This window comes from Diplotaxodon limnothrissa, linkage group LG12, assembly GCF_057381915.1.
Source record: "Diplotaxodon limnothrissa isolate DT_005_m linkage group LG12, D_limnothrissa_male_GT1.1, whole genome shotgun sequence".
Taxonomy (NCBI): Eukaryota; Metazoa; Chordata; class Actinopteri; order Cichliformes; family Cichlidae; genus Diplotaxodon; species Diplotaxodon limnothrissa.
The window spans coordinates 14634319-14685536 of record NC_140607.1 but is presented as its reverse complement, the minus strand read 5'-3'; the positions used below and the strand labels follow the sequence as shown (position 1 = coordinate 14685536).

The 51218-nt window shown below is 40.2% G+C and overlaps 4 protein-coding genes across 5 annotated transcripts; 3 read left to right on the top strand and 1 right to left on the bottom strand.

The window, feature by feature from the left end:
- Positions 1 to 201: 201 nt before the first annotated feature.
- On the top strand, positions 202 to 11970 carry tmc1 (transmembrane channel-like 1). The gene is made up of 21 exons (XM_085368045.1): positions 202 to 238; positions 2292 to 2315; positions 2765 to 3236; positions 3326 to 3514; positions 3608 to 3698; positions 3786 to 3867; positions 4040 to 4146; positions 4244 to 4342; positions 4436 to 4578; positions 4665 to 4809; positions 4907 to 5101; positions 6450 to 6629; positions 6703 to 6855; positions 7412 to 7540; positions 7655 to 7722; positions 7869 to 8108; positions 8189 to 8314; positions 8438 to 8516; positions 8997 to 9123; positions 9187 to 9216; positions 11777 to 11970. The coding sequence occupies exons 1-21, from the start codon at positions 202 to 204 to the stop codon at positions 11968 to 11970; spliced, it is 2910 nt and encodes a 969-aa protein (XP_085224171.1).
- Positions 11971 to 17348: 5378 nt separating this feature from the next.
- tmc2b (transmembrane channel-like 2b) lies at positions 17349 to 29939 on the top strand. Its single transcript, XM_085367728.1, has 20 exons — positions 17349 to 17394; positions 17502 to 17543; positions 17757 to 18156; positions 18950 to 19117; positions 20909 to 20999; positions 21082 to 21163; positions 21265 to 21371; positions 21469 to 21567; positions 23364 to 23506; positions 23607 to 23754; positions 24136 to 24330; positions 24446 to 24625; positions 25301 to 25459; positions 25970 to 26098; positions 26664 to 26731; positions 26991 to 27230; positions 27537 to 27662; positions 29324 to 29402; positions 29499 to 29625; positions 29722 to 29939. The coding sequence occupies exons 1-20, from the start codon at positions 17349 to 17351 to the stop codon at positions 29937 to 29939; spliced, it is 2847 nt and encodes a 948-aa protein (XP_085223854.1).
- Positions 29940 to 30689: 750 nt separating this feature from the next.
- On the bottom strand, positions 30690 to 42702 carry LOC146620996 (aldehyde dehydrogenase 1A1-like). 2 transcript variants are annotated; one of them, XM_085368043.1, is made up of 14 exons: positions 42685 to 42702; positions 34204 to 34254; positions 33891 to 33995; positions 33520 to 33660; positions 33278 to 33407; positions 33075 to 33136; positions 32678 to 32806; positions 32433 to 32546; positions 32198 to 32300; positions 31656 to 31840; positions 31407 to 31571; positions 31148 to 31305; positions 30933 to 31007; positions 30690 to 30762 (listed from the first exon to the last, which is right to left on the bottom strand). In XM_085368043.1, the coding sequence occupies exons 1-14, from the start codon at positions 42700 to 42702 to the stop codon at positions 30690 to 30692; spliced, it is 1509 nt and encodes a 502-aa protein (XP_085224169.1). The 2 variants fall into 2 exon arrangements, with proteins under 2 accessions (XP_085224169.1, XP_085224168.1); XM_085368042.1 differs by lacking the exon at positions 42685 to 42702 and adding an exon at positions 35096 to 35156 and having other exon boundaries at positions 34204 to 34364.
- A 3107-nt stretch (positions 42703 to 45809) lies between these two features.
- On the top strand, positions 45810 to 49572 carry cyp1d1 (cytochrome P450, family 1, subfamily D, polypeptide 1). The gene is made up of 7 exons (XM_085368041.1): positions 45810 to 46109; positions 46201 to 46806; positions 47447 to 47570; positions 47681 to 47770; positions 48871 to 48994; positions 49090 to 49176; positions 49290 to 49572. Exons 1-7 carry the CDS (start codon positions 45819 to 45821, stop codon positions 49570 to 49572), a joined length of 1605 nt encoding a protein of 534 aa, XP_085224167.1. The 5' UTR covers positions 45810 to 45818.
- The last annotated feature ends 1646 nt before the right edge of the window (positions 49573 to 51218 follow it).

The window sequence follows — 51218 nt, the reverse complement described above, 5'->3', positions numbered from 1 at the left end:
AATTACTCATCATGTACCAGCCCTAAACACTCACCCCCACCCCCACACACATTTGGATAAGTTGCATCCTCACCTGAGATGCAGAAGATGTAAAAGGAGGGAGACCAGCGTAAGACCACTGAAACACTGTAGCTTTACTCTTTTTCTAGCTTACATGACCTCTGGATGGTGGAGAAATTCTTCCAGGACCATGAGAGGAAGATGCCTCGGGACAGTCTGATCACCTCTGAGAATGACAGTAAGCCCATTAGCATGCTTTTACATATTCTTCAGAGTTTTTATGACGGCAACACATTAATTCTTTGTGGCTGGGATGATACAAGTCGATTAGATTTACAGGCCTTTACTGGAAAAAAAATCTAATTTCTACACAAATATCAACATGTTTATTAGGGAAAATGTTGATATTGGTAAATACTCATTAGTTAAATAGAGGAAGAGCTTTTGGTCTTTGTGGTAGTTGTAGCTATGATAACTGATTTGAGTGTATTTTTCTGACAAAACATCCTAATTTATTGAGGTTAATGTTCAGTAAGATGAAGTACAGTTACTTGATGTCTGCCTCTAATTAATAAAATCATTAAAACGCCAGCTATTGCCCAGCACAAAGATGTTTAATCACCCAGTTCTTGCCTCCTGTTCACTTTGCTGCATATTTGGGAGCTGGCCTCTTGCCCTTGGCTGTCTCCCCCATCCTTGTGGGTTTAGTCATCCCGTCTCCCTTCATTAAGCCATTGTTTGCCTCTTTTGTGCCCTTCTGCTGCACCCAGCCATAATGACCCATGTGATGGCCACTCCGGTTACACTAAGGACACACATCAAAAGGCCGACTACATAAATATCTGTTCAGTCTGTCAGTGGTCCTCTTTGTTTTCCTCTTCATCCCCCTTTAGTGCACAATAGTTCGAGGTGCATAATGAGGTAGGTTAAGCTCCACCAGTGAAAGGGTTCACTGTGGTATTGGAGATGTGAAAAAAAACAAAAAACAGAAGGGCTGGATTTATAAAGAGGTTATCTAAAAGGTTTAGTTATGTTGTAGAGAAGTCAGATGTATTTATCTTAAAAATAACAAATGTAAAGTTGCAGGAAAAACACAGCACGATAATGTTAAAAATGTTTTATATCATGGAATACAATATTCAGAAAGAGAAAGAATTAATACTACTCATCTCGCTGCAAACCTAAAAAAGCTCTTAAAACAACATCTGGTCTGTGAAATAGCAGGAAGCCTACATGTCTTGCTTTCAGCAAATCTTTCCTTTCTTATTATTTTTGTAGTTTCTGTGTTTGCAATATGTACTTTATACTAAATCTGCACTTTAAAACATCATTATACTGTATCAATTAGGACTTAACATGATCAATAATGACACACATTTGTCAGTTTTTAACCAGGAGATCTTAAACTTTCCAGTAATCTAATTATGATCATCACTCATGCTGAGTAACTTAAAAAAGTTGTCTAAGACCTAAGTTTGTCTTTTCTGTGGACCCTTAAATTAAAGGCATCACTTTAAAAGGCACATTCTTTGCTACAAATATGCTCCCATACAACTAAACTACAGTCTTAATTTTTAAATTCATATATACTCAATGGACATTTTATGGAAACTTATCCTACTGGAATCAGAAATTTTGACTCTACAATCCAAACATCACAGCAGAAATCACCCAGAGAAAAAGCCTTGAGAACTGCTGCTCACTGGACATTTTCAAACCATTCTCTGTAAACACTAAAGCATCTCTGAAACACTCAGACCATCTGGCACCAATGACGATGACACATTCAAAGTCACTTAGAGCAGCTTTCTTCCCCATTCTGATGCTCAGTTTAAGCTTCAGCAGGTCATCTTGACCTCGTCTATGCGTCTAAATGCATTGAGTTGGTGCCATATGATTTGCTGATTAAATATTGATTTTAAAAGACAGCTGAACAAGTGTAACTAATGAAGTAGCCACTGACTGTATTAAGCTGGGACTCTGGTAACAGAAAATAGAGGGGAGCCTCAAGGTCATGAAAATTGCAAAGACTTAATGGGTTCCAATGTGATGAACACTCATCTATTTGTAGTGTGCTCATATCAAACTTGCCCTGATGATTAAAACAAAGTTTAGTTTGTGTGAGAACATAATTTTTAAAAGACATGATACCACAGATTATCGAATTTAAAAATGAAGCATAAGATAAAACGATTATGAGGCAAATGCAGTTATTATGGCTAAGATGAAAAAAACAAGGTATACTCAATTCTTTAATTAATTTTCATTGATAAAATATCTGTCTCCCATTGTTCACACTGGACTGGATTTTGCAGGTACTTATGCAGATGAAGGTTAGTCTTCAGCTTGTTTATTAAAAATACTTTAAATAAGCAAAATTACTAGAAAAAACAAAACAAAACAAAAAAACTTTATTAGACTTTATTTATGTTTGACTTTTGGCAGAAGAATAATTCCATGCTCGTGTTTCGTTTCTTCACACAGATGCTCCACTACTGTTGCCACCAACACACTTTGAAAATCATTTGAAGTTCTTTTGATTTTCCTCAGTCATCACAGTACTATCATGCCTTAAAACATGTGATAGCATGAGAGAGGAAAGGAAACTATTTAATTTAGCACGAGCCAACTTCACAGTATCAAAAGAAAACTTTCTGTGAGCATCGCAGTGAAAAGAAAGCAACAGTACTGACAGATTGACAGTGTTATGTGAGTATAAATAGTAAGAAGTTAACAAAAAGTAATGTTTAAATGTCAACTGCAGGTGAACAAGATGCAGATTTGTCCTTGCAAGAGGAACATGAGAGTAAAACACACAGAACAAAAAGAAGAGATGGTGACAGGCAGAAAAAGAAGAGGAGAAATGAGAGAAGAAAAGGAGGAACAAGAGCGGGAGAAGGGGAAGAGGATTTACAGGCCGTATCTGAGAAAAGAGAAAGAAGCAAGCGAAAAAGAGCTAAGAGTAAACAAGAAACAAGCAGAAGAGAGAACAACGAAGAGGAAGAAGCTCAACTGACAGGTGGCAAGGGAACAAAAGCAAGAAAGGATATCAGAAATGAAAAAACACGCAGAATGGAGAAGGAGGAAGTGCGAGAAGTTGATGAAAATGTTGATAAGGGAAAAAAGAAACAGGGAAGTACCAAAAAGGGAGAGAAGAAAGAAGATGGAGGTAAACAGCTGGTAAAGGAAAAAGCCCGGGACATAAAAAAAAAAAAGCACAAGAAGGCTGAAACAAGGTAGTGTATCATCTTATAATTTCACCTTATCTATGGAAAACTCTGTCAGTTAGACAAAAAAAGGGCCCTAAAAGACATTAATGCTTCAGTTCAGAGCCAGAGACAAGCGAAGAGGATGATGATGAAGAAGAGGACAATGACAAGGATGTGGTGAGGCCGGAGTGTCTCTCTCCAGAGGAGCTGGAGAAGCTGAAGGAGGCAGTGGATGAGAGGAAGAAACTGATCCAAAGTCTAAGGGGAAAACCCTGGCCAATGAAAAAGAAACTTGTCACTTTAAGGTACTTCATATGGATAAATCATTCTGATTTGTTCTGCTGTAATTCAAAATACCAGAAGTATTTTGAACTCTAATATTTGCTTTTTTATTTCAGGGAGTCTCAGGAGTTTGTGGAAAAATATGAAGGTGCCTTGGGAAAGGGAAAAGGCAGGAAGCTCTATGCATACAAAGTCCTGATGACCAAGGTGAGGACTTACTTTTACTTCTTTATGTAATCATTAAATAACATAAACAAATACACGATTCATTAAAAAAATTATTCATATCATTAGAAATGGATGAAATTCCAACGGGACTTTGAAAACTTCAAAACTGCATGCATCCCATGGGAGATGAAAATAAAGGAGATTGAAAGTAGGTGTGCTTTTATTTTTTAAATACAAAGGGCTGCTCAATAGTCGCATATATCATTTCTAATTTCCAAGGCCTTATCTTTTCTGTGAGAAGCAGGATAGCTTACATTGTGGTTTTATAGCAGATGCACATATTCATTTGTTCATATGTTATTTTGTACTCTGCTCTGCAGGTCATTTTGGCTCCTCAGTTGCCTCATACTTTATCTTTCTGAGGTGGATGTATGGCATCAATATGATCTTGTTTGGTCTGACCTTTGGCCTGGCTATGGTACCGGAGGTATGCTGTCTTTTTTTTCATGCACCGCACCTGAATTATGTCTTTTGCATTTCCCCCCAAAAACGATGTAATCCTTCTCTGTGCATTTTGCTTACAGGCATTAATGGGGCGACCTTATGGGAGCATGCCAAGAAAGACTGTCCCCAGAGCTGAGGAGGCCAGTGCGATGGACTTTGCTGTTCTTTGGGACTTTGGGGTCAGTGGGTATTATTTTATTTGTCTTTGTTGGCAATTTCTCCTCTGATGTAGTAATAAATAGTCACCCCCAATTAAAGTATTGTATCCACAGGGTTACGCACAGTACTCAGTCCTCTTCTATGGCTACTACAACAATCAACGTACGGTGGGCTGGCTCAAGTTTCGCATGCCTCTGTCTTACTTCCTGGTTGGTGTCGGTACAGTGGCCTATAGCTACATGGTGGTCATCAGAACGTATGTTTGCTATGTCTATATACAAAAGACAAATCTATTCTATCCACAGTGTTTTAGTGAATCATGTACTTACTTTTAAATTAAAGGATGGCACGTAATGCAAATGAATCAGGGGTCGGCGATGATAACAGCTTCAATTTCAGCTGGAAAATGTTCACCAGCTGGGACTACCTGATAGGAAATGCTGAAACAGCAGACAATAAGTTTGCTTCCATCACCACCAGCTTCAAGGTTAGTGCAGCTCACTGTCTGCTTTCCAGTATGCTGATTAATGCAAGCCAAGTATCATACAGTACATTACACTCTACCACTTCTTCTACCACTATAGGAGGCAATCTTAGAGGAGCAAGAGAGCCACAAGGATGACAACATCCATCTGACTCGATTCTTGCGTGTGCTGGCCAACTTCCTGGTCTTGTGCTGCTTAGCAGGAAGTGGATACCTCATCTACTTTGTAGTGCGGCGTTCTCAGAAATTTGCCTTAGATGGACTGGAGAATCACACGTGGTGGGAAAGGAATGAGGTAGACATGAGAGAAAGAGAGAGGGGGAATTAATGAGAAATAACATTTACAAAAGGAAGTTTATGAATAATTTTGGCTGCAAGCAAAACTTGCTGAGGTTTAATTAAATAATATTTAGAATTTGTCCTGCAGTTCTTGTCCAAGGCCAAAATAGTGACAATAAAAAGTGCAATCCAAACCCAAAGAAAGGAGTTTTATAGTTTAACATAGTCACTAAGGAGCATTTTGGGAAAGTGATCAGGTCATTTGGAGAGGGGGTGTGGTGGGTGAGTCCAGATAAGATTCTTTACACAAGGTGAGAGCAGGTGAGAGTGCTGTGAGTATTTCTGGAGGAATGGACCAGTTTGACTGTGACGGGTAAGTAAATCTGAGAAGTGAACTTCTCTATGGGAACTGGGGGACACTGGAAAGCATCGAAATAAAGGCGTTAGACTTTAAAGTTTACAGGAGAGCATAAAGAAGCCTGCTTAGCAGTCAGGAGAAACGCGTAATCTGACTGGATGTTGGAGATGTTTCTTAAATATTGGCTGATGATGAAGCAGATAAGTAACAAGTTCCATACCTGAGCAAACTCACCTAGACCCAGATCTAAATGTTGAAGTTCGTTAGCTGTAGCACATACCACGTGTTCTACATAAAGCTGTTTGAGGTGAGTTGTTAAAATATTCTCAGTTTGCTCTGTGAATTACACTGAGGAAGAAATTTTAAACTGACATTTTGAGTCATGTGAAAAATAAAGTTTTCACAAGACTTTATGTAGACCATGTTGAAGACAGCAACACAGTTTACGTTTGTAAATTTCACCTGAAAAAACCACAAGACATCTGGACCAATGTCCTCTGAACTGACAAGACCAAAGTGGAGATGTTTCGCCATTAGCACCATGTTTGTGAAAAACACAGTAAAAACCAAACACAGAATATCAGCAAAACTGCCTCATACCAACTATTAAGCATGGTAGTGGAGGGCTGATGATTTAGGGTTATTTCACAGCCACAGGAACTAGGACCTTGCAGATATTGAACTGAATAAATGCATACTAAAGTATTCTAGAGTCAAATGTTCATCAAAGGACATCTGTCTGAAAATCTGTCTGAAAGCTAAAGACCTGCCTATGAGCTACAACTCTGCAATCATGGCATGTACTTAGTTTTCACAGGAGTGCACACCGTTCATGTCAATGGTAATATTCTGCCCAGATTTACAGCGATCACAGCCACCAGCTATTCAGTTGCATCAAATGTCATTTTTGTAAGGCGTTATACAAAGTTACACACTAAATAAAAAACCCATGCACTCCCAAGTTGTCCTCAGAGTAATTACATTAGTTTTCTGATGTATTTCTCAGGTGAACATGGTCATGTCATTACTGGGGATGTTCTGTCCGATGCTGTTTGATGTAATCAGCACCCTGGAGAACTACCACCCGCGGGTTGCCCTGCAGTGGCAGCTCGGTCGCATCTTTGCCCTCTTCTTGGGAAATCTCTACACCTTCATTATTGCACTCATGGATGAGATCAACCTTAAAGTGAGAAGTCATTGTGTATCGATTTATGAGATTGTAATTTTATAGGATGATTAATCCAAAGTGTTTGTCTCAGAGGAAAGAGGAAAAGGTAGTGAAGTTTAATATAACCATGTGGGAGGCCAGTCTTTACAATGGCACCGTTTTAGAAAACAGTACTGCTCCACCCGTCACAATCCACCCTGCTGATGTGCCCAGAGGGCCTTGCTGGGAGACAATGGTAGGCCAGGTCAGTGTGCATGTGTGCGTCTGTACTATTATGTAACTAAGTGATGTAATTGTTGTTATGGCATTAGGCTGTGGATACCAATAAATAAGGAAATGATAAAATTAATGACAATATGAAACAATCACATGAATATAGTGGGTAAAATAATTTAACTGCAATGAGGGGCCACTGGACGAGGCCATGAAGTATTTAGCCATGTTTTGTTTGGAGGTCAAATCATTATTTCACTCAATGACATGCAAATAAATTAATACTTCTGAGCTGAAATGAACTAACTTACAAATTCAAATAATTATTTCCCCCATTATTATAATGCTTTAGTTGAAAATCAAAGTAAACATTGTAGTTGCAGTTTGTACTTTAGTTAACTTTGTATTAATGGATTTCTGTTGCATTAACTAAGGAAACATACTCTGATCTTATTGTTAAAAGCGATAAACATTACAAATGTTCAGGGGCTTTTATGTTGAAATAAAACTGTTGTTTTCAGAGTGGGTGATGATGTTAATTTTGATGTTGACAAGAAATTAATGCTAAATGATTTCTTAATTTGTAGGAGTTTGTTCGCTTGATCATATCTGACACAATGACAACTTACATCACACTGCTGATTGGTGATTTCCTGAGAGCAGTTCTTGTTCGTTTTCTCAACTACTGCTGGTGTTGGGACCTAGAGGCTGGCTTTGTGAGTCATCTTTTCTATCACTTATTTGTTACTCGAATTTAAAAATGTCACTCTTTGGAGAAAAAAAAAGTGTGGCAAAAGTAATAGTTGCCTTTAATTTCTCATTTGTAAAAGCCATCCTACTCTGAGTTTGACGTCAGTGGGAACGTTTTGGGCCTGATCTTCAATCAAGGAATGATATGGTAGGAAAGCAGCAATTGTTTCACTCAGAAGATTCTTATTTCAGGATGGTGTTTTACTTTCAGCTAGGTTCATCATGGTTTTCATATTGATAAAAGCCTCTTACTAGCTCAGCATCTGTCCTGCTTTTTCTAATCTTTGCTTTCAGGATGGGTTCCTTCTATGCGCCCTGTCTGCCTGCCTTAAACGTCATCCGGCTCCATGTCTCCATGTACCTGCAGTGCTGGGCTGTTATGTGCTGTAATGTGCCACAAGAAAGGGTCTTCAAAGCCTCTGGTTCCAACAACTTCTACATGGCCATGTTGCTGGTCATCCTCTTTCTGTCCACACTGCCTGCCATCTACACCATTGTCTCCATTCCCCCTTCATTTGACTGTGGACCTTTCAGGTAATGACACTAGTTCAGGGTATCTAGCTTTAAAATAAAAATGACTTGGGTTTTTATAACCACTACCATCTTTTTGACAGTGGTAAGAACCGCATGTTTGATGTGATCCACGAGACTCTGGAGTCTGACTTTCCTCCATGGTTTAGCAAAGTTTTCAGCTATGCCTCTAACCCTGGATTGGTGCTACCCTTCATACTTCTTATGGTGTGAGTTAACAGCAGACTATGTAAATCCATAAATAAGTATATTTCACAATGCTGTCATCATTTTCTTTCAGTGTTAAAGTGGTAAGAACTTTGGTGGTAATCATGTGTTATTTTATCTTTCAGACTGGCCATTTATTACTTGCAATCTACATCCAAAAGCTACAGAGAAGCAAATGTGGAGCTGAAGAAAAAGCTACAAATGGTAATTTCAGTTTTGCTTTTCCTCTAATGTAGCACGTACTGCTGTAGCTGTTTTGTGGTTTCTCTGACCAGAAATTGCACCTGAATAGCATTCAGAATCAAGTGACGAGTTTTGAGAGTAAAAAATATCCCAAGAAATTTCATGTATGTAAGTTGGATGTTCTCTAGGTTTGTTTTCATAGTTAATTTTAGCAGTTGGTATGCTTTCAAACAGCACTGAAGTTCACAAAGAGACCGCCCGAGGCCACTGTGATGCATGACTGCTGTCACGCAATTGTATTAGTGTTATCTCTCCAGCAGAGAGCAGCAAAGCCTGACAGTTCAGATCTATCCAAAAACCCACTACAGGTTCCACCAATAACAAATCTGCAGAAGAGATGCTGGGTAAATGTACGTGCTTGCTCTGAGTGATCTGAAAAATAACACGTGTGGGTATCTTTTGTTTTTGTTTTGTTTTTGTCTCTTGGTGATTTTTTTTAAGCAAAATGAGGAGAACAAGAGGAAGAACAAACGAGCAGCACTGAAAGCTCAAATGGATTTGGAGGAGGCCAGAAAGACTGCACAAGAGCAACAAAGGAACAACAATGCTTCAGTACAGGATCAAGAAGGTGAGTCTTTTGATTTCAAATATTAATAAAGAAGGTAAACCTGAAGATTTAAGATGATTTAAGATAATTCACAACTTCAAGATTCATCTTATTGTTTTAGGAAATTTGACTTTGTTGTGAAATTAACAAACATAAAAGTAAAAGTTGGGATGCTGTAAAATGAAAGAGAAATATTAACAGCACCATCAGTGTTATATTAATATCAAATACTGAATTTTAAAAAAAATGTATTTATTTACTTTTTACCATTTGAGAAAAATATCAGCTTATTTTGAATTTGATGACAGCAACACATCTCAAAAACCTTGGGGCAGGGGCACGTCCCCTCTTCTTTTATGCTGTTTACAACCCTTTTCACCTTTTCAACCCCAAGTTACCCAATTAGTTGGATGATCTATTGTAGTGTTTCAGAATAATTCAGAGTGAATAATCAGAGATTTCAGTCTAATCCACCCATTTTAAAATGGAGCCTTAAAGTGATCAAACCTGCGGCAAAGGCTCAGTTATTAAAGGAGTTTAAGAAGTAAGATGAAAAACATGCACAACATTATGTCAGTCTCTAATTACATAGAGGCAGTCCACCAAATCATCAAGCACTTAAAGTAGCATTATTCAGTATAGACACTGGAAAATCACCCTGCCACTCCATAGACTTGTACATGAAGCAAACTGTAATAGTTGTTTTATATTAAAGTTTTTGAATTCATATAAATACTCCCTTTGTTATGCAACCTCAGCACAGAGCAACATGTACCCCAATTTCACGAGTGGATAACATATTTGTATTCCATCACATCAATGTAGTGGGAGTCATCCTGCCATGTTTAGAGTGGAGTTAATCCTGTAAAATGCTGCCATTCATACCAATATACTCTTTTTAGAATCTCTGTCTTGTCTCTCGCTCTTTCCACCCTCTACACTTAACTAGAAAATACCAAAAATATAATCTCATAATAATTATTATAAGAGCAAGTAAGGGATCCACAATGGACAACAGTACAACACACAGCTGTGAAATTATCATTATTGACTATGGGTAAAACAGAAGTTGCGCCTTTATCATTTTTGATAAATTTGACCACATGTTCTCTTTGACCTGCCTCTTTTTGCTCTCTCTCTCTCTCTCTCTCTTTGCTGTCATCAGCCCTCTCTATCCTCTTCTCTCAGTCTTTGTGCCGTCACCGAAAAGTTAAATGTGAATGAAAGACATAAACTGATCCACATCCGTTTATACCAATATTAAGACTTATTTAGTGTATTGATGACAAGCCACACTGCTGAAGCATCAACACCTCTGTAGGAGCGCGCTGTAACATCATGACATCAACAACACTGGATATTAAACCTGTTTTCATTCTATCCTGTACTTCTGTCAATAGAAAACTTAGGAAAATATAACATCTGAAGATAATGAGGATGAATGAAGAGTACTAAGATATGCTGTCATCACAATTATTATTTTAGTTACTTTTAGGGGTGCTCTGAATTTCCAGTGCTCTAAATTTGGGGGTGCTGGAGAACCCTCAAAGGTCTAAACTTGCCTTTGCAGAGGCTATAGCATCCATGTTTTCCAAAAAGAGTTTGAAATTTCAATTCATCTAAGCATAATGCTGTTTTCCACTTTGGCTCAGTTGGTTTTGAATGAGTGTTGACCCAGAGAAGACAGCATGTCTTCTTTGCATGTGCTTTAATGTCCATTTGTAGGTGCTCAGGAGTGTTGGCAAAAGTACAGACATTCTGTGCTTAAGTAGAAGTACAAATACTACTGTTAAAAATACTCCAGAAAAACTGAAGTACTAATTCAACTAATTTATTCAAGTAAAAGTAAAAAAGTACTGGCTCTGAAATATAGTCAAACCAAGAAAGTGAAAAGCAGCTCTTTGGAGGAGGTTTCTATTTTTTTGTGCAAAGCTAACTGAACCTTGTGTTATATTAAAATAATGATAAAATAATGTCAGTAGATGTGAATACAAACTATAACTCTATTTATATAGTATATATAACATATAGATATATCTACATTTATCCTATTTTCTGTTGCATACATAATAGAGGTTGACGTTGCTTCTAAACAGTAAAAGATACACATGAAAAGTGCTTGCAGTTTCATGCGACAAATTTGGAAACACAAGTTTTTTGCAGATGGATGAGCCTCTGCTTATCTTTGCTTCTGAGAAACTCTACCTCTCCAAGACACTCTTAGAAAGAACCCAATCAATGTTACTGACCTATTGCATGTTAACCTTCTGAGATATTTTCCTATCATAAATTCAAAATAAGTCAGTATTTTTCTTAAAATTGTACATCTTCTCAGTTTAAACATATGATATATTTTCTTTCTTCTATTGTGAATAAAATATGATTTGTAAAGTTGAGTGAGCTTGCAAATCATTGCATTCTGTTTTTATTTAGATTTTACATAGCATGACAACTTTTGCTGAATTAGCTAATGAGATTTTTTTTTCAAGAATAGAGATTAATCTGGAACACAGAAGCAGTATTAGTCTTCGTAATATTAGCAGTAAAGGTTTACAGTGTGAACTGTCAAATGTTATTTTCCCCACTGGATTATACTCTGTGTTGATGGCGGTTAGCAGTGTCATTGTTTTGTCCCCACACCTGAAATCATAGATTCCTCTTATTTTGATTGCAGATGATACAGATATCCACGTCAGCGGTCAGAACCCTCCTCCTGTTGGTGGCAGAGGAAGCCAGATGCCGTCCAGCAGAGACTCAGGCTCAAGGACCCACGACCGTGGCAACCACGGGCCTTCTGGATACCTGCCTGGTTTTGCTCGGCAAACTGAGCCCAGGATGTACAGGGTGCCGAGCCTGCAGAGACACTGACACAACAACACAAAACAAATATGGGAAAATAAAGCACTTTACTGAGAAATTCATGCTGGACTGATAGTAGTTAGTGCACATTAATCGCTTCTTATGAATACGTTTTTTTTCTCCTTTACAGTCTGTGTATATGATGAAAAGATAGATGAACTGTACTGTCACTCCTTTGTTTACTAAATATATGTTAACAAAGTCAGTGCTTTGTTTTCTTTTTAATTTTACATTAAAGTTCTCATGTAGTCCTTGTCTTAAAGCTATTAACCAACTAAAAGCACCCTCTGGATCTGCAGACTTCCAACAAGGTTAACAGTCCACTTCTCTATGATGTGTAGAACCATGTTTTTAGCCTGGAAATTTCAAATACCGCAAATATCTGTATTTCATCTGTATTTCTAAGAATATAAATATCTGTATTTCCTAAGAATGGCTCCAGAGTCCAGTAACCTAGCTTTTTTTTTTTTTGATTGGTCAAGATAAAACCGTACTTTCTGTGTTGCAGGTTAAGCCAAATTTGACTGTATTCCTCTGGATTGATTATATTGAATGTGGGGAAAAACTAGATTGTGAAAAAAACCCTCTTAAGCCTTTTTAAAAAAAATACAATTTCAGATGTCTTGCTTTGAAATGATCTTGAACTGTGGAATCCAGCAATGCCTCATTTGGACATATATGAATAAAACTCAACCCTTTACTGGTGCTATGACACCAAAATATAATGGGGTCTTCCTTCACTTCTTCAGCCTTCAAAGTAACCAGCCTGGTAGTTTCTTAGAACTGTGACCGGGCCAAAGTATTAAACAATTCATTAGACACGGAGGCCATTTAACCTAACTACCAAGGTTTAAATGAATCATTCACCTCTTGCTGGACTAGATGCTCAGCTTGACTCTAATTTTTTATCTACATGTGGTAAATATGATACAATCCATGAGTTTTAAGTGCCACATCAGAAGCCAGGTTATTAATTTTTGCCAAAGCAAAATGAACAAAACTGTGCCAAAAATTCAGATTTGACCCGCATCATGTAGCAGAGATATCTGACTCGTATCATCTGATAAATGAGCGGCCTTATCAAGTGTCCCTACAGCTAATTGCACTCTGCACTTGCTGGACACTGAACAGTCCTGTCAGTCAACCTGACATTTAAATCAATGACGTAACACCGTTAGCCAAAACTAACATTAATTGAACTTTAGTAACATGACAGTCTATATTTACACTTCTTTCATCTCAGTTTTGTGCAGATTTGATTTGATGAAGTTTTAGATCTGTACAATTTCCAGGTGGCTGCTGAGGAATAACTGTTGTTTCTACATTATTTATGACAACAGGCTAGCAAGCTCATAATGCGACAGACCTTCAGTGTCAGTCAAATCCACTTCTACTGATGCTCATGATCAATTCATGGCGAGTAAGCATTAAGTATTAATTCTGCAGTTATTTGAGATCCTGAGAATTGAGTAAGTCTCTATGCTTTGTTCTTTCACCGGCAGCCAAGGGGCTGTCAATCACAATATTTAGTGAAAGCTGACTCAACTTTGATAAGCAATAAAGAATCTGCATCCTCTCTGTACACCAAGACTCAGTCATAATCTGCCCCACACTCTATTTGTCCAGGTAATTTCAGTCCTCTGATGACCCCTGTTTCACCCTCCTTCTGGAGTTGTGTTTTGGCTCTGTCCCCCAGTGTCCCTCTCTTCTGGTGTCCCTCTCTTCAATGTGGCAGAAAACTGAGCCATGACAGGTTGCACATTACCGGATATCTCAACGTCAGGTGATTGCAATGGGCATCTTTTATTCACTAATAACAGAGAAGGAAGAAGTGAGGCATTGTGGTAGTATAAGCACTGATTTGATTCCTTGGAGGGTGTCCAGTTTTGGGTTTGAGAGCAAAGGTCAGTACGGTTGTCTCTCTAGCCCTGCCTGAGTTTTCACAGAAGACTCAACATGCTTCACAGAAACATGTGAAATTGTTGAGACCAAGCACAGGCAATGCTCAAGTGCCAAAAACTGCACTTCTTAAAGGAGCTACTTGAGACCAGCCTTTTAAACAAAGTCGGGCCCTGATAATGAGCAGCATTTCACTAGAAATAAGCATGTGTACAGAAATGTTTACACAGGAAGTGGAAGCTCACTTCAGCTTCACTAAATGGACCTGCTGACTGTGTTTTTGGTATCAGTGCCTTTTGGAGCATTTAATTAAATGATCTATTCTATGATTGCTTTGGGTGATAGCCTGGACTTTGAGCTTGGGCAGTTCTTTACTTGTAGATGCTGCCGCAGAACCTGAACCCGGTTACATATACCTGTAATTGTGGAGAATTGTGCTTTGCAGAGACCTTTACAAAATGGTGAAACATTTCTTGATTTAAGTTTTATCCATATGTATCAAATCTAGGCTATCTATCTCTATCTGTCTGTCCATCCAGTGGACAACCTCATGTTTAGCAGCATTCAGCTGTGTTAGTTTAAGGAATTCTTCCAGGCAGTTTTATCACAAACAACTTGTCAAAACACTGAATGAATTTGACCAATCAAAAATTGCTGCTTCCTGTTAATTTAAACTGAATTTATTTGCAGTTTTGTTTCACTTTAACAGAAGAAATGACAGCAGCTATCACCTTCTCTTATTATTCTACAGGGTGAACCATTTATATGGATACACCGTAATAAAATGTGAATGGTTGGTGATATTAAAGTCCTGTTTGTGGCACATTAGTATATGTGAGGGGGCAAACTCCTCACGATGGGTGGTGACCATGATGGCCATTTAGAAGTCGGCCATTTTGGATGCAACTTTTGTTTTTTCAATAGGAAGAGGACCATGTGACACATCAAACTTATTGGTAATATCACAAGAAAAACAATGGTGTGCTTGGTTTCAATGTAACTTTATTCTTTCATGAGTTATTTACAAGTTTCTCTTTGTTCACAGCCATTGACATGTCAAAGAGGTTAACACGTGAGGAGCGAATCGAAATCGTGTTGATATCTGGTGAACGCAGTAACCGGGTCATTGCAGCAGATTTCAATGCAAGACACCCTACGAGACCACCCATCTCCCATGCTACAGTTAGCAAACTTCTTGCTAAGTTTCGTGAAACTGGTTTAGTGTTGGATTTGCCAAAATGTGGATGCAAGAAAACTGTCACTAATGAAGAAACATCAGTGGCTGTCCTAGCTTCTTTCAGCAAGAGCCCACAGCGTAGCACTCGCTAACCCACATTGGATCGATCCCTCCAAGACTGTTGGAATAACAGAAGTGATGGTTTGGTGTGGTATATGGGGTACAACGATAGTGGGTCCATTCTTCATCAATGGAAACCTCACGGCCACTGGATACTTGAAATTGCTACATGATGATGTGTTTCCCTCTTTATTCACTGAAGCTGGCACGTTCCCTGAGTTTTTCCAGCAAGATGGTGCAACCTGTCACGGCTGCCGAGGCGAGCCGTGTGGAGTTAGAAGAAGGACCCAAGATGCATGCAGTGGATGAGATGCCGTTGAGTTTATTAACAGAGGTGTAGTGGCAAACAGACAGTGGGGCATAACAAATAACTGAAAACACCTAAACTGGGAGAACTAAAAAATAACAGACCTAGGAGCATACGACAAAGGGCAGAGAGGCAGACGACGAGCAGGACACCGAGTAACACAGACTGGCACGGAGGAACACAGACGAACCGGCAACAGGCAGAAGAACACACTGGGCTTAAATACACACACCAGTAATCAGGGGATGAGAGACAGGAGGGCAACACAGCTGGGAGGAATCTGAGCTGACGGGACAGGGGAAACGTAAACTGAGCACACTCACATATGACACAGACCTTCACAATAAAACATCACACGCAGGCTCGACATCGAGAGACAGACAGGAAATGACATAAGAAACTAAACCCGCATCTTAAACCCAGATAAACAGAAACATGGAACTCTAATAATAAACATCATAATCATCATCATAAACACAACAAGAGAACAAGAAAACAATCCCCGATGCAAACTAAAACCCAAACATAATAAAACTCAAAATACTGACCCAGAACCGTGACAGCACCACCTCATTATGGGTGCCAGGTCCGAGCATTCCTAGATGAACAGTTTCCTGGAAAGTGGATTGGTCGTCGTGGGCCAGTTGAATGGCCCCCAAGGTCTCCCGATCTGACCCCCTTAGACTTTTATCTTTGGGGTCATCTGAAGGCAATTGTCTATGGTGTGAATATATGAGATGTGCAGCACCTGAAACTACGGATACTGGATGCCTGTGATGGCATTTCTCCTGCGGTGTTGCTATCAGTGTGTGAAGAGTGGGAGAAGAGGGTTGCATTGACAATCCAACACAATGGGCAGCACATTGAACACATTTTATAAGTGGCCAGAAACTTGTAAATAACCCATGAAAGAATGAAGTTACATTGAAACCAAGCACACCATTGTTTTTCTTGTGACATTACCAATAAGTTTGATGTGTCACGTGGCCCTCTTCCTATTGAAAAAACAAAAGTTGCATCCAAGATGGCCGACTTCTAAATGGCCATCATGGTCACCACCCATCGTGAGGAGTTTGCCCCCTCACATATACTGATGTGCTACAAACAGGACTTTAATATCGCCAACCATTCCCATTTTATTACGGTGTATCCATATAAATGGTCCACCCTGTACTTTAACCTAAAAATCAGGACCCATTATTGAATCAACAGCTTGTGTCTTGCCTTTAAAGTAACATAACTGATTTTTACTCCACTAGTTTGCTCGTTCTACACCCTAGAAGACGTTGTGTATAGTATTTAAATACAGCGACTTGTTTCACTCAGGATTACTTAAGCTTTCATCCAACTTTAATGTGGCCCAACCTTTATTTCTGCATTTGCTTGGGTGTCTCCTAACGGGGTGGCAAGTAAGTGAAGGCGACCATCAGTTTTCCTTTTCAAAACGGTTTTGTTGCATTGCTAGATGTTGTATATGACAGTGACTCAAGATATTGGTCATTATCCAATTCAAATAAACTTGAGTGTTAAATCACCAAAAATTTATATCTTCTTATATCTCTCCCCTGTATAATATCAGTTAACATTTTGATAGACAAGTCCATTGTCTCTCAGATTCTCTCTGGCTCCTGATTATCATCTAAGGGCTGGGTTTCTTTGGCTGTTGTCATGGAGCCCAGCCTTTGAGCAGCACAAACAGAGGTGTGTGTGTGCGTGTGTGTGTGGTGTGTGTGTGTGCTTATGTGGTTATGTATACTGACTTTCTTTCTGTACCTTCACAGTGTACTGTGTCAGTGAACTGAGTGACTCATGGATGAAGGTGAGACTGAGTCGGAAGTGAGTAGGGGACAAAAAGAATATATAAATAACTAAAAGATCAGAAGGATGCCTCCAAAAAGGAAAAACGATGCTATAATTCAGGCTGAAGATGGTGAGAAGATGTTTTAATGCTATTATAGGGAAAACTGACTCATTCATTCATTGCTATATTTATTTAAACATTTGAATCTAAATGGTTGTATTCATGCATCTGTTCAGTTGGGATGGAGGTGGATGCTACGTTGGACAGTGGGAGTGAAGGTAAGTCATATGGGACAATTTTTCTGTCTTTAGTTTAATTTAAAGAAAACGTTTTGAAAATGTTTATAGCTTTTAAGGCATTTTCGGCCCTTTTTGTCAGTTCTTATTGTTGATGGTTGTATTTGTTCAGGGACATGTTATTGCATTTTCAATATCAAACCTTGTGTAAAAAAATAATATATATTTGTATGTGTGTGTGTGTGTGTGTCTTAGATGAGACCAGAAGGAGAAGCAAAAACAGAAGAGCCAAAGCACAGCGTAAAACCAAACAGGTCAGTGATGATGAGGATGATGAAGAAGATGAAGATGAGGCACCGAGGAAAAGGGGACGAAGGAAGAGGACCAAGCCCCAAGACAGTGACCAAGACGATGAGGAAGACAAACGAAGGGTGAGACAGAAAGGAGCCAAAGCTCCCAGGAGGAAAGCTGCAAATGAGGAGCGTGATGAGGAGAGCGAAGAAGATCAGGGTAAAAGGAAGAAAGGAGGAAGAGCGCCTTCCAAACAGGAGAAAGAGGATCAGAATAAGGAGAAGAAGGGAAATGTTAAAGGCAAAGACGAGACAAATAAAGGCAGTGAGAAGGACAAGAAAAAGAAGAATGGAAAGCAGAGCAGGTGCAGTATTCTCTGAGAGCTGTATTTCACCTACGGTTTCGTCCATAAATATTTACAGATATAGGTGTTTTTTTTTTCTTGGCTCTGTAAATTACCACTATGAAATTTAATTCAAACAACTCAGATGCAGTTGAAGTGCAGACTTTCAGCCTTAATTCAGTGGGTTGTCCAAAATAAATTGCATAAAAATTTGAGGGACTAAAGCAATTTCTTTAAACACAATCCCTTCATTTCAGGGGCTCAAAAGTAATTGGACAAATTAAATAACTGAAAATAAAATGTTCATTTCTAATACTTGGTTGAAAACCTTTTGCTGACAATGATGGCATGAAGTCTTGAGCTCATGGACATCACCAGATGCTGTTTTATTTCCTTTTAAATGCTCTGTCAGGCCTTTAATGCAGCGGCTGTATGTTTTGGGTTATTGTCCATCTGTACTATCAAATGCCAATCAATTTGACCGCATTGCTGGGACGGGATTGCTGTTATCAAATTCAAAACGTGCTTCAAAATGGTACATCTTCACATTTACACATCTGTTGTCTTTGTTCCATTGTGAATAAAATATGTGTTTATGAGATTTGCTACTCAATGCATTGTGTTTTTATTTACATTTTACACAGAATCCCAGCTTTTTTGGAACTGGGGTTATTAAGTGAACACTGCACCGTGTGCAGTTAGATATAAATCTACTAATTAAAACCACCAGGAAAGCTTTTCTTGAGGTGATGAATCGTGTGAGAATTATGCCTTCTCAAAGTCATTGCGAGTGACGGTTGCTTCCCTTTGGCAGCTCTCCAGCTTCTTCCTCTGAAGACGAGTCTGAAGACGAGTCTGATGAAGAGTCGATGTCAGAGGGAGAGATCGCTGCCCTGAAAGAACAAGTAGAAGAAAAGAAGAAGCTGATTGCTACATTAAGGAACAAACCTTGGCGGATGAAGAGGAGGCTCGTACTGCTAAAGTAAAAATGAAAACAAAAAACTGTGGCCAACTCTTAATCCTCTTCTTTGGCCTGCTTTTTGTTACAACCGTAACTTCTGTTCATTAAAGATGTTGTTCATTTTGAGTGCCTTTTTAAAATTGCTTATTACTCCATTTTTGCTGGTGCACATTTTCTTTTAATACCATGTGAAGTTGGACATTTATTATTAAATCTTGCTCACTGCTACTTTACCTCTTTGGTACTTCCACTCATCAATGCTCAACTATACAAACAGACAAAACTACTTTAAAAAAATGTGTTTTTAGACAGGGCAAAGCATGTTTCTTCTTTTGAGTCCTGCAACCTATGCAAATGTTTAGATCTAGGCTTTTATTCATCTACAGTGCATCTGGAAAGTATTCACAGCACTTCACTTGTTCCACATTGTTTTACAGCCTTATTCCAATATTCCAACATAATCTGTAAATGGAAGAAGTTTGGGACCACCAGGACTCTTCCTAGAGCTGACCGCATGGCCAATCTGAGTGATCGGGTAGAAGGGCCTTAGACAGGGAGGTGACTGAGAACCTGATGGTCATTTTGACAGAGTTCCAGTATTGTTCTGTGGAGAAAGGAGAACCTTTCACAAGGACATCCATTTCTGCAGCACACCACCAATCAGGCCCATGTGGCAGAATGGCCAGACAGAAGCCACCTGAATGCCAACTCGTTGGCCCGTCATGTCTGCATCATCATGCAGACACCTCTCATCACCTGGCCAATACCATTCCTACAGTGAAGCATGGTGGTGGCATCATCATGCTGTGGCGATGTTTTTCAGCAGCAGGAACTAGATGCTTTATGGACCTCAGACTGGTCTGGTTTATGTTCCAGCAAGACTGCGACCCTAAACGCACAGCCAGGATGACAAGAGTGGCTTTGTGACCGCTCTGTGAATGTCCTTGAGTGGCCAACTCTGAGCCCAGACTTGAAGCACAGTCATCTGAATATGGCTGTGCTCTCCATCCAATCTGATGGAAGGGTTCTGAAAAGAAGAATGGGAGAAACTGCCCAGAAATAGGTGTTTCAAGCTTGTAGCATCATAATCATAAAGACTTGAGGCTACAATCATTGCTAAAGTATTGAGCAAAGTGTGAGAATACTTACAGTACATGTATGTGATTTTTGCAAGAATTTCGAGGAAAATTTTGTTTACTCAACATCACAATGGACATATTGAATGCAGAACAAAATGAACTTAATCCATTTTGGAACAAGGCTGTAACATGACAAAATGTGAAACAAGTGAAGTGGTCTGAACACTTTCTGGATGCACTGTATGGAAATTCTGCCCTTTGTGGAATTTGTATACATGACAACAGGGTCCTATAAAATCTCAGCACAAGCCAAGCTGGCTGTATCTCAGCCTGTTAGATATGTTAGAAGACAGCAAACTGTTCTGGCTTCCTAGCCAGGGGTAAGGCTTGTGTAAGTCAGTGTGTGTTTGTGAGGTAAGTATGTATGTTTGTTATGTATGTAGGCAAGTTTCTGGAAAGGGAACATGATAGCCGAGTTGCCTTAACTTTTCATGAGCTTGACACTGTTTAATGCATGTTGTTGTGGTGAGCTGACCTCCTGCTTGCTGTGTCTTCCTGCCAGTGCTCTTAACATATGCAGCGTGTCATCAATCAGTAAATCATTCCAAACCTGTTGTTTGTACATCCTGTTCACTAACTAAATAATTAATTCACTGAGTAGATCATGATTTTCAGTTGGATGTGGGCATGGATGGTATTTCATTGCTGAACATTTGTGTACTGCCTGAAACAGGGAGGCCCAGGAGTTTGTTGAAAAATTCGAAGGTGCTCTCGGGAAAGGAAGAGGCAAGAAGTTGTATGCGTTTAAAGTCATGATGACCAAGGTAATGTCCTCACTGTGCAAAATGCATTGATTTATAATTTGAGTAATATTGTTTAAGTTTGCTTCTCTGCACTCTCCCCTAGAAACTTATCAAGTTTAATCGGGACTTTGAGAACTTCAAAACAGCTTGTATACCCTGGGAGAGGAAGATAAAGGAAGTAGAAAGTTGGTACCACAAAACCAAATAATCACTAAGCTATAATCTTACATTTGCTAATAAGCTGTCCTCACAATTATGTATTTTCACCCCACCCCCTTCCCCCCAGGTCATTTTGGATCATCGGTGGCATCTTACTTCATTTTTCTGAGGTGGATGTATGGCCTGAACCTGATCCTGTTCGGGTTCATGTTTGGTCTGGTGGTGCTGCCAGAGGTAGGCTTTGTCTATATGTATGCTAGCAGCCAATAGCTAATGTGGCAAATGCTGAGCTCTCTCCATCCATCTCTCCATCCCTCTTCTCTGCATTTAGGTTCTCATGGGTCTCCCCTATGGCTCCATTCCCCGGAAAACTGTGCCACGATCTGAACAGGACACAGCCATGGACTTCTCAGTGCTCTTTGACTTTGGTGTGAGGATCCTAGCTTCATGCATCCCTTAATTCATTTTTTCCTCACACACGAGCTCTCTTTTTTCCCCAGACTGGCTAACAGTAGTTTTTGCCCTTATACCAAAGAAAAGAAAAATACATTTTTTTTTAAATTTCTAATACTTGTTTTTTTTTTTTTTTTTTTTAACTTTTGATAATGTTTTGGTAAGATCTGGTGACTGTGGATGCCATAAGAGTTCAGTTAACTCAGTGTCAAGTTCAAGTAGCCAGCCTGAGTTTCTTGTTCTTAGATGAGGGGAGCATCACCTGCTGTTGTAGCTCACCTGCTTCAAGGTTTAAGATGTTTAGAGAGGCTTTCTGCATATCTTGGTTTTAGTTCCCTTTCTATCAGCTTAAAGGCTTCTTGCCATTCTCCTCTGACCTCTGGCATTGAAACAGCATTTTATCCCAGAAAATTACAGCTCACTGGATATTTTCTCTTTTTTGGACCATTCTCTATAAACTCTAGAGATGGTTGTGTAGGAAGGCACAAGTTGATCAGCAGTTTCTGAACTACTCAGACCGGCCTGCTGGCACCAACAAGAATTCCTGGATCACTTAAATCACTTTCTTCTGAATTCTGGTACTCAATTTGAACTTCATGGCAGCACAATGGTGGTTATGAGGATCAGCACCTCCAAATCTGAGGCCATGGTTCTCAGCCGGAAAAGGGTGGAGTGCCCACTCCGGGTCGGGGATGAGTTCCTGCCCCAAGTGGAGGAGTTCAAGTATCTCGGGGTCTTGTTCGCAAGTGATGGGAGAAGGGAGCCGGAGATCGACAGACGGATTGGGGCTGCAGCTGCAGTAATGCGGACGCCGCACCGGTCCGTCGTGGTGAAGAGGGAGCTGAGTGTAAAAGCGAAGCTCTCAATTTACCGGTCAATCTACGTCCCTACCCTCACCTATGGCCACGAGCTGTGGGTAGTGACCGAAAGAACGAGATCGCGGATACAGGCGGCAGAAATGAGCTTCCTCCGAAGGGTGGCTGGCCTCTCCCTTAGAGATAGGGTAAGAAGTTCGGCCATCCGGGAGGGGCTCAGAGTAGAGCCGCTGCTGCTCCACATCGAAAGGAGCCAGCTGAGGTGGTTCGGGCATCTGACAAGGATGCCCCCTGGGCGCCTCCTGGGTGAGGTGTTCCAGGCATGTCCCACCGGGAGGAGGCCCCGGGGCAGACCCAGGACACGCTGGAGAGATTATATCTCTCGGCTGGCCTGGGAACGCCTTGGTATTCCCCCGGATAAACTGGAGGAGGTGGCTGGGGAGAGGAAGGTCTGGGCCTCTTTGCTTAGGCTGCTGCCCCCGCGACCCAGCCTCGGATAAAGCAGATGAAGATGGATGGATGGATGGACAATGGTGCTTAGCACTGATACCTCAAGGCAAGAACACTCATGAGTTTGACTACATCATCTGGGTGGGGTTGGGTTAATTAGTGCTTCTTAATTGCCCAAATGTGTAAGTCTGAATGGTTGTCTGTCGCTCTGTGTTAGCCCTGTGTCAGGGTGGCAGCTTGCTCAGGGTGTACCCTGCCTGTTGCCCTATTTTAGCTGGGATAGGCTCCAGCCCCCTGTGACCCTGATAAGCAGAAGAGAATGAACATTCGCATGTTAGCAATATAGATAGCAGCCTTTACACCCTCAGAGATGATAGCATGGCTGTTTCAGTCACCATTTTGATATTTTCTAATGTTATTTATACATTGGTGTGGTGAGAAACTTACCTTGAGTACAGACTGTATTTGCATGTATGCGTGACTATACCTTTCTGTTTCTCATCAACAGGGATACTGCAAGTACTCTATTTTGTTTTATGGCTACTACAACAACGAACGAAACATTGGCGTGCTGAAGTTCAGACTCCCTCTGTCATACCTGCTCACTGGTGTTGGAATATTTGGATACAGCCTAATGGTTGTCATTAGAATGTAGGCAAGACATATGCGGGCATTCAGATGAAAATCATGTAGAAATTTTTTGTTTTTTTTTTAGGGTTTCTTTATCATTTCTTTTTGTTTGTCTCTTCAGGATGGCTCGTAATGCAAATGAGGGAGGAGATGGGGGTGATGAAGGAGAGTTCACCTTCAGCTGGAAGATGTTCACCAGCTGGGACTACCTCATAGGAAACCCCGAAACTGCAGATAATAAGTACGCCTCCATAACCACCAGCTTTAAGGTTAGCGTGTGTGTGTGCATGTTGGAGGATTTTCAGAAGGAAGTTTTCATATGTGGTGTAAATAAAATAGGTCCATGTTGGGCATGTCATTCCTGCTGCCAGCAAACACATCCCACTTGTTAATTTGCCACTGATTTCTCCATCCCCTATAGTGTTACAGCGAAGAGAGAGGTGCGAGCATAATGTACTCCACGTCAACATTTTCATATGCTGAGCCCCAATTTAAGATGGTTAATCATAAAAATCTACTTAATAAGGAAAGTGGGGAAAACTGTCCTGGCGCCATTTGCAGGGAGATTTAAACTTCTGAAATGTGAAGGTGCTAAATTGTGTAACTTGAAACTGAAAGAGATCTTAAGTGCTTCTTTATTTGTAATGCAGGAGTCCATTGTAGATGAAAAGGAGAACCAGAAGGATGAAAACATCCATCTCCAACGTTTCCTCAGGATTCTGGCAAATATTATGATCCTGTGCTGTCTCGGTGGCAGTGGTTATCTCATCTACTTTGTGGTGAAACGTTCTCAGGATTTTGCTAAGATGGATCCAGCGTCTCTCACGTGGTTTCAAAAGAACGAGGCAGGTTTACACTGAGCACATGGTGTTCTTTTCCGACACAAGGAGCGATGAAAAGTTGGGATAGTTGAGGCTTGAAAAAATAAATGTTTACATTCTCTCTTGTCTTTTGTATCAGGTGGAGTTTGTGATGTCTCTATTGGGACTAGTGTGTCCTCCACTGTTTGAAACCATTGCAGAGTTGGAAGCTTATCATCCCCGTATTGCCCTTAAGTGGCAGCTGGGGAGAATTTTCGCCCTCTTCCTGGGAAATCTTTACACCTTCCTCTTTGCTCTCTTTGATGAAGTTAATGACAAGGTATGGCTGATGTGCCTTCATGCATTAGTTACAGTTGCATTTATACACTGATGTGAAAAGTAATGTACACTGCAGAAGTCTTGGTTTTTTTGCATATTTGTCACACATGTTTAGACACATTTATGAGGACAGAAAATTGACATGCCACTATACGTGTGTTGACCAACAGTCACTTGGGGACAAAATGTGCGTCCCCACAACGTTGAAGGCACTTTTGATGCTCGAAATGTGGTTTTAGTGTCAGGGTTACAATTAGGTCATGGTTAGGTTTAGGCTGAGGATTAAGGTTAGGCATTCATTTATTGATGATGACGGTTAGGGTAAGCGGCTAGGGAAAGCATTATGTCAATTAGATATCCTTGCTAAGATATGAAAATGAGTGTGTGTGTTTGTGTGTATGTGTGTGAAATATTGCCCCCTAAACCTCATAGCCGGTTATGCAGGTTTTGTTTTCCTCAGTCAGATCCTGGCTACTGTTCCTGTGTTTGTGCTAAATTAAGCGACAGTGGTATCGGACCTTTAACTCACATCTTAAGCAGAAAATAAACAGTCCTTCCCAAATTCCCAATAATCAGTTATTTTTAAAAACCTGGAAACTACATTTATGTGTGTATGAAATATGCTACATGAACACTGACACCTTAATTTTTCTTTGATGCATTAAATGTTTTTCAGCTGGAAACGGAGCAGGAGCTCAAGAATGCCACTGAATGGGCTATACATGAGTACAATGCCAACTACAGCTCCTACTACAACACGACGGATGTGCCTCCACTGGTCGTGAATCCTGCAGATGCTGTCAGAGGACCTTGTTGGGAGACTGCAGTGGGAATAGTTAGTAGAAGCTTTATGTATAACAGTGCTGAGGGAAACACATTACAAAGTACTGCATTACTGTAATTACACTAAATTGTCTGTAACACAATAATCACATCACAGTTACTCATAGAATCACCGGTCACAATTTGTGTTGCACAAGTTCATTAATAACCTGCATAGTTAAAAAAATAAATCTCCAAACTGGTCTATTTATCTATGCTAGTGCAGTGATCAGTGCAACATTGTTTCAATTTGGTAGGGGTCATAGACTCTACATATGTTCTGCCCATGATGCTGACTAATTTCATTACATGTAAATGTTCCATGTAATCTTGTTACATAGGTACATTATAAAATGTGAATTTTCTGATCAAACAAAACTTATTTGATTGGTATATATTTAGTTCATACCAAGCATATTCCCTTAAAAATTAAGTATTTGAATAAATAAACATTTGATTTTAAGTATTTGGGGACAACATCACAATTCTTTCTTTTCTTTATGTCTTTACTTTTACCTTGCAGGAATTTGTGAAACTTATCGTATCAGACATGCAGGTAACCTTTTTGACTATCTTGATCGGTGACTTTGCGCGAGCTATCATTGTTCGCTTCCTCAACTACTGCTGGTGCTGGGACCTGGAGGCCGGATTCGTGAGTACTCCTAATTGTGTGTCAGTGGGTCACAGTGTCCCGTGCCCTTAACATATGTCCATCTTAGTTTGTTTGACTGAAATAATGTCGTGCTCATCAGCAATGTTTGCAGGGAACAGGCCTCAGCAGGCCTCAAAACTGATTGTTGCTCAATTGCCGTTAACACAATTAAAATAAATAAATAAATAAAACGTTTAAGTCTGCACTTGCACCACTTGTCTCAAGTCCTGCATGGGAATTTAAGGTGATTGTGTCAGTTTAAGTAGTGGTTATGTCATTATCATTCAGGTATTACTGAACACATGAACAGAGGAGGAGGTGCAGACTTTCTGCTTTAATTCAAGGGTTTACCACCGCAGTTCGTAATGCATCTACATCAACCTGATACTTTGCAATGACATCTGGCAAGACAGGTGATCCTGAACATAGAATGAAACAGGACACTACAATGAGAACTTAATTACAGCGTGAAAGAGAGAGAGAGCAACAAATGCAAAGTGTATTGACCTGCTGTTTATTAATTCAGGAGTACATGCAAATCATGTTGTTTGTGTGTTTATTCCAGCCATCATATGCAGAGTTTGACATCAGTGGGAATGTGCTGGGGCTTATCTTCAATCAAGGAATGATATGGTGAATTACTCCATCGATGATTTTATTTTCTGACTCCTTTCTGCTTCACTGGAGATTCTCTAATGAGATGAATAGCTCACTAATAAGCTTCCCTCTGCTGAAACACAGCTCACGTTTCTTTGATCCGCCTATCATTAATGCAGCAATCACAAAATCTCTAATAACACTAATTACACTATTCAGTGGCTGATTAGTTTGAAATTGCATCGTGATCTTTTTCCTTTTTGAACAGTGTTGCTTAATATGTTGTTTTTCTTAGGATGGGAGCATTTTACGCTCCAGGTCTGGTGGGTCTGAATGTGCTGCGTCTCCTGACGTCGATGTACTTCCAGTGCTGGGCAGTGATGGCCTGTAATGTTCCTCACGAGCGAGTTTTCAAGGCATCGAGGTCCAACAACTTCTACATGGGCCTGCTGCTCCTCGTGCTCTTCCTTAGCTTGCTTCCTGTCGTTTACACGATAATGACCCTGCCCCCGTCCTTCGACTGTGGTCCATTCAGGTCAGTATGAGGTTAAAATAAGAGATCTAAGGTGGTGCATGAATATCTTTTTTCTTTTTCTGCAGATTTACATTTTTTTATTCGGTTAATAATCTGCATGAACAAGCTTATTCAGATTCACTAGATGATCATTAACATAATTATTAGAGTCAACTTAAAGAATGAACATAATAAAATTTTTTAATCTGCAGCGTCTTGGCAGGTTTCTCAAGCATACTTCTGCATGCACATGTTTTTTTTGTTTTTGTGTTTTTTTAAATCCAAGGGTTAGTAACAATAATGATAACAGCAACAATATCCCCCCAGTGGTCAGGACAGGATGTACGATGTGGTTATGGAGACTATAACACAGGATTTACCAGCTTTCATAGGGACCATTTTTACATATGCCACCAATCCTGGACTCATCATGCCTGTCGTCCTCCTCATGGTGTAAGTATAATTTAAATAATAAGTCAAACATGGCTTCTGTACCTGCTAAATGAAGATACATTTTTACATTTTGTGTGTTTTTAAGCGTGCATGATAAATGTAAGAAAACAAATGAAACCTTTTGTGCACTGCTAATATATTTAAGGTTGCCTACACAATCTTATTATTTATTTAGAAAAACAAATTGTGTGCATTTCAGTTGTCTCTATCTTAGTGAATACTGATAATGTGGTGATGTTACCCTTACACTGTCTTTTTTGACACTACCACACAGTGGCAGCAAAAGTCAGCCTTTCTTGGAGGAGTACAGTGAAAATGTGGGCCGTGATAATCGGAGGGTAGTCTTGGTTGGTCTCTATGGAATGTGTTTGTCAGATACTCACCCAGATTAGGATCTGAAGAATTCAGAGAGTAGAGAGATTTTAAGGTGTCCATCTGTTCCTGATTTTGTGGTGTGGCGGATCACATTGTCCTAACTGAGTGGCACTGATTTTGAGGAATTCACTTTAGCCCCACATCACAACAAGAGTCCCCTCAAGGTGCTTTATATTGGAAGGTAAAAACCCTACGATAATACAGAGAAAATCCCAACAATCAGATGACCCCTTATGAACAGGCAATGGACAGGAAAAACTCCCTTATAACAGGAAGAAACCTTGGGCAGAACCAGACTTAATGAGGGGCGGCCATCTGCCGCAACCGACTGGGGATGAGGGCAGGGAAAGAGGACAAAAGCAGTACCAGTGGCATCTATAGTTGTGGTGAAGATGTGGTCAAGTAAGCAAACACATTTTACAGTTAACAAACAATCTCTTTTCTTAATAAATTTAATTACTGTGGTCAGCTGGCAGGTCTAGTTTCTGTACAGGTGCTCCTAAAGAAAGGACCAGCTTTAATCCTCCATTTAAATTTAAATCCACAAATAAAACATGTGTGCTGTCCTGTGGATTTTTTTTGTTAGTCTTTATCCTTGTTATGGCTCTTAATGGGGAAAACGCATGCTTGTGAATATTTTTGTGGTAGTTGCCGTACAAACATCTCTGTCATCTCTTCTCACAAGCAACAAGTTTCCCTGCAGACAAACCCAACCTAGCTTTCTTGCTTTTTACACCTGGCTCAGTATTTTGAATTTTCCATTCTTCCATTTGTTTTTGTGGCCTACCCCGTGGCAGGTGGCTACAGTGGATACTTTTTGTGCTGTCTTTCTCATATGCATGTAGCTGGCCTGAGCCCTGGAGTGGTATATCTAAGCAGGCAGCTTAAGTTTCAGGAGGCTATTCATTACCTGCTTTTCAGTGTAGTGGCATTTTATTTGCTCACCCTAAGCTTTCTGGCAAGAAAACCAGTGTTTGCGAACAGTGTTTTGTTTCCACTCTGACATTATCACATTACGTTTGGGTAGATAACAAAGAGCAGATAAGCTACCTGTGCAGCTTATGAATTTAACAACAGTTCTTTTAAACTTGTAACTGATGAGGCGAAGTAACACACGTCATGGCACCCAGACAAAATATAAATTTGCCTAAAATTTCCATGATCAGTGCATGTACATAAACACAGAACAAAATGACAGAACAATATGATCTAGCACTGTGTGCAAAGCCTGACTGTAATCTAATCCATCTGCAGTGGCACAGTAAAAGACTTATACTGTGTAACAGGTTGGCCATCTACTACCTTAACACAGTGTCAAAGGGATACCAACAGGCAAACCTGGACCTTAAAAAGAAGATGAAAATGGTCAGTATGAATTTCTCTTAATTTCCCATATTTAAGCAAAAGTTCAAGATTAGATTCAAATCAAATGACTGTCGGGTTTGTTGGTCATCACTTCAGGCCCGAGACGAGGAGAAGAACCGCAGGAACAACAAGGACAGCACTAATCAAGTAATGAAAGACTTGGAGGACCTTCTGCCAAATAAATCTCTAATACCACCTCCCACTGAGGAAGAGCCGCCTCATGGTACACTCATATACAGGCTTCAGCTGCATATACTGTAGGATAATTAACACCCCACTGACCTGACCACGTTTTCCAACTCTCAATCTGTCTTTTTAGATATTGTAATTGAGAAGGGAAGCAAGTCTACCAAAATGAAGCCAGGATCAGCGGGGAAAGGGGTCAACCTGCAAAAGGAGGTGTCACTGGCTGCCACAAACCCCAGAGGGCCAGTAGCCCATCCTCCTCGGGCACGGGGAGGGCCTCCTGGACATCTCAGGGGCCCTCTACCTGGGCCTGGCAGAGGGAGAGGTCGGGGCGCTCCTCCGAGGACATAAGAAGCATGATTCACAGTTACAGATATCTGCTAGGATGGCTCCAGCTGCATATGGAGGAGGAATCAATTTGGGGTTTACTGCAATGATGCAAATGAACACAAATTTCATAACATCATTTCTTATTGGAATTTTATTATATGAATGAAAAGCATTCAATTAGTATTTTCAACATGGTAGATGAGACATCAGTCATACCTAACACTGGAAAAAGTCTGTAGTTACTGCAGCGACTCAGTTAAAAGATACAGAAATGGTGTGTTATCTGTGTCAGTAGTATTACAACTGCAAAAATGTCAACAAACTCTATGTCTCAGCAACTTCTACCAAGGACTCGGCTTTTTTTCCTGTTTACTACAGTGGAATCAGTCTACAGTTTACTGCTTATCTATACAGACGACTGATTTCATGTGGAAATCCCTGTACATAGTTTTTAAAGTGACTTTCTAATTTTTTGCATGACATCTATTAAAATGTTCTATTTATGAAAAATTGCCATTTACGGTGTAACTAAACTATCAAACACACGAGAAGCAAAACTTCAAAGAACAATCTGTTTACAAACCTGTACACTAGAGGACCACCATAGATAAAAGTCATGTAACCCTGGCGGTATATGACAAAAATAAAGAAAGTCTGTGCAGAAAATGGAATAAATATTCACAAAGTGGCTACAAAACATGCAGGTGCAGCATGATCTAATGATCTGACTCTGGCTGATGGTTTAAACAGGAGAAATGTAGACTGGCAGTATCATGAGCTCTTCTGTGATATTCTGATTGTGACTGCCTTGATTTCAGTGTACTCCTGCAGTGCATATTCCCCCCTGAAATAAGAAAAACAAGCACTACTGATTAAAAAGAGAAAGAGTTTACTAGTCAAGTTGCAGTGCATTGTTACAAAGTCTCAAAGCAACGATTACGTAGTTGTTTGATGGACATTAATGCAGCAAATGTAAAGGTTAATTTCCTTAGATTTCAAAATGGCAACACTCACAGTTCTCTCCCATTCCCAGACATCTTGAAGCCACCAAATGGACACTGAATACTCATGGCATTGTAGCAGTTCACCCTAGAATTAAAGCAGCATTAGTTTCACCTTATTCCTTAAAAACAGGCATACAATAGTAGTAGCTGCACTATTCCAAAGTCTAATGGGACTTTAAGAGAGGCTTCAGTTATCATGCTCTGTGCAAAGGATGTGATCCATACCAGACCATGCCGGCTTGCAGAGCAGAGGAGACTGTAAGGGCTTTGTTGATGTCATTAGTGAAGATTCCTGCTGCCAACCCGTATTGTGTGGCATTGGCTCTCTCGATGACTTCACTTATGCTGCGGAAACACATAATCTGCTGCACCGGGCCAAATATCTGCAAGAGGATGGTAGAGAAATCTTACAAAAGCAAAAAAATGAGCAGTAGAATTAGACTACGTATTTTAATATGTGCTCCACCGTTGGGGGTGTGAGTACCTCTTCTTTAGCGATACGCATATGGTCTCTGACATTTGAGAACACGGTGGGTTGGATGAAAAGTCCCTGCTGACCCCCTGGAGAGCCACCGCACTCCAGAGTTGCACCTTCTCTCTTCCCGCTTTCTATTAGCTCCATTATCTTATTAAACTGCTTCTGGTTGATCTGAGGAAAAAATAAACAAAGCTCATATTATTCTGACCTGTCTGACTTGTTAGTTAGTGTAACAGTATTCAGGCCACAGTATACCTGTGGTCCCTGGTCCACGCCTGGCAAGAGTGGGTTTCCCAGGACTTTGGATCTGGCTTTCTCTACACTGCGGCGGACAAATTCCTCGTAGATTGGTTCCTCTACAAACACCCTGGATCCTGCCAGACAGCACTGGCCCTGATTGAAGAACAGACCACTGTGTGCCTGCTCCACTGCGTACTCTACTGCAAGACATATACACAGAAAAGCCACCTTTAACTGCTGGTAGTTGGCAGATTTCTTTTTAACAACAGATGCCCTTTGTGACACGACCCCAAAGGGATTCTTCTACTCCCAGGTTCAAACGAGGGATCATTCACTTGTTAGGGAAAACCACTACAGTAAGATAATACTACTACAAGATATATCATATAAAGATATCAAATCTAAAAGAAAGATTTATACACCACAAGTGTGACTTAATATGGTGCTGCACTTTATTTGTTCAATTCAGAAATGGTTAGACATGGTAAAGGTATAAAAGAATATGACATTTAAAGAGAGAAATGTGACGTAATCAAGTGAAAAAAGGTCCCACTCACAGTCACAGTCTGCAAAGACAATATTAGGATTTTTTCCACCAAGTTCCAGTGTGACTCTCTTCAGGTTGCTTTCACCTGCAGCCTTCTGGATGAGTTTTCCAACCTGGTAACCAGTGACAACCATGTGAGCCGCATGGTTACAGTAAAGGAGTTCATTTGTACATGAGTGAAATGCACAAAACCAGAAGAGAGCAAGCTGTTCACACAGACACACTGTGCTGAGATTTATACTAACAGCAGTAGATCCGGTAAAGGCTACTTTGTCTATATCCATGTGGTGAGAAATGGCACAGCCTGCTGTCTGACCATAACCAGGCAACACATTAACCACTCCAGGAGGAAACCCAGCCTGAACACAGAGAGTTGAAAAGAGAGCCACTCAGTCATCTTCTTTCAGTAAGAAATGGACTTGCGCCAGTTTTTGCACTTATATAATTGCATAAGATTGTTGTGGGTGATTAGTAATTTGAATCTAACTACCTCTTTGATGAGTGCAGCCATATGCAGAGCTGATAAAGGGGTCTGTTCAGCTGGCTTGATGACTACAGTGTTCCCACAGCACAGAGCAGGAGCAATCTTCCACACGAACATCATCAGTGGGAAGTTCCACTGAATGCCAAAGTGCAAACTCAATTTTCAGTTTTCGCTTCATAAGACTTTTTGGCTTAAAAGATTTATGTGATAATGAATGTGACACAATCAGAACCAATCAACAAATTATCTCAGGTTCAGCTAAAAAACAGGTTAAAATTTTTTTCACCACATTCAGGACCATTACTTTACTCACAGCTGGCTGAATGTAAACACTGAAAAAACACAAAAACTTGGTAACATAACAGTTGAATGTTTGCCATCCTTTAGTGTTTATTTCACTTACAGGAATGATCTGACCACATACTCCAATGGGCTCATGCCGTGTGTAGGTAAAATATTCTCCATCTAAAAAACAAAAAAAGAAAAAACACACACAGTTCATTTATTATAGCACTGAATGCATCCAGTTTTTGTTGTGCTGATGGTTTCAAATATGGAAACACGTGTAACCTCTGATCTAAATAAAAAAAAACGAATTTAACTCACCTACGGGGATGGTTTTTCCGTGAATCTTGTCTGCCCAGCCGCTGTAATATCTCAAGGTCTTGATTGTAGCCATCAGATCTACAAAATATGCCACGAGGAAAACTTTGCCACAGTTTAGAGCTTCTAGTGTCTGGAAAACAAGAAAAAAAGCACACACAGCGTCATTATAATCCAGTCGTGATGTTTTGTGGAGCAACATTTACTGATGATTTACTTCAGGTACGTGTATGTGTGTTTCTCACCGCTAGCAAGAGCCGGTCTCGCTCCACCAAGTCAGCAAGTCTGTTAAGTAAATGGCCTCGGTCTGAGGCATCCATGGATCTCCACGGTGATCCCATCTGGAAAGCAGCTCTGGCACTCCTCACTGCCTTGTCTACATCGTCCTGTTATTAGCACAAGTTAAGGAGGTTTCCACCACAATCACGCCAGATCAAGTTTATGTGTTTACTTGAAAAATTTGCTTTAAGGAGATTCCCAATCTACACAGCATACAACACGTTAGACGTTGTACAAAAAAGTGCTCACAATGTAAGTCATAATAATGCTCCATAAACATTCAAAAGTTTTTCTTGTAAAGCTCATCTAACTTACTAGCGACGTGTAAAATACTCACTGAGTCGGCCTCCTCCACTTCACACAGCAGCTTCTCGGTGGTGGGATTATACACAGGAATCTTTCTGCCACTGCATGACTCATGCCACTCGTTACCGATGAACACCTGATGGTGAAAGATAGAGACAAAGATTGTGTGATATATCCCCCTCACTCTTTGACTTTACAGTGATAAGCACACAGTGTGGGGTATCATCTCTGAATGCTGTTCCAGGTAATTACTGCATCCTAACTGATAAAGGACTGGTAAATATTTCCTATATTCAAATTATTTCATCTTATAAATATGCTTTGCTTCTTGGCTTGCAGCTTACCTTAGTGTAAACAATTTGGGGGTTTGCAATTGGAGTGGGCAGTGCATTTGTCTCCAATCCATCTGCATTCTGGGAATTGTGGTCCTGGTGGTTGAACCCATTTCCAGACTGATGTTCATAACCATTGGCTGGCTGGGAGCTCAGGCTGTAATTTTTTCTTTCTGAAAAAACAAAAAACAGAAATGGAACACAATGTTGTTCAAGTCTCTTTGTCTGATTAGGTGTGTGAATACACAGATACATACACACACACGTGATTGCGAAAGCTAACATTTGGGTCACTGAGTGAGGATAGTAACCCTGTGCACACGATGCTATCCCAACCCAGTGGAGTAAATAGAAACTGTGCCAAATTAGTTATTGGCATTGTCAGCTTTTTTAAACCGGATGGTCAAGGGTGATGACCACGCACTGACATGATTTGCTAGCTCAGAAGAATGGACTAGACCTTAATTAAACTGAGAGAATCTGAGAACATCAAGTGCTGTGCCAGGGCAAAATATGAGCAGAGGTGCATTTCACTGTAATTGCTGAAAAACCTGATCATGCATGGGCTCATATGGAAGAAACAAGTTTAATTAAGGCATTGTGGATTTCTGTGTCAGATAAAAGACAGTTTGAATATGTTACTATATCACTTGTATAATTTTGTAGAGAAGCCAGACAATAGATTATGTATACATAACTATGTGTCAATACAGCACTTACAGACTTTTAAATCTGGCAAATTAAGCCTATTACTTTTGAACATTTATGTCTGTCACAATAATAAAAATAATGATAATAATTATTTTTATTTTTATTATTATAAAAGCACTTTTATCTGGTCTTTCAACAAACATTAGAAAATGGTTGTGGAATTACATTACGTAAACATAAAAAATTGTTCTACCTGTGGGTGATGCTGATGCAGTTCCCCCCGACTGGTGTATTCCCACTCCGATCACAGGCATGTTGCAGCTGCTCTCTCCTTCCTCTCGGTGTCAGCTGACCGGAGAGTCTCCGAGCTTCTTTATATACTTTCAGCTCTCAGCGTCAGAAAGCAGAAATGCGCAGAAATGCGCAGGATTGCGCGCTGTCACAGAAGGATTTCTCCTGGGTCATTTGAGGGTCTGCCTGCACGTGCAAATAACCATTAAGATGGACCCAATCCCAGTTTACCTCATGTGTCCCGGGAGGCGGCAAGCTCACTAATCATCTGACGTGACAATGGAAGTACAGTATGGTTAGACACATTTTTAATTATTAGCCATTTTTGCAATCAGCGGGAATTTATCAACTTGACAGTGTTTAAATAATTCTTCTACTTCACTATTTTTATTCCTTCACTACAATTTGAATCCTGCAGATTTACTATTACTGCTTATTAATATTTTACTCAGAAAGCTTCTAGTACACTGGCAATAAATAATAAATAAATAATTAGCACCATCTATATCAGAATACTGATTGGTGGTAATATAAAGGGACTCTGTGGATAATTTTAACACCCCTGAGTTACATTTTTCTGCTAAGCTAAGATTATTAGATGTTATCTTACCTTGTTAAATCTTTGTTAAATCTTTCTGTGCATAAATCTTCCATTTCAAAATCGCCTTAAGTTAAGCACACTTCTAAACATTTACCAAGATAATTTTACAATACAATAAACTTTTTAGATGTTGAAGAGGAAGAACCAAGCCCGAAAATCTTGAAAATCTTGAATTTGCCATCATTTTTACTTCTGTCTTCTATGAATCAGTTCAGCCCAGTTGCCTGGTTAGACCCACCTCCAAGTCAACAAGCATAATTGGGAAGATGTTTGCTTTGATAAGGGGCCTCCTGCTGCTTCACTGTCTCCCAGGAACAATGTGATCACATAATTTTGTCTGGTGTGCCCATTTTCTGTCTCGATATACACACATCCTTTTGAGAATTATCCCCTTTGACAACACAACCTGATTTAACCCTCATTAAACAAAGAGAAGATTTGTAGAGCTGCATCTAGGGAGTGTTGAAAACATAGTGAAAACCATCCTCCCATACTAATGCGTTCACCTCTTATTTGTCACACACTTGACTTGAAGCCTTTTTCTATGAAAGAGTTTGGACTGGAACTACAGCACACTGTAAATAAGTAACCTAGATTCTTTGGGTCTACTTATCTCCAAAGGGTTTGTTCCTCATTAGGGAAGCACATAGTCAATGTTGATCAACACATACTCGATCCTAGTGTCAGGTGGGGTCTGCGTAGGTTAGCTATACATTGAGCATGTACACAAACTCATTCAGACGTTTTGAATGGAGTATTAAATCTGTAACTCTGGCCTTGTTTTAATGTTCGAACATATGGAGCACAATTGCTTCATAGAAATTCTACCATCCAGAGAGTCAGTGTGTGTCTGCCAGAGTTAAGGACAAAACTGGACTGCCTCTGTCTACATAGGATGTGGACCACCAGGTCAAAGGAGCTGTCGGTCGGCCTCAGACGCCCGTGTGTCCCACAGCTGAACTTGACCTAAATTGACAGTTTGATAGAGGGCAAGAAAAAAGAAAGGGAATAAAAAATGGAAAGTAGGAGATGGTGAAAGAACTGGAGACAGTGCAGTCATGCATGGGGTGGCTGTAGCTCAGGTGGCAGAGCAGGTCAGCCACTAATCAGAAGGTCGGTGGTTCGATCCCAGGCTGCCTCCGGGCTGCATGCTAAATATCCTTGGGCAAAATACTAACTCCATGTTTGCCTACTGGTGGTGGTCATAGGGCCCGGTGGCACCAGTGTCTGGCAGCCTCGCCTCTGTCAGTGAGCCCCAGGGCACCTGTGGCTACAATGTAGCTTGCCATTGCCAGTGTGTGAATGGGGAATGACTGAATGTAGTGTAAAGTGCTTTGGGGTCCTTAGGGACCGAGTACAGCGCTATACAAATGCAGGCCATTTACATTTTTACCATGAAAAGGTGAGTGAGCAGACACTGGAATTAGTTAGGGCTATTTATTAGTCGAATTTATTAGAAAAAGGAGTAGAAATGAAAAAAATGAGAGGTAGAGGAATGCAAAGACTTGTGTTTGTAATTTACTGCATTGTTCTGAAATTAGGTGAATATGTCATTCTCTTAGGATTAGTAAATATTCCCAACATGAAGCACTAATGATTTAATTCACAGCCTAAATATATGCAGCTACATGTAGTAAGCAGCAATGATTTGGGAATGCATGTCAGTGGACAATCAGATGAAGAGCACTCCCTTGTGACACATTACAGAAATTACATTGTTCATACCAGGGGTCCAGTACAGGCAGATCACAAGGTGTCATAATTCATTCTCAGTAAAATTCTCAGGAATTTGCACTTCAAAGGTTTTACTGCTCACGTCAGTGTATAAAAACAACACATGTCGTATGGGATATTGCAACCCCCACATGGCCTAGGTGAAGACACTTCTCACTCCTTTAATAATGCAGATGACCAGTGATGACATAAACACAGTGAAGTACATGTCCTCTTCTATTTCTATTACCTATGGCGTGCCACAAGGTTCTGTTTTAGGGCCCTTTCTGTTATATCTGATGGCTCTTCAGCACGTTTTGAACATTTTTTTAATCACTGCTACATTCAGATGACATTCAGTTATATATCTCTTTTTAGTCCCAAGATAATTCTTAGCTACAGATCCTACATACAGTGGGGCAAAAAAGTATTTAGTCAGCCACCGATTGTGCAAGTTCCCCCACCTAAAATGATGACAGAGGTCAGTAATTTGCACCAGAGGTACACTTCAACTGTGAGAGACAGAATGTGAAAAAAAAAAAATCCATGAATCCACATGGTAGGATTTGTAAAGAATTTATTCGTAAATTAGGGTGGAAAATAAGTATTTGGTCAATAACACAAATACAACTCAATAGGCTACTTTGTAACATAACCTTTGTTGGCAATAACAGAGGTCAAACGTTTACTATAGGTCTTTACCAGGTTTGCACACACAGTAGCTGGTATTTTGGCCCATTCCTCCATGCAGATCTTCTCGAGAGCAGTGATGTTTTGGGGCTGTCGCCGAGCAACACGGACTTTCAACTCCCGCCACAGATTTTCTATGGGGTTGAGGTCTGGAGACTGGCTAGGCCACTCCAGGATTTTCAAATGCTTCTTACGGAGCCACTGCTTTGTTGCCCGGGCGGTGTGTTTTGGATCATTGTCATGTTGGAAGACCCAGCCTCGTTTCATCTTCAAAGTTCTCACTGATGGGAGGAGGTTTTGGCTCAAAATCTCACGATACATGGCCCCATTCATTCTGTCCTTAACACGGATCAGTCGTCCTGTCCCCTTGGCAGAAAAACAGCCCCATAGCATGATGTTTCCACCCCCATGCTTCACAGTAGGTATGGTGTTCTTGGGATGCAACTCAGTATTCTTCTTCCTCCAAACACGACGAGCTGAGTTTATACCAAAAAGTTCTACTTTGGTTTCATCTGACCACATGACATTCTCCCAATCCTCTGCTGTATCATCCATGTGCTCTCTGGCAAACTTCAGACGGGCCTGGACATGCACTGGCTTCAGCAGCGGAACACGTCTGGCACTGCGGGATTTGATTCCCTGCCGTTGTAGTGTGTTACTGATGGTGACCTTTGTTACTTTGGTCCCAGCTCTCTGCAGGTCATTCACCAGGTCCCCCCGTGTGGTTCTGGGATCTTTGCTCACCGTTCTCATGATCATTTTGACCCCACGGGATGAGATCTTGCGTGGAGCCCCAGATCGAGGGAGATTATCAGTGGTCTTGTATGTCTTCCATTTTCTGATGATTGCTCCCACAGTTGATTTTTTCACACCAAGCTGCTTGCCTATTGTAGATTCACTCTTCCCAGTCTGGTGCAGGTCTACAATACTTTTCCTGGTGTCCTTCGAAAGCTCTTTGGTCTTGGCCATGGCGGAGTTTGGAGTCTGACTGTTTGAGGCTGTGGACAGGTGTCTTTTATACAGATGATGAGTTCAAACAGGTGCCATTCATACAGGTAACGAGTGGGGGACAGAAAAGCGTCTTACAGAAGACGTTACAGGTCTGTGAGAGCCAGAGATTTTCCATGTTTGAGGTGACCAAATACTTATTTTCCACCCTAATTTACGAATAAATTCTTTACAAATCCTACCATGTGTATTCATGGATTTTTTTTCACATTCTGTCTCTCACAGTTGAAGTGTACCTCTGGTGCAAATTACCGACCTCTGTCATCATTTTAAGTGGGGGAACTTGCACAATCGGTGGCTGACTAAATACTTTTTTGCCCCACTGTAGGTGCTCTGACTTAATAAAGAAAAAGCAGAAGTCCTTATTTGTCCCCTGACAGATTTAAGTCTAAGATAATGGAAACTCGGTCCTTGTGCCACATTTGCTAAATCTTCTCTCTGGAACTTTTGTCACGGTTGCAGCGGCAGCCATGTGGAGTCGTGAACGAGAGACCCAAAAGCCAGGCACTGGCTTTGATGTGAGTGAACTTTATTTTCAAAATGGTGAGAATACAGACTGAGTGGACATGGGAACAACAGAAACTAAGATAAACCTAAACTGGGAAAAACTTACTAAACAAACCTGAAACCATGACTCGCAGAAGAAAATGCAGAAAGTCACGCAGAATGATATGCAGGATAACACACAGTGCGAAACATGGGATGACACGTGATATGACACGGACATGGCAACAGGGAGGGAACACAGAGACGTAGGACCAGGGCAGGCACAGAGACACAGAACAGGAGGAGCTAAGAATACAAAACAGAAACCAAACCATAAGAACAAGAAAATCTTAACAAGAATTAACCTGAAACATAAGATAATAATCAAAACCACTGAGTCCACAGACTCAGGGCCATGATAACCTTTGCATGTTGGACGTTCATGTCAAATCGCTTGCTTGTGTTACTTAAGAAATATTTCCAAGTCTCATTGTGTCACACTCTGAACTGGAAACTGTTATTCATGCATTTATTTCATCATGTATAAAATATTGTAATTCAGTGTTTGCTTGTCAGAGCAAGTGAACAATGAATTACTGAACTTGAAATCTGTGGACTCTGTGATCGCCTTCATAAAACAGCTAAAACCTCATGTTTTCACACTTGCATTTGGTTAACCTTTATTTCTATTCTCTGGTATTTTGTTATAAAGAATTCTGTAGTTTTTGTGTAAAAATGTGCTATGCAAATACGTTCTTACATGTGAGTCCACGTCAGCACATGACCTTCACAATCTGCTCCCATGTTTTAAGGTCTTCCCCTCATCAAGAACACCTCAGCTAAGTCGAGCTTGTGAGCTGTTGCTAGTTAGCTTTGTTGTCTACCAGCTTAAAGTTAGCTTATATGACCCTGTTGTTGTCAGTTATAAGACTGTAGGTGATGAATATGCTGTCTGTGAGGCCCAAATTTTGAGTTTTTTTGTTTTTTTTGTTACAGTTTATAAGCTTTCTGGATGGTGGATAGTACTTGGACCTGACACCACTGAAAAGTCTGGCTTGAGTAATTTACTGACTCTGGAGCCATCCATGGTAGCTTATCTAGCACAAGGTGTGCACAGCACTGTATGTTTTATTGAAGCTTGCTTCTGCCACTGAAAAAAACTTTTTGTTGGCCTGGAGTAACATTATTTTCCCTCAAGAGGGCAGTGTCATCTGCCACTGGGGAGATGTGGGGAGATGACACTGCTCTCTTGTGAGACAGGAACCAATCTCTCAGTCAGAGAAACTAGTTGGCTCACTCACCTCCAGGCCTCTGGAGAGAATGTGTGTTAAATATTTCTTAGGTAACTGCAGCAACTGTTCAGGTTTTGTCACTTCAGTGCCCAAACAAAGGTGGTTCATGGTCACTGGGTAAATGTTAATGTTGCATTATGCAACATTAACATTCTTTAATGTATGCAACTTGCATACATTAAAGAAAGCATCCTGCATTTGCCTAACTCAAAACAGATCTGAGACCTTGGGTAGAGACACGCATCCCTGGGAGTGTTGCGTCAAGAAATGGTATATAATAAAATCAAAGAGAACAGGAAAGACAAGGGGCATTCCCATCAGTTGTGGTTCCAGGTCAAACAAGGTCATTTCCTTTTAGCAGAACTTTGGACTCACTTCTCTCTTGCTTGTGTTCAGTCACCTTTGCGTAGTAACCTGGAAGCTTCTGCAGCTGTTCAAATTCTCAAAAAGCTGCTCCAGCACCTCCTTTATTACTTCCTTCAGCAACAGAACTGGACTATCCTTTGTGAAAGGGAAAGAGAAAAATAAATGAGTATAACTGATGAGTGATGCAGCTTATCCATCTTATTAGTGTAATTTTACAATTTTGTGCCATCCATCCTCCTGCCTGTAACCTGGAAATCAATCTAAGTGCACCAGCAGGTCCGTTACTAAAATGTATCTGGAGGACAGTGGAGGGGGAGAGTGGAGGTAGGGGAGCTGTAATGCATACTTTGCAGAAAAGATTAACAGGATCAACAAGTCTTAAGATCCTTTATGTTTGTAGATTATTTTAGTTCAGCTGTGTTCAATGTTCAGCTGTCTGATCATATCAGTTTTGTATTTCATCAAACTGTTATATTTATCTGACATCTGAGGTCATCAAATTCAGTAGCAGGCGGTTATAGCAAACCATAATTCTTATACTTTAAGCAAAAATATCTGTTACCTTTCACTGCAAGCCTCTTCGTCTGCTCCTCGGCCTGTATCTATTGTGGGAGGGATTAAAACGCAAAAGAAAGTAGGATGTACAAACTGAGAGATGAGGAGGGGGACGCTTCTCTGAGTAAATCTGCAGCAGCTGCTTGAGGAAACACTGTAAATAAACTGCAGAGCGAGAGCAGTCCCGGTGGCCCTTGCATCGGAGACAAATAAAGGTTGGTACAGCCGTTGCTTCCAAGAAGTACAGGGGGGAGAGGGGTGGGCCTTGTCCAATTTTGGACCTGAGGATATAAAAGAAAGGTGAACGTATAGATTCAAAATGCTCAAACACTCTTGCAGCTTCTGAACGCACAGACCGGTTAATAGCAACCGCTCTCAAAGATGCGCAAGGTCGTTAGCTATATATGCGTATGCGCACCACAGTCAAGCTTACATTTGAGGGTAGCCTGTACGTACTTTCCGCCCTGTGACCACCAACAAGCACCTTCACCGAGTGCTCCAAAGCTCCCCTCCCAGAGAGGGGCGTCCACTCTGTAGCCTATCAGGACGCTCCGGCTTTGATAGAAGTACTGATGTCACATAATCAAGCCCCGGGCTTCTGAGTGAATTTTCAGGAATAAGTAAATAAATAAATGAATAACTCCCAGCAGAGGTTGGTCGCTGTTCGTCACTGAGTTTCTCAATTTCAACGAGGAGCTAATTTAATTTACGAGAGCCTAAACTATCCCCACAGTGGCCTCCAGCAGTCTGCTCTCACCGACACAGTGCTTCTTGTCCTTTCAAGAAGTGGATGGCAATTATTAGTGGCTCCACTGACTCTATATAAAACATGGACGTAGCCACTGTGCTGTCACTCATTCCTTATGGAAACAATAGTAATTTTAAAAAAAAAGAAAAAGAAAGAAAAAAAAAGAAGAAGCTTGTTTTAGATTCTTTGCCACTGTGTTGTTCTATGTTCAGGTTCGGGGTTTCTCTCCATTATTGTGGGGTCTTTAACTTTAAATAATAAACTGCTTTGAGATTTTGGGATTTTGGTGCTATATATATATTAGGGGTGCAACGATATTCGTATCGATATTGAACCGTTCGATACAGTGCTTTCGGTTCGGTACGCATATGTATCGAACAATACAAAATTTGTAATTTATTTTATCAATTTTCCTTCTGACGATGCTGTCTGTGTTGAGCGCTCAGTGAATCTGTGTTCGACTACTCCGCCTAGGCTGCACTGTCAAGCGCAGATCCACTGAGCGCTCAACACAGACAGCATAGTCAGAAGGAAGAGCGCAGGGCAAGCTAGCGAGACAGAAGTTAAGCTCTCCTTGCAAGATGGACCTCCCCCACCCTCATTCAGATCTGGCGTTTGGAATTATTTTGGTTTTCATGTGACGTATGACCCTGAAGGTAAGCGAGTCATGGACTAAAGTAAAACAGTATGTTGGATGTGCCATGCAATGCTCAATTACATTGGTGTGAACTAGTGTGTTAGCGCCGTCTAGCCCCATGCACGGAGCGATCGGCGGTAGCTCGTTAACGGAGATTTGCCGTGTTGTGGCGTTAAGGTCATTTCAACGAGATTAACCTGAAAGCACTAGTGGGAACACAACGAATATGACTGCACATTTACGCCGACATCATCCTAGTGCAAAGACAAGTGGAAGCAGAAAAAAAAAAGCAAGCATGCTACTAACTTTAGCCGAGTCATTTAGACAGCTGTTAGCACATGATTCTCCTTATGCTGCTGAGAATATAGCCCAGAAGAAGCGGATAGTATCGCTTTTATTTTGGAAAGAGCCATTTCTCTGTAATAAACTCTCTTTTCCAAAGATGAGTGATTCCTCAATCAGATACAGGGCTCGCAATATCGCTAGCCCGACGTCCCGGAGCTAGCGATTTTTTTCAGTCGGGCTACCAAAATCTATCTCTTCCCTGCCCGTCGGGCTATTGTAGGAAAAATATATGTCAATGCTTTTGCATTCTTTCAGAAATGTAGCTGGGTAATTATGTCATTGGCATCGGTGAGCCACTGTCAATATGTGACATATTGAAATCGCGTTTGAATTTGCGCTTGTTTTTTTGCTTTCACTTTGCAATCGTGCGAACTGTGTATAGAGAGCGACAGCACTGATCTGTGAGTGATGATAATTTGTGCACCAATTCCTCTGACATCGTCTTATTAATCGTTAGCTTACTATGCAAACATGACAAGTGAAATCTCCCGCAGCAAGCTTAAACATGTGAGAGGTTGATCGCGCAGAGAATCGCTGAGCTTATGTGAGTCCGTGTGTAAAAGCATTTCAGTTCTGCTGAGCCAAATAAGACAGGTCAGGGTGAAGAAGTGACAGCCAAAGAAAAGCTTACCACAAAACGGAGAAGTTATGACAAATCAGACTATAAGGCAAAAAGAAAGTGCAGCTTTATGGTTTCATGGACAAAAGAATTTCTGTGGCTGCAATATGACGAGCTAAATAACCAGGGCTGCACATAAGTGGTCCGCAGGTGCGCATTCGCTGTCAAAATAAAAAACACGCACAAGGGTGAGGGTTAAATTTAAAAACTGTACTTTTGAGTTAAAATATATATTTATAATTTTAATAAATGACAAATTAAAAATGCATGAACATTTTTTTGTATCGAAAAAATATCGAACCGTGACACCAAAGTATCGAACCGAACCGAACCGTGAATTTTGTGTATCGTTGCACCCCTAATATATATATATAAAAAAAAAGAAATTGTTTTGAACTGAATTATGAAATCTACTTAAATATGAACACCCTTTTCTAAGGCGCTTTCCCAAAGTTGCAAATTGTTTTACAGCTTCATAAAAAGTATATTTGAATAAAGCAGTGTTGTGTTTAGGCATCAGCCATTAGTTTAACGCATTTTAAAAGGTTAAAACATACAAAATTATGGCAAAGATGGAAAAGCAGTAGTTTCTGATGACTGACGTCACTTGTCGTCAGTTGTGTTCGTCATTTGTTTTTGTTAATGGTCGGCTGCTTTTTTTCTTTATATCGTGAGACAAGAAATGATGGTCCAGTGTATCCTATGTGAGAGAAAGTGATAAAGGGAACACTGAAGTGGCTTTCCTCAACATTTAGAGGGAATTTAACCAGGAATTGGTGTTATCAGCAAACTTAGCAGGCTGAATAAATACAGAGACCCACATATCCGGTATTTATTGTGTGCTATGGACTACTTTAAATCAAAATCGTTGAAAAGAAACTGGCAGCTCAAACATGTGGTCCATTTCAGTGATTCAAATTAGCAGAGATTAGGACTGGCATGTAGCGACTAGCTGCAGCTTCCTGTGTTGGGAAATCTGTCACTTATGTCTATAACGTTAAGCCATAGCGTATCCACTATGGCTTGAGTACACAGTGGATAATTATTATGAAGGGGGAAACTATCCATAGAGGGCCAAACCATTTTTTTGCACTAGACTGTAAACAAGCTTTTTAATGATATAAAGTTAACATTTTTACACTGGACTGTATGGGGACTGACTGGATTGAAGGCTGAAGCGCCTGTATGATGGTGTGGCAGTGAGTGGGGAGGGCTAGACTTCTGGAAGCCATTTGGAGTTGGCTGGCTGCTGTTGCTGCATGGGACATCCCGTAATGCAAGCCACTCTCATCACAAGTTCCCAAGGGTCAGACCTCAAACCTCTGACTACCTAATATTTTGGTGTCTGCTCTTTGCTGTCTAAATTGAGTTGGAAATTTTTTTCTCCGCCAAGTTTCCGAGGGCCCTGTATGGTGAGTTTATCTTACTGTATGGCTTTCTTATCATTTCTTTATTTTTTAATATTCTTTCCTTGTTTGGTTTTTACAGGACACAGTATGAGGCACATTTTCTTTTCTTTTAACGAGGATCTGATCTGTTTTCTCCCTTTCAAGGATAAATCTGTTTTTTTTGTTTCTTCACTTTCAACTTTCTCTCTCTTATCTCTCAGTATTTCTACTTGCAACATGAGGCCGCTGCTGTTTGGGATTCTGCCAATCAAGGAGAACTCTTTTGGCTCTCTATCTAGTGTAACTGTTGCACTCTGTCTTTTAACCCTCCTCCTGATGGTTATCTGGGGTCAAAAGAGTAAGAGATCCTTCTTCCACTTCCATCTTGACTCCCAGCTGGACCACACAAAATATCCCCCACCTCCTGGCCCCAAACCGTGGCCCCTTGTCGGGAATCTGCTCCAGGTCGGGGATCAGATTCATCTCTCTCTAACTGGGTTGAGGCTTCAGTATGGAGACATCTTCAAGGTACATATAGTTATATATAGTTTTTGTATTATTAGTTTCAGATCAACAGAGTGAGCATGAGTTAATTTATTTGTTTGTGTCATGAATCCAGCTCCGCCTTGGCTCTTTGACTGTTGTCGTTCTGAGTGGGTACAACACCATCAGGCAGGCTCTGGTTCGACACGGGGAAGCTTTTGCGGGGCGACCTAACCTTTTCATCTTCTCTGCTATAGCCAATGGGACCAGCATGACTTTCAATGAGAACTACGGACCTGTGTGGCTGCTCCATAAGAAGCTGTGTAAGAATGCCCTCAGGTCTTTCTCCCAGGCTGAGCCAAGGGGTTTTGGTGCCACCTGCCTCTTAGAGGAGCACATATGTGCAGAGGCTGCAGGGATGGTGCAGGTGATTCGAGAAAAAGCTGCAAAAGAAGAAACAGAGGGTATAGACCCAGCAACGACCTTGGTAACCTCAGTGGCAAATGTCATTTGTGCGCTTTGTTTTGGGAAACGGTATGACTACAGTGATAAGGAGTTTCTCACTATTGTTGATGTCAACAACGAGGTCCTGAAGCTCTTTGCAGCGGGGAACCTGGCTGATTTTTTCCCTGTGTTTCGCTACTTTCCGAGTCCATCTCTGAGAAAGATAGTCCAGTACGTTCGCAGGATGAACAGATTCATGGAGCGGAACATTGAGGAACACATTGACACCTTTGATAAGGTAATTAAGTATGCAGACTTACATGTAGGCAAGAATTTAGTTTAAATGGGGGAAAATGACAGTACAATCTATGCCATATAATCACTGTTTGCTTAAGTTCTATTTATTTCATTTTTGCACATGACTTACTGACATAAACTTCAGTTTCATAATAATCAGCAACTAGGCTTCTTAATGATTTGTGAATATTGCATTTTATTTATATTTTTTTTATATTATCTTAACTTTAACTGATCTTTTGCACAGTGACCTTTAATAGATGTCGCCACAGCCTTATGTTGTAAATAATGTGTCTATTGGTGTTGTTTTCTTTAGATCTGTGCCACTAATTTGCATCCCGGCTCTTTAATATGACATTGAACTCATACATTGGTAGCTATGATCGTAACTGTAGCCAAAAAAATAACTAACAAGTTCCATGTGATGGAACTTGTGCAGAGATGGCTAAAATGTTCGCACGCACTCTAATTAGGAATTAGCAACTCTACTGGAAGACACGCGTCTTACCACAATTGATTACTGTCCCTTCCCTAATTACTTTTAAGGTTTAAAGCAAGCTGGCAGTTAAAGTAGATAACTTTATATTTGAGCAGTGACAGCTGCTTGATGTTGGAAGGAGTAAAGTTATCTGTGTTCGCAGAACTGTATCCGGGACATTACAGACGCTCTAATTGCACTTTGTGAAGAAAGAGAAGAAAGCAAGGATACTTCGATGCTCTCTAACGACCAGATCATTCACACTGTCATAGACATCTTTGGAGCAGGTTAGGCAAACTACAAATTTCACATTATGATGCTTTTACGCTTGTATTATGCCAGTAATAAATCCTAATGGTGATAATGAATTTTCCCCCTTTTTTGTGGTTTTCCAAAGGATTCGACACCATCATCGCTGGTTTGCAGTGGAGCCTGTTGTACCTCATCAAGTTTCCTGACATCCAGGATAAAATAAACCAGGAAATAGGTGATGCCTTATGCTCCAATAAAACAAACTCATATGCTGTACAGTGTGCTCGGCTCTTCACCAAAGTCACCCATTGTTAGAAACTGGTAAATACACGGCTTACAGAGAATTCAGGGTATGCTAAATAGGAAAGTCCTCTCTTGTTCCTGCTCTGATGACGGACTCATAATCATTCTGTTTCTCATAGACCAAAAATAGGAGGTTGCTCCTTAATCGTTTTAAGTCCCACATCACTGATGAGCATAAGTCAGTAGTAAATGTAGTTCTTATCTATTAAAATATTCACCACAAATGGGATTCACACAGTTTACAAGAAACGGGTGGAAATGCACCTCTCATTAGCAGCTATGCACAGGCCATACATGAGCATGCAGCCGTCTGTGATGTCTGCAGTATCAGGGAGAATCCTTATTAAAAAGACTGAACAACGGCCAACCGAGCACGCTTTTTGGAGAGACAGAATCAGACCAGAGAAACTCACAAAAGATCAGTCCAATTTGCTGACGCTTTTTGAAGTGGGCTCAGAGAACTGGTGCTGTCTGTTCTGAGGCACGTTGTATTTTCACAGAGGGCGAGATGAAGCGAGAGAGAGAGTGACAGAGAGAACTAAGAGGAGGCAGGATGAATCAGAACAGGAGAGGGGTTAGAGGGTTCCCCGGAGACACAAAGGCGCTGACACGCAAGGCAGTGAACAGACATAGTCTGACATTATTCCCTTTTTCATCTCTTACATTTCATTTAATTAAGAGGCTTTAATTCTGTTGTTTACAGTACCGAAAGCCTTATTAGTGGAGCAATATTTGTAAAGTAATCTAAAGGATCAGCATATTTTAAATTGTAATTTTTTATGATGCACATGTGCATAAAGTTTTTACAAACTGAAAGAAAGCAAACCACAGCCTGGAAATCAGTTTATGTTAAGTTTAAATTAAAAAAAAAAAAAAAAAAGACATATTATTAGAATACAAGAATAAAAATGAAAATAAAAATGTAAATAACGTTAACAAAATTGCAAGTTTATCACAACTTATGTCACATTTTTTTAGACCCAAAAGATGAGATACAGATTATGTTTTATTATTTATCATTATTTTTTTAAGATGAGCATATCGGCAAACTCCAGCTGCCCAGGTTTTCCAACAAAGCCAAGATGCCTTTCACAGAGGCCTTCATATATGAAGTGTTTCGTCATGCTTCATATGTCCCTTTTACCATACCACACTGGTAAGACCTAAAGTTTTGACAGCAGTAAATTTGTTTTTTCAGCATGTAGATTGTTTTTTTTATCACTTTCCTCTGATTATATTTTTCCTCTCCAGCACCACGAGAGACATCACATTTAATGGGTATTTCATTCCCAAAGACACATGCGTCTTCATTAATCAATATCAAGTCAACCATGATACGTGAGTAGCCGAAAGCAGTAAAAATCTACTTTGTCTCGTTCTTTTTATCTTTTAAGACTATGGATTTTTTTTAACATTTTTGTTTATTTGTTAAAATGTTCATTCTTTCCCAGTGATCTTTGGGGCGATCCTGAGACATTTCGTCCACAGCGTTTCTTGAATCCATGTGGACTCCTGAACAAAGAGCTGACAGAGAAAGTCCAGATCTTCGGCATGGGAAAAAGACGCTGTCTTGGCGATGAATTTGCACGTTTGGAGATGTTTGTGTTTCTTACCACGCTTCTTCATGGGCTACGTATTGAAAATGTTCCAGGGCAGGAGCTGGATCTCAGCACTGATTTTGGTCTAACTATGAAACCACGTCCATATAGGATTACCATTTCCCAGAGATTTTAGACCGTCTGAAAACTCAAATGATGATCTTTCGGATGTTTTGGAATGTCACAGTGGAAATTAATTGTAGTTATTACTATTTTGTGCTCAGTTTGGCAAATGTGGTCAAAGCACAGACACAAAGATAAATATACACAAAGCGAACATGAGGTCATTTTACAGCATTCAGTCCATCTGCCTGCTACATTAGTATCTTAAGTGACTGGTCACAGTTTAAAACGGAGGAATGAGGATGAGTGTCACTGGCAGCAGGGTAAGCCACAATGACTTCATTAATAGTTTTGTAAATAGAAATAGAATAGACACTTTTAGCTGTTGTTAAACTTTTGTTTGTGAACATTTGATGAGTGCCTTCTTTTGGAAACTATGAAGGACAGACTTCAGCTGATAGCTCTTAATGAACTGTTTCACCTGAATATTACAAGTTGAATAACTTATTCTTATTGTAAATACCTGACCTCTATACGTCATGTTGAGGTAAAATAATATCACATAAAAAAAGTGTGCTATATAAACTACAAACATACTAACAAATATTCAAATTATCTCAAAGCACTAATACCACTAGGTTTAAGGCAGTTATTGTTTATAATGTATGCATAAAATGTTAACTTTTGGACTATTTTTGAAAGAAAAAGTAGAGCTGATGTTGGAAATTGTTTTTTTTTAAAGCATATACAGCCTACAGTTAGCCTCTTTCTATAGTAATTATAGAAAGAGTAAAACTGAGTCACATAAAACAGCTGCAGACAGTGGCTTTGTATAAAACATGCAATCTGAAAACAATAATGTGCCTGTGCTTGTGTGGTAATGTTTACTGGCTTTCTGTCTGTACCTTCACACTGTTCTGAGTGACTCATGGATGATGATGGCAGTGAGGCTGACTCTGAAGTGAGTAGGGGAGGACTAGCTCAGAAGGGTGCCTCCAAAACACAAAAACGAAAAAAACAATCTTATCTACCTAGATAGATATGTTAAGTACAGAAAACCAAGCTATGGAAATGTATTAAGTAAAGTAGAATGCAAGCATTTTAACCCTATTTTAATTTTTTAATAGATTATTTTAATAATAAATATTAACTAAGGATACATATTAAATAATAAATATTGTTTTCGTCACGAGATCTGTGTCACAGTGCCGTATTTTTATATTCCGTAGATTTTTGTGTACAAGTGGACAAATTTTCTTTGATACATTAACAGATTTTAACATTTCCTACAATTCCCCTGACCTTTGAACTAAAGCTTTAATTTTACAAACTCATCGGTATAACTCTTGTCAACAACAGTGTAACATTGCGTGCTATTGCATGTCTATTCACAGCCACTGAACTCACTGGCCACACACAAACACGTGCAAACTGAATGACCTACTGATTTCTATTCACATCTTCATTTACACATGGAGCCTTTTATTGTGGGGGCCCGTTTCTATACATTCATTAAGAAACCACACGCAATCCTCACAGCAACTGTCAGTAACTGCACTGTGATGTCTGTCCAACTAATTATGGCTAAATTAATATGTGAACATCTCTAACAATCTTTACTCATAACTTTATTCACTATTACGACGCAGAACGGTTCAAACATCTTCCTCTTCCACGCTCTGCCCAGATCTCAGTTTCATGATCACCTGGAAAAAAATA

Bases quoted from the DNA above. Each gene is read 5' to 3' on its own strand.
- cyp1d1 (XM_085368041.1), top strand. From the start codon at position 45,819: ATGAGGCCGCTGCTGTTTGGGATTCTGCCAATCAAGGAGAACTCTTTT. The intron at 46,110-46,200 runs GTACATATAGTT...TCATGAATCCAG, and splicing joins AGTATGGAGACATCTTCAAG to CTCCGCCTTGGCTCTTTGAC. The intron at 48,995-49,089 runs GTAAGACCTAAA...TTTCCTCTCCAG, and splicing joins CCTTTTACCATACCACACTG to CACCACGAGAGACATCACAT.
- tmc2b (XM_085367728.1), top strand. From the start codon at position 17,349: ATGCCTCCAAAAAGGAAAAACGATGCTATAATTCAGGCTGAAGATG. The intron at 21,164-21,264 runs GTTGGTACCACA...CCTTCCCCCCAG, and splicing joins GAAGATAAAGGAAGTAGAAA to GTCATTTTGGATCATCGGTG. The intron at 26,099-26,663 runs GTGAGTACTCCT...TGTTTATTCCAG, and splicing joins GGGACCTGGAGGCCGGATTC to CCATCATATGCAGAGTTTGA.
- LOC146620996 (XM_085368042.1), bottom strand. From the start codon at position 35,156: ATGCCTGTGATCGGAGTGGGAATACACCAGTCGGGGGGAACTGCATCA. The intron at 31,572-31,655 runs GTATACTGTGGC...TTTTTTCCTCAG, and splicing joins GCGTGGACCAGGGACCACAG to ATCAACCAGAAGCAGTTTAA. The intron at 31,008-31,147 runs GTATGGATCACA...CTTTAATTCTAG, and splicing joins CTGCAAGCCGGCATGGTCTG to GGTGAACTGCTACAATGCCA.
- tmc1 (XM_085368045.1), top strand. From the start codon at position 202: ATGCCTCGGGACAGTCTGATCACCTCTGAGAATGACA. The intron at 239-2,291 runs GTAAGCCCATTA...TGTCTCCCATTG, and splicing joins GATCACCTCTGAGAATGACA to TTCACACTGGACTGGATTTT. The intron at 3,699-3,785 runs GTGAGGACTTAC...TCATATCATTAG, and splicing joins ACAAAGTCCTGATGACCAAG to AAATGGATGAAATTCCAACG.